Raw genomic sequence first — 71,694 nt, forward strand, 5'->3', positions numbered from 1 at the left:
CTCCAACCCAGATCTGTCTGACGTTGGTGCCCACCCTCTAGGGATGCTGCCTCTTGGGAAACTCTCCAGGATTCCAACTCCTTTGGTGTTCAGATCTAAAATTTTAGATGGGGCAGGATGGTACAACTCTGTGGCATTTAAACAATCCCTAGCCCCACAGTTGGGGGTGGGAAGAGGAGGAGGAGTGGGAGATGTTGCATTATGCCTGGGTAGGGTCCTAATAGTTCTTTTTAGACACTTGAGTAATTTAACCATAAATAACTGGGCACCGGGAACAGGACACTCAGTAATAAAAGCATGGCCTGGAGTCATGTTAAGAAAAAAAAAAAAAAAAATTCAAGTCCCTCAGTGGGTGGATGTATCTGCAAAACAAAAGAAAAGCCCCTTTCCCAGCCCAGGCAGAGAAGTCTCCTGTACAGTTAGAGACAACAGGCTTCCGGGCACGTAGCCAAGGTTCTGGGGATATTTATAACTTGAAGAGGGTGGGAGTCCCTAATAAGCTGCTATATTCTTTTTCCATCACTTCCCTCTCCAAGGCTACAGAGAGCTCGGAGCGCTTCCCCATGCAGAATGCCTGCTTTGCCTAGTGCTCCACTTCCATTGTCTAATTCCCTCATCCTGGCTGGGGAAAGGGAAGGCTGCAAATCCTTCCGTTCGGAGGAACTCCAGCTGAACGCAGCTTAGCAGCGGGAGGTGCTTCTTGGCCAGTTGTTGTGGCCTCGGAGATCGGCCTATGAGCCCCTGGTTCACTGAAGTCTTTGGTATCAGCCAACGATTTTTGGGCTTTGCCTGCAAGTCTACGGATTCGAGGTCGACCCGTGGGTCTGAGATCTCCGGAATCTGCCAGTGACCGCCAGAATCTTTCCGCACATCAGAGGTCTAGGAAAACTGCGGCTTTGAGATCTGTTTGAGGCCTCTTGAATCTTGAAGCCGGCGATCTAGTGGATCTTTGGCAGGTCAGGAGGTAAGTCTGTTCGTCCCCAATCCGGCTTTTCAGTTTCCTACCTTCACAATGACTGCTAGCATCCTGAGGACCCGCCGGGATCAGGCTCCCAGAGGCCCAGGGTCCCCTCGGTGAGCGAGGCCTCCAGAAACCCTTTCAGCAGACAGACCCTCCAGGATGATAAGGACCGCCCTCTCCCGGGAGCCTGCCTTTCTCCTCCTCACACGCCCTGTCCTCATCCCTGCTTCTGCTTTCCTTCAGGGTTTTCGCTTCTCGCCTCTCAACGGGCGCCCTCTTTAGAAGGACGCGGCTGGATGCCCCGACAGGGTTAACAGCGCCGGAGCCCGCACACCCCAGGCTCCGCCGCGGACCGCACTCCCGGGCAGGAAAAGTGGCACCGGGCCGACTGGGAGTTGTAGTCTGCGTGTGCGCAGGGTGCGAGTGCCGCATGCGCTGCTGGGAGATGTAGTCTGCATGCGTGCCGGCTGCGAGCGCCGCTGCTGGGAAGTGTAGTGCGTAGGCGGGGCTCAAAGTTCCAGCGCGGCCTCCCCGGGGGAGTGGGCGGCTACTGTTTTTCACTCTGGCTGGTGCTGTCAAAAGAGGGATAATCCCTGCGGAAGTGAGCACAGGCCAGCAGCTAAATTAAGTCCGACTTCGCGGATAATAGGATGTGACTCAAGAGGGTTTCTAGGGACGTGGAGAAAAGCAAGGCAACATCCCTAGCTTAATCGGGCTGTGGTCTCCAAGAGAAGGAAGCGGGAAATATTCCACCCTGGCTAGGAGGACGCGCTCCCTCCTTCACCCTTTTGTTCTTTTCCCTCCTCGGCTCTTGGCCTCTGACCGGCCTTTGTACGCGGGAGTGGAACTCCAAGTCCCGGCAGGCCAGCGGGCAGGCGCAGGCGCAGGCGTGATAGAGGGGCTCGGCCACGCTGCAGGAGGCGGGCCAAGAGTTCGGCATCTGATTGGCAGAGTGTCTTGCAAGTTTCGCTCGCTGATTGGCTGAGGCAGCTGCCGGAAAGGACCCAGCCTCGAGATGGAAGAGCAGAGGCGTTCTGTGGGCTGGGCTGAGGAGCCTTCTCCCTGAGACAGCATCTGCTTGACCCTCAGCTGGGGAGGGACCACCCTGGGGTTGTCCTAGTCGATTCTGGCATTGCTTCCACCCGGTGGTGGTGGAGACTCAGAGGGCGGGTCATGCTCCGGGGTCAGGGAGGAGAGTGACCCGGCCCTGGTCCAAGGCCCTCCCCGTCCGCCTTGCGGCCAGAACTAACTCCAGCCCTGGGGAGTGGGCAGGGCCTGTTTGCCGTGCCTCACGCCCTGCTTTTCGCCTCCTTCAGCGCTGTCCGCTGGCTGCTTTTCCTGCTCTCTCTCCCGGGAGGCCAACCCTTGTGCCCGAGATGGCAGCCACCCTGCTCATGGCAGGGTCTCAGGTAAGCCGGGGGTGGTTTCTCGGACCTTGCGTCTGCTTAGCCACCTCGTCCGGCATTTCTCCGCTCTGCAAATCCCTGGGGTTAGTAATTCGTTCGCTTCGGTATTCTACCTCCAGGGGCCTACGACTGGGCTAATACACCCGCAAACAAGCATGTATTGAATACCAGCTGTATGCCTTTAAATGTGGGGAGATTAAAGATGGACAGGACGGGAGCTACCCCGCCTGCTCACAGTCTGTTGGGAGAAAGGCGCATCCGGTTAACCGTGATACAACGTGATAAGTGCTGTATTTGCCGTAGCAACAAAGTGCTGTGGTGTGGAAACAGAAGTGGGAGTGATTAATTCTATCTGGAGCATCCGAGGGCGGAGCTGAGCAGAAGGAGGGGGACATCGAAGAAAACCATAATGAATGGCAGTGTTTCACTAATCTGAGAAAGATATTTCAAGAAAAGAGGAACATTGTCTGTAAAGCAATGGAGTGATGGAATTGCTATCTGTGTTCTCAGAAAGGCAAGGCTAGAGGGTAAGGTCCCCGAGTAGGGCAGGGGTATCTAGCTATGGAACCAGAGCAGTTCGTTTTTGTTTTGTTGCCACATCTGTTTTCTTGCTTGTTGATTTCTTCTTTGGACTTTACAGAGCAGACTTAATGCTTTTTGCTTCCTCAACATTCCCAACCATGTCTCTAGTTTCAAGAAGAAAAACTGGTACTAACCTCCTTGATACCGAGTAGTGAGGAAGCATTGTGTGATTTCAGGCACCTGTGACATTTGAAGATATGGCCATGTACCTCACCCGGGAAGAATGGAGACCTCTGGATCCTACACAAAGGGACCTTTACAGGGATGTTATGCAGGAGAATTATGGAAATGTTGTCTCATTAGGTGAGTAAGGATTCTACCTTTCTTCACCCTAGAATTTCTGAAACTATGTCAAAATGGCTTAGCGTTTCCAACAGAGCCTAGCTGTTTGATTTTTACGTCATTTAATTGGATAGTGGCTTGAGTTGAGTGCTCAGGCAGATCTTCGAATGTGGAAACATTCAGATCATATTGTCTAAAAGAAAAAAAAAGTTTCTGCCCATTTTAGAAACATTCAGTTTTCTTGTGTCTTGAGTCATTTGCCATTCTCCAGCCTGTTTGTACAGATCCCTGACCAAACAGGTCTGGCATAATGGTGCTTGCCAGGATATGAATGCCCCTGTAAATGGTGCTTTTACTCTAGGGCACTGGAAGATGAGGGAGTCTAAGCTAGGTTCATGGGAGGGCAGAAGCACCCGTTTCTGTTTGTTTTGGCTTCAGAGCCCCAGTCTTGCCTCAGGTTCTTTGTCTGAATAAGTTCTTGTCTAAAGATGTTCAGAGTGAGTATGTGAAATGTTCCAGAAGAATCCTGAAATAGTGGGATCACAAATTCTATTAGTGGAGGCGGTTTCATTGTGTTTGTCTGTTTGCCTGTCTGTCTTTTTTCTTTGGCAGTGCTAGGGATGGAACCCAGGGCATCTCACATGCTAGGCAAGTGCTTCTACCACTGAGCTGTAGCTCCAGTCCCCATTTTTTTTTTAATGGTATGCAAATCTGTTTTCCCTCCTAGCTGTATTTTGGTCTGGGTGTAACTAGAATAAATAATTTATCCAAGAACTGAACAGTCTTTTGACTCACTTTGTCTCCTGTTAGAACTTGACAGAAGTTAGCAAGTGTGTATGGTACACTAGGTCATCTGCCATTCATTAGAATGAATTCCTTTTTTAAAAAGCTTTATCCCATGTCTTTTCTCAGCACAAAAGACAACTTGACGGTTTCCTTCTTAACTTGGACTTTCCTTCTTAACTAGAACTTTCTCTGAAGTCCCAAGTTGTTTTGATCCCTTCTATAGAAAATCAACCATAAATAATGTTACCTACTCATGTCTTTTACCCAGATATTTCACTCAATACAACATAAACAAGAAATGAGAATCTTAAATAGTTTAAATTGGCCTAGTCCAAGGAGTGCTTATTAGAAGGACAGAAGCACCAAAAACAAGCAAACAAACCAAGAAAGAAAGAAGAAACTGGTTTCTTTTCCAAATAAGTTTGGGAGAGGATTAAATAATGTTTGCAAGCCTTCTTTATCTCAGGACTCCTCAGAATCTTTAATATGTTATCAGACATTGTGAATTTCTGATGAGAGAATAGTGTATGCACCATTTACCAGACTAATTTATCTGTGGTCCCTTTTCTCCCAGCAGTAGGTATACTAACCTTTTTCTGAAAAGTATACTAAGAAACCCAGTAGACCTGGGCACGGTGGCTTGGGAGACTGAGACAGGAGGATCGTGAGTTCAAAGCCAGCCTCAGCGACTTAGGCCCTAAGCAATTCGGCAAGACCCTGTCTTTAAATAAAATATAAAAAAAGGCTGGGGATGTGGCTCAGTGGTAAAGCACCCCTGAGTTCAATCCCTGGTACCAAAAGCAAACAAACAAACAAACAAACAAAACACAGTTGGGAAAATTCAGTGTTTGTAGAAAATTCCTTTGAGAATTTTGGTTGTGGTTTTTGATTTTCATTTGAGAACTATACATTTACCCATGCAATATAGTCAGTCAGTGCTGAGAATGTTCTGATGCAGGACTGGGGAGCAGCTCAGTGAGACCCGGGCTTCCACTCCTAGCCCCCCCCCCCCCCCAAAACAAGACTGTTTTCAGTCAGACATCTTTTTTGCCTTCTCCAATGTTCCCACATCTATTTTAATTTAAAAAGGCCACTGGAAAGTAGCAAGTGACATTTGGCAGTCACTTTTTCTGTCAACTAAGATATGGCACAGATAACTCAAAATTCATTTTTCTTCATATCAACCTAGTAGATTCTTCTTAGTAAATATTATGTGATGGTAATGATGAAAACCTGACAAGTTAAAATGTGTACATACAAAAAATATCCAGGCTCTGGGCCTTTAGAAATTCTAATTTAGTCTTTTATATGTTATGTGAATAGTTGTTTTTAATCTTCCAAAACACCAGAAATATGTACAGTTTTCATAAAGAACCATTAACTGTAGTAATAGAGGACATTTTGAACTTCTTAATTTTCTTTTTACGGTACTAGGGATTGAACCCAGGGCTTTACATATGCTAGGCAAGCACTCTACCACTGAACTACACCCCCAGACCTTTTTATTTTATTTTGAGGCAGGGTCTTCCTGAGTTGCTTCGGGCCTTGCTATATTGCTGAAGCTGGCCTGGAACTTGTGATCCTGCCACCTCAGCCTGCGAAGTGGCTGGGATTGTAGGCCTGAGCCACCCTCACCAAGGCGTGAACCTTTTATCTAACATCCCGGCCCTACCATTTAGTGCCGGGACTGTGGGCAAGCTGCTCACTCTCAGGGTCTTGGATGTCTCAGGATGACTGCGATCATAAATGAAGTAATGCCTGTGAAGAACCTGGTGTAGTACCTGGCCGCGGTGCATTCCCCATCTCATCCTGTACACTTTATTACAGACTTCGAGATCAGGAGCGAGAACGAAGTGAATCCAAAGCAAGAGATCAGCGAAGATGTGGAATTTGGGACCACATCCGAAAGGCCTGTTGGGAACGCCGAGGAAAATGCTGACGGTGAAGAGGCCTTCGGAAGCGGGGACAGGTCGGAAAGACAGTGGGGCGACTTGACAGCAGAAGAGTGGGTGAGCTATCCTCTCCAACAAGTCACCGACCTGCTGGTGCACAAAGAGGGCGCGGCGGGCATCCGCTACCACATATGTTCCCACTGCGGAAAGGCCTTCAGTCAGATCTCGGACCTTAACCGCCACCAGAAGACGCACACGGGAGACAGGCCCTATAAGTGCTACGAGTGCGGAAAGGGCTTCAGCCGGAGCTCGCACCTCATCCAGCACCAGCGCACGCACACCGGGGAGCGGCCCTACGACTGCAGCGAGTGCGGCAAGAGCTTCGGCCGGAGCTCGCACCTCATCCAGCATCAGACCATCCACACAGGCGAGAAGCCGCACAAGTGCAGCGAGTGCGGGAAGAGCTTCTGCCGGCTGTCCCACCTCATCCAGCACCAGCGCACGCACAGCGGCGAGAAGCCGTTCGAGTGCGAGGAGTGCGGCAAAAGCTTCAGCCGCAGCTCTCACCTGGCGCAGCACCAGCGGACGCACACGGGCGAGAAGCCCTACGAGTGCAACGAGTGCGGCCGGGGCTTCAGCGAGCGGTCGGATCTCATCAAGCACTACCGCGTGCACACGGGCGAGAGGCCCTACAAGTGCGACGAGTGCGGCAAGAACTTCAGTCAGAACTCCGACCTGGTGCGGCACCGGCGGGCGCACACCGGGGAGAAGCCGTACCACTGCAACGAGTGCGGGGAGAACTTCAGCCGCATCTCCCACCTGGTGCAGCACCAGCGGACCCACACCGGGGAGAAGCCGTACGAGTGCAACGCCTGCGGGAAGAGCTTCAGCCGCAGCTCTCATCTCATCACGCACCAGAAGATCCACACCGGGGAGAAGCCCTACGAGTGCAACGAGTGCTGGCGCAGCTTTGGCGAAAGGTCGGATCTCATCAAACACCAGAGGACGCACACCGGGGAGAAGCCCTACGAGTGCGTGCAGTGTGGCAAAGGGTTTACCCAGAGCTCCAACCTCATCACGCATCAGAGAGTCCACACAGGCGAGAAGCCCTACGAGTGTACCGAGTGCGAGAAGAGTTTCAGCCGGAGTTCGGCCCTTATTAAACACAAGAGAGTTCACACCGACTAGGTCCTGTAACTACGACTGCGCGGTGATTAGTTTGAAAGTACTTGTAGCTGACACCCGTGAGCTGGCTTGAGGCCGAGCTGCTTCTACCCTGCCGACTTTCCTGGTTGTGGGTTGCAAATAGAACATCCAGGAAGACTGCCCCTATGAAATTCAGACCCACAGTTCTGGGAACTTTATCCCCTCCTCCGGAAGAGAGGCTTTTATTTACTCAATTTTTATTCACTCAATATGAATGGATTACTTCATCAAATCCAGTCCTGCAAGTAGCTGGAACTCTGAAGACCAGGGACAAAAGCTGGTGAATGCTCAGGCCTGGGATTGGACTAAATCTTTAAAGGTTACTTCTCCGATCCAGGGCCCAAAATCTCTGCTAGGGGAAATGCGGACGTCATAGGGTGGTCAGGGTTGCTCTGGAGAAGGCCACCAGACGTGGTCTGAGTTGCCACCCTGTTCACACACCAGAGTAGAGGGCACACCCTTCTTCCCTGCAGAGGCTTTCCCTGGAGTCACTCCCACATCTGTATCTTTCTTCTTCCTGAGAGCAGGATTCTGCATGATGAAGGACACGATCGTACCTTTTCTCCCTCTCATTGTTTCTAATGAACCTGTTTGAAGCTCGTGTCTTTGGGACACAACCGAAGACACAAGTGTGAAAGGAAAAATGAGACACGGATTTGAGGACCAAGGACCCATTATCGGTGGGGGACTTTAGCAAGAGATGCCCACTGTTGTAATTGTCATGAATCAGGTTTATGAATTTTCTTTGGAAATCATTGTAGGGAACGTTGTAGGGAAAATATCTTCAAGGAAAGATAGGACTATAAGTGATGGAGCGAAAGGAGCAGGCGGAGCGTCTGCTACCCGGAAGGAAGTGCAGAGCCCCTTCCTAAGGCGTCTAGGTGGGGTCTGTATCCCTCCCCCCAACCTTTCAGATCAATTCTTCCTACACTAACTCTAGGGCTTGATAGGGCCACATCTAGTGTTTATCTTAGCTTGCTAAGGGCATGTCTGTACAGTGAAATGTGTACTCCTTTGGTTTTTCTAATAGTGGTAACTGAATTTGCAAAGAATTAGCATGTTCTTGGGTGATGTGGATTATGTGACAGAACTACAGACATAACTCCAATGTGAGAAATGTCCTTTCTCTTTCATTTCTTATGGAAAAAAATTTAAATACTAGTGCTTATGTGTGCACTGTCCTGTAAAGTTTGTGTAGAGCTCAGTATGTGTCCATCTGATTGTATGTGTCCATCAATCAGAGATAACGACTGGACAAAAAGGTTGATTGTCCTCTTCTCAGACTGAATTATCTTCTATGGCAATGAAGACCTCTTTGGCCTAGTCAGAAGGAATTAATAAGGTAGGAATGTGTTTCCCCCCCCCACCTACAGATAGAAATGGTTAAAATAAGAGTTGGCCTGATTTAAGCCCAGTAGTATTCGTTTCCCATCTCTCAGTCCAAGTAGGAATTAAGAAATAACCCAAATATTGATACTTCACCCAGTCTGTGGGGGATGGGAAGGAACTAGCGCCCAGGAGGTGGGGCCGGAATAAGGAACGCCTTGTCCTTTGAGAGGGAGGGCCCCAGTGTGTTTCTGCCATGCTCTCTTGTGAATGTTGTAACATTTGAAAAAAATGTTTTTGCCAAATCTCTTTGGGACTTGGTGTTAAAGGAGCCATTGGTCTCTCTTGGGCAGTGACTATACTATGTGAGTTATCGTGACCCACAGCTGTGGAATTACATTGCTTGAAAATGACACAACCTCAAAATGAAAAATGAAACAAAATGAAAAACCACTCCAAGGGGCTTTCTTCATATTGCCACTCGTATGTAAAACAAACGTGGGAAAGGCAGCATGGTTTTTGTTCTATACAAAATCTAGCAGACTGTGCATATTCCTATTTTAGTTGTTGGGTGACTTGTATGTTCTTGGTAACTAAACTCACATATGTCTTCTCCTGTATCAATGTTGCTGATGGTTTTAATGATTTCAGCGTTCTCCTGGTGCAGCGTTGAGACACTCCAAGTGTCACCCTGGGAGTGGGGCAGAGAAGTCAGCGTCTCTCATCCTAACTGTATCTCACGCTCTTCCCTTTCCCTGTTCTTACCTCACCCCAACCTGATCCTGCTGCCACCTTTGGCTTCTTAGAGGTGAAGGGCTCAAGAAAAGCTCTGAGTGCCCACCCGTCTCTCCACACACGTGTGCTCCAGTGGGGAAGTTAAACGGGCAAGTGCCACATGGCCCCATCTCCTCTTTCTGCCAATTGCTGCCCTTTGCTGTGCTGAACTGGGTGTAGAAGTCGTGCATCAGACCCTCTTGGCTAATGGTGTTTGCCTGGCTTCTGCTCTCAAGTCCCTGGCTGCTTCTGCACTTGAACACCCTGTGCCTGTTTTCTGTGGATGTGGAGAGTGAATGAGCAAGTAAGTCTGTAGAGCATTTTCCTTACGGTATTGGTCACAGTTATCCTAGTGTTGATTGACATCTGTATTATCCTAACAATATTCTATAATTAAAAGTACAATTTTAAAAATCAAAACAGCTGAGGATTATTTCAATAATTTGGCACGGATGCACATACGGGCTTTTCATCAGATTCATTAAATTTGGGCATGACCATCTTGACATTGATGCTTTTGTGTGCAGACCCTCTGTACAGATGTTCTTGTTGGGGAGCCAGGGGCGTAGTGTCTTGAGCCCTCTAGATGTTGCCATATCTTGAGAAGGTGCGTAAAACCTGTGAAGGGAAACCTGTTTCCTGCGAAGGTTATGCAGGTAGCAAAAGCGACATGGAAGTACTTGGTATGGATGACTCATTAACTTTGAAGGAAGAGGAAAAACATCAAAAAGGAAAAATGGGAGAAGGTCTTGTTGCTCTCAGACATTTTGGGGGTAGGCATTAAGGAGACTAACACAAACTCTGCTGAGCTAGGACTGGGTTCCCAGAGCAACATTCTCTCATGGACAGGAAGGTTGTCTCTTCACAACACTGGAGCAAGTGTGCCCAAGGCAGTGACTATGTATTACTAGGGTGTGGCCACAACTTTAATATTACAAGTCATTTTCTCTTATGAAATCTTTCTTTTTAAATGGAGGGCCAGTCTAGGCAAGGTAGGGGCAGAATACAAATACGGAAAAAAAAAAAGGAATTAATCAACCCTATAACCAAGAATTGGAAAAAAGAACAAATTTTATCAAATGTTTTTAAAAACTTACTTGTCGATAGGCACAGTGGTTAACCACTGAGCACATCCCCAACCCTTTTTATATTTTATTTTGAAACAGAGTCTCACTGAATTGCTTAGGGCCTTGCTAAACTGCTGAGGCTGGCTTTGTACTTGTGATCCTCCTGCCTCAGCCTCCCGAGTTGCTGGGATCACATGTGTTTGCGCTGCACCCAGCTCACCTTGAATTTCACAGCTGTAATCAAACCCCAAACTTAACTTGCTGCTTTCTCCCCCCACTCCTAGCTCCTCCTGTAGTTCCTAACTCAGTCATTGCCTAGTTACCAAGCTAGGCCCTTGCATATTTCCTTAACTCCTGCCTTTAGCCTCTCTCCCCAAATCAGTAATGAATATCAGCTGCGTCATTAGCCATCCAGTCCTGTCCATACAAATCTGTCTGTTGACTCCTCTCTACTGCCACCACTTACCAAGTGACTTTGGGCAATTACTTAGCTTTCCTGGTCCTTGAATTCCCCATCCATAAATAGGAAATTATATCTATTATATCTACTTCACTGAGTTCAAAGATTAAATGAGATAATGGGACTCAGAATACTAGCAACTACACAGGCTGTCACTGGGGCCACATCTCGCTTACTGAAACCACCTCCTAATGAGTCCCCTCTAGTTTGATCCCTGTCTCTTCTCTCTTACTGGAGCTCTAATGATCTTTCTGAAGGACAAATGCCTTTATGCCACTCTTCTGTGTAAAACCCTCTCAAGCCCCTAAATTTCATCTCCAGCACTGAGGGGGTGGGGTGAAGGAGATTTAAAAAGGGTAGAGGTCAGGTGTGGTGCATCTGGAGGCTGAAGCAGGAGGATCACAAGTTCAAGGCCAGCCTAAACAATTTAGTAATTCTGTCTCAAAAAGGACTGGGAATGTAGTTCAGTGGCAAAGTACCCCTGGTTCAATCCCCAGCACACAAAGAAGGGGGCGGGGTGGGTGTAGCTCAGTGGTAGGGCACTTGCCAGCTGGAAGTCCTGGGTTTAATCTCCAGCACTGCAAAAAAACAAGAACTTAAAAATAAAATCATCTTGTGCTTGCCATTGCCCACAGCAAACACCAAAGCTCCTCTGGTGTGATTTATGAGGAGTTTGTCCAAGACCTGGCTCCCCACCTCAGTTCTCCCCCACTTTCCTGCCCTTGCAGCACCCAAATGCCTCTGTCCATCCTCCTTCAGGCCAGCTCCTTCTCATTCATCAGGTCTCCAACCTGGTTTTTTCCAGCAGAACTTTCCTGATTCCACAAGACCAGATCCAGGTGTTCCTGAAGTATTTTTCTTGGTTTTATCCCAAAGTATTGTATCCCTATTTTGTAATTACCTGTTTACTTTTTTTGTCTTCTCTACTAACCTGTAATACCCTTGAAGAAGTTACTGTGTCTTGATCACTAATGTACCTTCAGCCTCTAGCCGATGTTTGACCTGGAGTAGGTAGGCAACAAGTATTTTGTGAATAAATAAGAGAAGAAAATATACACCTTCATTCATTCATTCTCTCTCTCCCTTTTAGTAGGGCTGGTGATTATTTCTGATTTATCACCAACCCAAGCTACTCACGAAAGAACTAAAAAAGTTCCGTCATTGGTGCGTCTGGTGGGACTTCATGCAAGAGGAAGAGGTTATGTGACCCATCAGGACCTTCCCTTAAAGCTTGGACAAGGACAGGTGCACATCTGACTGCTCCTGTATTAATAATGATGAGTCATTGTCACTGACCTTCCAAAGCCTATCTAGGAATGGGCTTTCTCTATAACTCTGACCCGTGTTGCATGGCGCGTTCCCAATTCAAGGAGCTTGGGCAGGATTCTAAGCTCCCAGTGTTTTAGTCTGGCATTTGGCTAATCTGAATTCTCCAAGTCTAGTATATAAACAGGTGATTAATAATATTTGGGGAGGATTCGAATTCCTTTATGAATCTAATGGAAGTTTTGGATCATTTGTTATTTTTATTGAGTTTTGAGGGTTCTTTATATATTTTGGACACAAATCCTCTAAAAAATGTGTTTTATTGGTGCATTATAATTATACATGATGGGATTGTTGTGATATATTTGCACATGCACACTATTTAATTTGCTTTATTTCATTTCCCAGCATATCTTCCTTCCCCAGTTTCCTTCCTTTACTGGTTACTATTTATTTTTTAAATTGGTACATGGTAATTTTTCATAAAAGTGGAATTCACGGCGATATGGTTCAGGTGCACATAACATAATTTGGTTGATGTCATTCCCCAGTACTTCCCCTTTCCTTCCCTTCTGTCTCTTCCTTGATCTGATCCCCTTCCTCTGCTGTTCTCCATTCTATTGTCATGGGATCTTTTTTTGTTCTTTTTTTTTATCTCTAGCATCCACATATGAGAGAAAACGTTTGACTCTTCTGAGTCTGGCTTATTTCACTTGGTATGATGTTCTCCAGTTCCATCCATTTACCAGCAAATGACATAAGTTCATTCTTCTTTATAGCTGATCATAACTCTATCACGTATCTATACACATTTTCTTTCTTCATCCTTCTGCTGATGAACACCTAGGCTGGTTCCATAACTTAACTATTGTGAATTGCGCTGCTATAAACATTGATATGCATGTTTTGCTGCAGGATGCTGATTTTAGTTCTTTTGAATAAATACCAAGGAGTGGAATGGTTGGGTCACATGGTACTTTCATTTCTAGTGTTATTTTTTTCTTGCGGGGGTGGGATTGAACCAGCAGAGCTTTTACCATTGAGCTACATCCTTAGATCTTTTTATTTTTTATTTTGAGACAGGGTCTTGCTAAGTTACCCAGGATGGCCTCAAACTTGTGATCCTCCTGCCTCAGCCTCCCACGTTGCAGGGATTATAGGTGTGTACCACTGTACCCCACCATTTCTAGTCTTGAGGAAGCTCCATACTGATTTCCATGGCGGTTGTGCTAATTGACTGCTCAACCAACAACATATAAGTGTTCCTTTTCCTCCTCATTCTTACCAACATTTACTATTGTTTGTATGATTGACGGCTGCCATTCTAACTGGAGTGAGATGAACTCTCAGTGTAGTTCTGATTCACATTTCCCTGGTTGCTAAGGATGTTGAACATTTTTTTTTTATATTTGTTGGTCATTTGTAATTTTTTTGTTCTAATTAGTTATACATGACTATATGAATGCATTTGGACACTTTGTACACAAATGGAGCACAGCTTATTCCTCTGGCTGAACATGGTTCAGAGTCGCACCGGTAGTGTAATCATACATGTATAGAGGGTAATAATGTCCGTCTCATTCTGGTCATTTGTATTTCTTTTGAGAAATGTCTGTTTAATTTATTTTCTTATTGATTGGGTTATTTGTTTTGTTATTGTTAAATCTTTCGAGTTCTTTTTGTATTCTGGATATTAATCCTCTGTTGGTAGAGTAGGGACAAAGATTTTCTTCCATTCTACAGGCTCTCTCTTCATGTTCTTAATTGTTTGCTGTGCAGAAACTTCTTAATTTGATGTCATCCCACTTATTGGTTCTTGGTTTTATTTCTTGAACTTTAGGAGTCTTATTAAGGAAGTTAATGTTTGTGCCTACAGGTTGCAGTGTTGACTTTGTTTTCTTCTAGAAGTTGCAAAGGTTTTGCTCTAATTCCTGGGTTTTTGATCCACTTAGATTTGACTTTTGTGCAGGGTGAGAAATAGGAATCGAGTTTCATTTTTCTACATATATGGATACCCAGTTCTCTTAGCATCATTTGTTTAAAAGACTGTCTTTTCTTAGACACAAATCCTTTAATAGGTAAATGATTTGCAAATATTTCTGTCTTTTCTTTTTGGAGCTGGGGATTGAATCCAGAGGTGCTTAAGCACTGAGCCACATTCTCAGCCCTTTTTATGTTTTATTTTGAGACAGGATCTTACTAAGTTGCTTAGAGCCTCACTATGTTGCTGAGGCTGACCTTGAATTTACAATCCTCCTGCTTCAGCCTTCCAAGCCGCTGGTATTACAGGTGTGTGCCACCATGCCTGGCTTCATTCTCCTTTCTTCCCTTTTTATTTTTTTAAATCTCACAGTAGTTTTTTATTGATGCATTATAATTATACATAGTAGTGGAATTCATTGCTACATATTTGTACTTGACTCAATATGACAATATAATTTAGTCAGTTTCATTCCCCAGTCTCCTCATCCCCCTCCCCCTATCCCCTTCCTATTCTAATGGTCTCCCTTCTATTTTCACAAACCCTGCCCCCTTTCCCCCCTTTGTTCTCTCTAGCTTCTACATATGAAAGGAAACATGAACCTTGACTTTCTGCATTGGGCTTACTTTGCTTAACATAATGTTTTGTCCATTTCCTGCAAATGACATAATTTCATTTTTCTTTATGGCTGAATTAAAACCTCATTGTGTTTATATACCACATTTTCTTTAGCCAATCATCTGTGGCAGACACCTGGTTGGTTCCACAATTTGGCTATTGTAAGTCATGCTGCTGAAAATATAGATATGCATGTATTACTATGATATGCTGACTTTAAGTCTTGAGGATAAATACCAACGAGTGGTATAGCTGGGTCATATGGGTTCCATTTACAGTCTTTTGAGAAACTCTTCATTCTCTTAATAGTATCTTCCAAAGAACCAACAATTTTTTATGAAAAGTAGTGTTCTGATAGAATTTTTATCCAAGTTTTTCTAAATTTCCACACTGAGCTCTTGAAGCATGTAACTTCCATCTTCTGTTTCTGGGAAGTGAGGGGAGAAGCAAATTTTCTGGACTTCATTCCATTTGAACACATCCTCCCTGGCCTCTCTTTTTGGTATCAGAGGTTGAACCCAGGGGCACTTAACCACTGAGCCTCATCCCCCCATTTATGTTTTATTTTAACTCAGGGTCTCACTAAGTTGCTTAGTGCCTTGCTAAGTTGCTGAGGCTGGCTTTGAACTGGCCTCAGCCTCCTGAGAGGCTGGGATTTCAGGTGTGCACTGCCATGCCCGACTTGGGCCACTCTCTTTAGAAAGCCCTGGTGTGACCCTCTCCTAGTTCTACCTTTTCCAGGGGGCCACTGGAACGTGCCCATGCAGGGATCCTCCTCTCCACTCCTTCTGATCACAAACTCCAAGTGGAGAAGAACTTGGAATTCTTTGCTTAAACAAACAGCCTACTTCCAAGACTCTTCCTCAGGTTCATTCTCTTGAGTGCAGATCAAGCTGCCGGTGTGTACCCCTGGGGCTTGCAGGGATTGCCACATGTGGACACAAGGACCCTCCTAGAATGGCACAGAATCAAAACAGGAGAGGTGGGCAGGCCTCCCTTTCTACTCTTACTTCAGTTCAGGTCCCAGGTTAACTAGCAAACACCTCCATGAGTGATTTATGATGAAGAATAAAAACGCTGCTGGAGGTAGTTCTGTGGCAGAGCACTTGCCTAGCGTGCACAAAGCCCTGTGTTTCATCCCCAGGACCCCTCCTACCCACCCCCCACATAAAAGAGTAAGGACCTGTGAAATTCAGATTTCTGAGGTGAGTGATTTGTTGGATAGATAAGTAGCTATTGGTGGAACCAGAACACACAAAGAAGAGTGGGATGGGGATAAAGACCACCAGCTGAGTTATTTAACAAAAATCTGTTGAGTACCAACTTCTGTTCCTGCATAAAACTGGACAAGACCAAGAGTCTGCCCGTGTTGAGATATGTGATGGTGGAGGAGCTGGACAATAGTGACATATATCAGGTGGCAACTAGTGCAATGAAGAAGAACAGGGGACAGGGCACAGTGGCTCTCACCAGTGATCCCAGCTACTCAGGAGGCTGAGGCAGGAGGATCACAAGTTCAAGCTCAACCTCTGCAACTTAGCGAGACCCTGTCTGTAAATAACTGGGAATGTAGCTCAGTTGTAGAGCACTCACCTGGCGCGCACAAGCCCCTTGGTTTGATTCCTGGTAATACAAAAATAATAAAGTAAGGGGAGTGAATGGGGACTATTTTTAGAGAAGGTGATCATATAAAGAGGTGCCATTCTGGCTGGGGTGTAACTGTTGTAGAGTGCTTGCCTAGTATGCATGAGGCCCTGGATTTTATCTGCAACACTGCAAAAAAAAATAATGATTTTTTTAAAAAGGTGCCATCTGAACGGCTTTCCAAATGAGTTGCCAGGATATCTGGGGAAAGCATTCTAGGCACTTAATGTACTGAAGAGCAAATGGAAAGGTGCTGCAGCAGATGGCGCGGTGGAGGCCGTCACCAGGCAGGCAGAGGGGATGGAGCTCAATGAGTGGGTTGAGTGGGGCAGATGAGACATTTAGAGACTAATTCAATCAGGTATTCATATGCCCAGCAGGCATTTCAAAATAGGAGTCCAGAGCTCAGGACATGAAGTGATGCTGTGATAGAGAAATGGGAGCCTGGTGGGTGGTGCACCCCTTTAATCCCAGCGACTTGGGAGGCTGAGGCAGGAGGAGTGAAAGATCAAAGCCAGCCTCAGCAACTTAGCGAGGCTCTAAAGCAATTTAGTGAGACCCTGTCTCCAAATAAAATATAAAAAGGGTTGGGGATGTGGCTCAATGATTAAACACCCCTGGGTTCAATGCCTGGTGAAGAAGAAGAAGAAGGAGAAGAAGAAAAAGAGAAATGGAAATAGCTAGTATGGAAATGGTAGTAGGAGTGAAAATCGTGTAGAGGAATGAAATGACCTGATAGAGTGTGAGAACCGTATGGAAGGATGGAATTCTGGAGACACCAGCAGACAATGAATGGTAGAGGTGAGGACCTAGAAGGAGGTACTGTGGAACCCAGAGAAGAACCAAGAGAAGGGTCACAGGGTGAAGGATGCTCCACGTTTCATGATGTCCAGTTGCAGCAGATGTCCAGTGAGATCTGGGGTTTGAAACTCTCTGTAAGTGGGAAAACTGAGTATAAGCTATCACGGTGATTCTAATGATGATTAGATAGCACACACCCCTACTTCTAATGAGTATTTTAACTGAAGAGTAATGAGAACTTAGCTATATATGCAGTCTATTTATAAAATGTTAATGTTTTATTGAATGTTTTATTGAATTTCCAAAACATGAGAGTTATACTGAATGCTATAATCACTCTGGCACCATACTGATTTTGGAAACAGACTCATAATCCCTGTAGAGTCCAATTTGTGGAACTGTATGTTTAACTTGTATATTTGAATATGGGTAATAATATTTACCATAGAACTCTACCAGACTTTAAGCTAGGCACAGTGCTGTGCTGTACTCTTATAATGCTAGCAGGAGGAAGCAGGATAATCCTAAATTCCAGACCAGCCTCAGCAACTTATCAAGACCTGCCTCAAAATAAAAAATGAGAAGGGCAAGGGATGTAGCTGTGGTCAAGTGTCCCTGGGTTCCATTCCAGTACTACCCACACACACATTAGAACTCAGTGGAGTTACATACAACTATCTCCTAGGGTGTGATTTCTGGAACTTAGGTGACATCTACCACTGCCTCCTGGGCCTCTCCCTTTAAAACGGCTGCAGAATTCAGTTCATTGGATGGGTGCACCGAGGTCCTGGTGATAATTTGCCAGGGAATGGCACTGCTGCAGAATGGAGAATGTTGCAACCACGTGTTCAGCGCTCTTAAATTGGATTTGTCTCTTCTAACTGGACCTTAAAAGTTTATTTTTGCTTTTTGAGTTTGGGGAAGTGGAAGGTTGAAAAGGCGAGCTCACTTTTCCATCTTCTTTTTCTGTTTTTCCCATGATCCCTCAACAGAATCTAAGAAGAAAACTCATAAAAACAAATTAAGAACAAAAAGAATTTCAGAAACCAGACTACAAGCAGCAGGTTTGGAAATAGGAAGGCTTAAAATGAGGGAGGTTTAATCTTACTGTTTTTTTAAATGCCTTTATTTATTTTTATGTGGTGACGAGGATCAAACCCAGTGCCTCACACGTGCTAGGCAAGAGCTCTGCCTCTGAGCTACAGCCCCAGCCCTAACCTTATTGGTTTTGATTAATCTTTTCTGGCCAGTAGCATGATAATGAAGAGAACAAAATCTGGAGTTACACCAGAGTTTGGGTCTCAGCTCTGACTTGAGCCTTAGTTTCACATACAGAAGGGAGATGATACCTCTTGGTACTTGACTCATAAATCCTGAGCATTAAATGAGATAATGTGCTAAGGGCTTAACAAGTGTTAATGAAGATCATGACATCCATATGATCTTACGAAAAATTTCTATTCTAACAAACCTACCCCAAAGAGTTGCTCTTCCAGAGTTGAAACCTTATGAAGACAATTTTGTTAATTTCAGATAGAATCCCCCTTATTCATGGAGGCTATGTTCCAAGATGCCCAGTGCATCCCTGAAACCATGGATAGTACTGGACCCTACATGTTTTTTCCTATGCATACATATCTATCATAAAGCTTAACTTATAAATTAGACACAGTAAGAGATTAACAATAACAACTATAATAAAAGAACAATTACACTATAATAAAATTTATTTAAAACTTGTGAATTATTTATTTCTGAAATTTTCCATTTAATTGAATATTTTTGGTGGTACTGGGGATTGAAGCCAGGGGTTGCTCTACCACTAAACTGCATCACCTGTCCTATTTATTTATTTATTTATTTATCAGTACCAGGGATTGAATTCAGGGGCACTTAATCACTGAGCCACATATCCAGCCCCCTCCTTTTTTTGTATTTTATTTAGAAGTAGGGTCTCACTGAGTTGCTTAGGGCCTCACTAAACTGCTGAGGCTGACATGGAACTCGTGATCCTCCTGCCTCAGCCTCCAAAACCGCTGGGGTTACAGGCATGCATCACCGTGCCTGGCCCTTTTTATTTTTCTTGAGACAGGGTCTCTCTGAGTTGCCCAGGCTGGCAAGACAGACTTAGAATCCTCTTGCTTGAGCCTCCCAAGTAGCTGGGATTACAAGTAGCTGCTTTTGTACCCAGCTTTATCATGATTTTTTTGGCTGATAAAAATATATATACCTCTACAAGCCTACCAACACTGGAACTCTGGTTGAAAGTAGTTTATTGAAATAACATTGGAGTTACACAGGTTTGTATTTGAGTCTTAGGTCAGTGTAGTGTGGCTCTGAGCAAATATTTCAACCTCTCCAAGTCTTGTTTCCTCAATAAAATGGGATAGTATTACTAAGGTTTCAGGTTCCACCTAAGGGTCAGCAGTAGCATATCTAAAACATTCAGCACATAATAGGAGCTCAATAAATGGTCATTATTATCTACAAAGGTGTGGTACTAAGATAGAAATATACTTTCTTTCCATTTTAAAAAACGACTTTGATGAATCTGAGAACTTGAAGGGAATTTATAGGCCAGCTCAAGGATAGTCTTCAAAAGAAAAAATCATGCCAGCTGGGGTGGTGCACACCTGAAATCCCAGTGTCTTGGGAGGCTGAGGCAGGAGGATTGCAAGTTTAAAGCCAGCTTCAGCAATTTACCAAGCCCCTGTCTCCAGATAAAAAATAAAAAGGGCTGGGGATATGGCTCGGCGGTTAAGTGCCCCTGAGTTTAATCCCTGGTACCAAAAAAAAAAAAAAAAAAGAAAGAAAGAAAATAAGCTCCAAAAATGATGATAAATCAGATATGCTGCAAGATCTTATCTGCTTTAAGCTCTGCAAGTGCTTTAAGACAAACTTAGAATCCTCTTGCTTGATCCTCCCAAGTAGCTGGGATTACAGGTAGGTGAATCTTTTTTTAAAAGATGCATAACCTTAGGAGGTATAAATGAAAGACAGCAAGCCTTCAGCTCTAGTCAGTCTTGGTTGGAACACCACCATTTTGTTGTTTTGTTTTTGTGAGACGGATCAAAGAGCCCAGGGTTTCAGGCATGCTAGACAACCTCTTTACCACTGAGCCACATCCCCAGACCTAGCACCACAGTTTGGGAAACTTCCTTGAAATAATAAATATTATTAAAGTTGGACAAAGAAAATAAATAGTTCTACTTGACAATGAGAAAACTCAAGGCAGAACTGTTTAGGTACAGTTGGGTAGAGGGCTCTTAGCACCTACAGTTCAGCATGGGTTGATCTTCGATGCTCTTTCTGCTAACATAAGGGTATTTCTTTCATTTTCTATGTGTTCATTCATCTCTCTTCTTCCTCCTTTATTTCCAGACCTTGCATGTGCCTTTGTTTTTTGTTGCTGGTGCTGTGGATTGAACCCAGGGCCTTACACAAGCTAAGCACTTGTTCTACACCCATAGCCCTGCTTGTGCCTTTGAACTGTGCCTCTGATGATTTATCCCTGTTAGGGGCTAGTGGTGAGGCAGGGTCTTGCTATGTGGTGCAGGCTGGTCTCAAACTTCTGACCTCAAGAGATCCTGGTCTTCCTGCCTCAGTCTCCCTAGTAGCTGTGACTACAAGTTCACACCTCCAGGTTAGCTAAGTTAAGGCATTTTAAAGAGGCTGAGTTGATGTATGTAATCTTGTTTGGAGTCTGGAATAGGTTGACCGTTTCTTTCAGTATGAGGAAAGGGACAAACAAGGCAAAGATGAGTTGAAGGATCCTGTAAGAAGGTTTGGTGATTTTAAAACAATTCTCTGTTCCTTCAGGTAGTCGATACTAAATGTCAAACCTTCAATATGAATATTCTGGTGCCCGATAACTGTTCTAAGAAACAAACGTATATTCATTAATTTTACCAGCTCAAACCACAGACTTGGTCTGACAGTGAAGGGTTGTGGGAGATCCTGGCTGCACTGTTACCCCTTTTTCTTTATTTCTCTCTCTCTCTCTTTTGTACTTGGGATTTGGGAATTGAACCCAGAGTTTTTACCCCTGAGCTACTTTCAGTCCTTTTTATTTTTTACTTGATATGGGGTCTCACTAAATTGCCTAGGCTTATGATCCTCCTACCTCAGCCTCCCCAGTAGCTGGGATTACTGGCATGTGCCACCATGCCCAGCCTGTGCTATCTAATTTAAAGAGCAGGGATATAGCTGGAGCTCTTCTTACCAACCTATTTTTATTATTTGTATTTGTTCTACCTTATCAGCTAGAATATAAACTCTTAAGAAGACAGGGACCATGTTTTGTTCATTTAATTATCCCTGTTCTTAACACAATAATTTGTATGCAGAAGGAATGCAATGAATATTTATGGAATATTGAATTTATGAATGTCCATGATTTTTTTTTTTTTTTTTTGGTGACCATACTGTCCAAATTAAAAAATCAAGCTATATGGTCTGAAAGGATGGAATCTACTTAGGAGAACTATATGACAGACTATTTGAAATATTATCCCTGTCTGGGTGATAGAATTGTATTAATTACAGAATCTAGCACAGGTGTTCTTCCATGCTAAGCATAGCTTTAAAACTAAGCTACATCCCACCCCCAGCATTTCTATAATGTTTACACCCCATAATACAAAAACTGAGTACACCCAGAGATCCGACCTGGGTGCACAGTAAATGACTTAGCCTGTTTTCTATTGCTATGACAGAATACCTGAGACTCGGAAATTTATAAAGAACGGATATTAATTTCCCACAGTTCTGGAAGCTGGGAAATCCAAAATTAAAAGTGCAGAAGCTGGTAAGGGCCTTCCTGGTTGTCATCCCATGATGGAAGGGCAGAGTCAGAGCCAAAGAAGCAAGAGAGCAAACTCACAACCTCAAGCCTTTTTATAATCAGCATTAATCAGAAGACCTAATTACCTTCTATAGCCCCCATCGCCCAACACTGCAGTAAACGTTCCCCTGGACTCCAGTACAACTGGAGTACTCGTTCAAACTATAGCAGTAAGAAAGCAATAATTACATTTTGGTTTCTGGGATCCGAGAGACTTAATGTGCTCAATTGCATCTGGAAATTCTACCGACCGCTTGACCTCCTCAACTCCTTAATAGGGGTGAACAGCTGAAGTTAGGATTAGGAGGTAAGCCCACACTAGGGAAGTGAGTTGGGTTCCTGTGGGGTGAGTTAGGTTAGGACTAAGGCGAGGACAAGGAACAAATCAGGAGAAAAAGATGAGAAATAGGTTTAGGTGTAACGGTAGTTAATCTCCCTGGGGAGATTTCCTTGCCTGGATGGCTCTTTTGGCTTCATTGATGGACCTGCTGCTCCACGTACCCCATCCACTTTATGGATGTTAACTGGCTCCCAACCCTGTGGGAGAAAGGTTCCTGCTTTATAATTTGTGACACACATTTCTCTTGAGTCATGCCCACTTTAGCGATTTCCCTCAGTCTGTGCTGCCACCAGCGATGTGCGCAAAGGAGCCAGGGAGGGAAAGAGGCGGTTCTCGGATGGTTCCAAGGGATGCTTTCCTATGCAAAACTCTACAGAAAAAAAAAATGTATATATGACATGTAAATCGTATTCTAATTAGAGCCAAAAGGGTGACCTAGAGAGGGGACCCAACGCGTGGCAATGGGCGTGTCGGCGGCGCTAGGGAGGATTCGGGGGCGAAGACGCACCGGCACCTGGGCGGGAGCGCCATGGCGGAGCTGCCCGGTACGGACCGCAGGGGGCGGGGCTCCGGAGGCGGCCACGCGGCGCGAGGCCTGGATTCTCCGCCTCTAGGTTTTGGGCCTCGTAGCGGGGGCAGACGAAGAGGGAGGAGTCTCGGCCACCCAGGGCCTGGTGCCCTACAGCCTCCCCACTACCAGGAGCCCCCACCACAGACCCCTTTGTGTGCCTGCCCCCGCCCCGGAGGCGCCCCAGTCAGTGGCGCTGAGTATCCTCATTGGCTCAGCTGACCGATGCACCGATTGGTTTTGGAGCCGTCCGGCGTGGGCCGCTTTCCCTCGATACTATTGGTCATCTGAGCTGTCTGTCAGGGTGCCTCGTGAGATGATTGCCCAGCTGCTCGGAGTCCCTGGAAGCAGTTCCGGGAAACCCCGCGTGCTGCCGGGATCGCGTCTCTGTCCATGAGGGGGGGAGGGGGTGGCGCGCGCGCCATTTCTAGTCGTTTTCAAAGCGCCTCGCGCCGGTTCTCACGGGCCCGGCCGCCGACCCCCGCACTGCCCTGGTGAGTCTCGCGCCGGCCCGTGGGGGGAGGGGCCGGGAGCCCCGATCCGACCCGACTCGGCCCGGCCCAGGCTGGGTGCCTGGTCCCCAGTTTGATTTGCGCTCCGCGGCCCGGGGGTGGGGGTGGGGATGGGCTGGGGGCGGCTTCGGCCTCGTCGGGCCGCGCAGCCGTGGGCCTAGCCCCGCGGCGGCGCCTCCGCGCCCTCGCTCAGCCTCCCCCGCCCCTCCAGTCCCCGTCCCTCCGCGCGGCCCGCCCGCTGCCCTCCGCGCGGCCTGCCGGCCCCGCCGCACTTTTCCCGCCTCCGCCCGCGGCTGCATGCGGCCCGGCCCGGTCGCTTCGCTCTGCCGGAGCTGCTGGGCCCCGGCGTCGGCCGGCCGGGCGGCCAGTGGGATGTGTCGGTAGTCGGGTCGGGCCTGCGGGGTGGGGTGGGCAGAGGGCGGGTGCAGATCGCAGGGTGACCGGAGCCGGGAGAAAACTTTTGTGTGAGCAGAGGGCGAAAGGCCGATGTAAGTGGGAAGCCGCCCCCTCCCCCGTGCTGCATGCTGCGACCGAGATTTGAAGGAAAAAATGACTATAGAGGCCACGAAACTTAGGCTGCGAGCGGCGCCTGCAAGCGCGAGCCTGAGGATGGCACAGGCGCACCAAATTGGAAGAGCGATTCTTTTTCTTATACGGTGGTAACCGTATTGCCCGGATCCAAAAGTCAAAGCCAGGGGGTTCTTGAAAGGTTCAGGCCTTTCGCACGACCTGTTAGAGGTTTTTGCTGTCCTCAAGAGGCTGGATTTATGTCTCCTGAGTCAGTCGTAGGCTAAGGGCTTGACACTCGTGAGCCATGAGATGACCGTTAGTTTTCATTTCGTTGGTTCTTTTAAAACCCGTCTCTTTAACGATTTGCACAGAGATGTTCAGAAAAAGTCAGGGAGGAGGCAGTACTGACTTCCCAAATCTCCCAGCAGCCCTTTTAAAATCTTACGTAAATGTCTCCTTTTTGCAAAAATGTTTAGGTCAAGTGACTACAGTCACCTTAGTATATTTGCTGCATCCAGAAATATGGTTTGGCTGTGTGGCATTGTGTTGAATTGACATGAGTTTTAAATGGTCTCATATGACATAAAAGTCTTTCAAATGAGCACTTTGTATTCGGCTTGAAGAGAGGTTCCCCGCCCCCCTTGATCTGAAGGTTTTATTTTCTGGAATCTAATTATTTTATGTTTTCTGTAAAAAGTTTACACAGTTTTTTTGGGATTAACCAATTTCAATATCAACTTGTAGAGCCTTTGCAATCAATTGGTAGTCACAAACTTTTCTGTCTTGTAGTAAATACACAACTTGTCTTTTTGCTTTACACATAAAATACCCCACACCTTAAACAGATGTTCATTGAACTTTTCTGTTAAAAATTTGCCTCTTGTCTGTAACTAATGGTATTCCCAGGTGCAATGCTGTGAGGGTCTTGTGATACTGAGAACTTTGTGAGTTCTGATGATCTTAAAGGTAGTATTTTGGGGTGGGTGGGCATGGAAAAACTATTATGTCCACAAAGAGTTTTTGGATTTTAGGATACATCTTTCTAGGATTAAGTTGTATTAATTAGTAAATATATTCATCTCACATAATAGTTTCTTGATCAAATTGTGCCAGGCTTAAATGTTTCCATTTTTGCTCATTCATCAGAATTTGAGACTTACCTTGAGAAAGATTTATCCACCTAAAGTTTAACCACAATCTGGGTTTATACAGACATTAGAGGGCTATCAAGTCTTAAGGTTTTGTGATCCTGAGAAATCATATTATTTATCTGATTTTCAGAGTAACATTTCTACATTTTCTTTTCTTCTTCCTCCTTTCTATTACCTCCTCCTCCTCTTGGTCTTCCTCCCTTTTCCACTAACTTCAATTAAGTATCAGTGGATTTTAAAATGAAAAGTTGTTTTAAGCCAGAAAACTGCACCTGGTGCCTTTGCACAGTGTTTGATAAGCAGTCTGAAAGTGTGGTTATCTTATGTTGTCTTGGTGCTTTTGAAGAGACTTGCATTTTCTTTGTAGCTGATTGGGTATCTTGAGTTTCTTCAAGAAACGTAGGCATTTTCTTGAGGTCCACCTTCATGTCTTTTGTTTCAGTATGTGTTGCAGTGTCTTTTTTCTGCTGCCTATTATCTTCATCACATTATAATTTTGCCATAGACAAATGCACTTTAATTCCCTGGCTTTTGAGGTAGTATAGAGACTGCCCTTGCGTGGTTTTATTTTACACTCTCTTCAGGGAATTGGTCCATTTCAGCATTACACACAGGCTGAACATACAAAATGATTTTTGGTAGGTTGATCTGAGAAATCTGAAGTTTATCCTAATTAGGTAGTGTTGAAATTATTTGGAAGAATTTAGTTGTCCATTCATCAATATGTTTTTGCATCTTTGGTGATACGAAAAATTCAGTATGTATTCATGACTTTTTTTTTTAAATAAAGCAACCTCAATTGTAGCTCACTTATTTTTATGTGGACTTAAAACAATTGTTTAGCTTTTAAACTTGGTCATTTTTTCTTTTAAATCTGTGAATGGGATTAGCAAATTAATCTTAGAACAAAAATTAATGTGAAAGTTGTGCTTTTTTTTTGTGTAAGTGAGGTGGAGAAAACCCAAGCCACCAATCAGCATGTTGAACTAGAGACAACAGGGACTTATTTCACCCAATATGGTATTTGAAGCAGAGCTAGGAAAATTTGAAGTCTTTAAATCTTGATTAAGTGGTCTGTGGGTGTTTATTCTGTTTTTAATCCAAACTTCTAAAAACTGTTTAAGAATTGAGAGCTGAGGGACTTTTAGGACTTTGTGGTGATTTGTTGATCTGCTCACCAGGACACAACAGCTGCTTTTGTTAATCAGCGATTCTACCTTCAGTAAATTTAAGCCTTTATTTAACTTGGTGTACATGAAGATCCTTAAAGATCTAATGCTTTCATGTACATTTTCTATAGTTTTACAGGATTATTATTGCAAATTTAGGTCAGATACATCACAAAAGGCATAAACTATTATTTTGGATAGAGGTTATTAGCAGCATGTGTACAAATTAGTTTAGATAAATCATGCATTGTCCTACAAACTAGTTATTTCTGGCTTAATGTAATATAGCTCCTGAATTTTTTCCAGCAGCATAATAAAATGGCTAATCAGGTGAATGGTAATGCGGTACAGTTAAAAGAAGAGGAAGAACCAATGGATACTTCCAGTGTAACTCACACAGAACACTACAAGACACTGATAGAGGCAGGCCTCCCACAGAAGGTGGCAGAAAGACTTGATGAAATATTTCAGACAGGTATAATATGCATTTCTTGTTTCTGACTGGTTATGAAAGTGAGGGCAAACCACTTTGAATTTTATAGTTTTTTAAGGTTAAATAATGCTTATTGTTTTTGATCTGTGTAGAGCTGAATATTTGTTACTTTCCCTTCATTGAGGACATATTGGGTTTGACTTTGATATTCTTATTTCATTATTTTGAAGCCGCCTTAGTGTTGAATATGCAGTCTTAGTTGTTTCAGAATAGAGCATCAATTTGTCTTAGATTTACCACCAATTAAAATGTATGTTTCAGCATACCAAATTTTGCATTTTTTTTCTTAACCTTAAATCAGTCATCATTTTGCTTTTACTTTTCTCCTTTTAGCTTCTTAAAAGTGATTGTTAAATCAGCTTAGGTCTGATTAGGTGGCTTAATAAGAGGAATAGTTAGAATGTATTGTCTGAAACGATAATAAATGTCAGACTCCTTGAGAGTGTGGTCTTTCTAGTTTCCAGTGAACAGAAATCCACATCTCTCTGTAATTTGGAAGTGTTTGGTTTGTAACAGTGCCTTTTTTTTTTTTTTTTTTTTTTTTTTTTTAAATCCAGAAGTCCCATGGTTAAGTGCTTAAGCAAATTTGAACATCTTAATATGGTTGGTTGTAAGTGGTTTGAAGTTTGAAAGAGGGAGAGAAATATTTACCCTTAGGGAGTATTGTTCGTAAATAAATGTGTCCTCCTCCTTTGGGGCCATAGATGGAAACTTTCTTCCTCTGTGTTTTGTGTGCCTATTCAGATTTGGGGAGAGGTAAAGAGAGAAAAAGAACTGAATTGTCTCATTCAGAAATGTGTCTTAAGTACAGTAGACAAATACCTGCTTTTTTTTTTTTTTTTTTTTTTGTCCCTAAAAAAAAAAAAAAATTTAAATCTAGGCAGCTTAGGATAATTTTAGACACTAAAATGACTTATAAAAATGACTCCTGGGTGATGGTTCCATTTGAAAATTAGTCCTCAGGAACTTTCTGTGACATTCTGCCTTAGAGAATTGGCAGTGATCTGCTTAGAGATGCTCTCCCATAGAGTGTTTTTGTTATTGCAAAGAGGCTGATGTTTTGGGTGTAGGATTGGATTGACAGGATGGATTGATGAGTGTCCTGAGTTGTGGCTTTGGGTGGTGGTATAAAATATTCAAGCTAAAAAAAAAAAAACTCCATTTATTTATGCTCATTTTGAGCTTTTAAAGCAAATCATGGCAACTTTTTTTTTTATAAAATGTAACTTTGCAAGTGGCATTGCATTTATTTAAAATTTATTTACTGTATGGAATAAAGTTCTTTCTGGTTTTACCAAAATGGAGTCAACTTTTGTGTTAGTTCATATGGACTTGGGGGTTTTAATCTGTAAACTATTTCCATTTTATATTGGATCAATTCTGAAATAGCTTCTTTATATATAAATAATAAGTACCACAAACAATAGAATTAAGAAAGTTTATTTTAAACTTAGTAGATGTTCTGTGTGCAGTTAAATATAGTACATATGTAGAATGCAGTGCATATATTTCCTGTATAGTTTATTTGTAAGTCCATAAAATTCTTATTGCCATTTGAAAAAGATTGTCATTATTGACAGTGTTTTGAATGCCACAGCATCTTTTTAAATCTCAGCTTGTATCAGAACAAAGAATGCCTTAAAATACGACTTTCAGAATTGATTAATCAAGCTGCACTTGCATAGAAGAGTTAAAAATTATGCCTTTCCACATTCTGACTGCAGCAAAGTAGATGCTTAGATAAACAAATGCATTTCAGTTTCTCTTTAGTGCTAAGGAGGAAAATTTTGCCTTTGACTTTCTGGAAAGTGGAAAGAGGTAAAATTGGTTTTCATGTTTTCCTCCACCTCTTATGTAGTAAATGACTGTACCAACACATAATTTGAAGGTTTATTTTTGAGAAATAGTGTATTTTTACATTCTAACATAAACCAGAATTTGTTAAATGAATGCTTTTAGTCTGTAGGACAGTATGTGTATCAGATTTAACTTTCACACTGTCAAGCCTTACAGAGTTTGGGGAGTTGGAAATTAATTTTAGAATTTTTTTTCTTTTTTTGTGGATTGAAATTCATGTTTAATAAGTGTTGACATTTTATCTTTTATTTCCATATTTGTACTTGACCTTTCTACTTAGTATTTGTGCAGCTGCATACATGCATAGTTAAATGAAAAGTATAGTGATAGTATATGCAGTTCTTAATAGACTTCTAATAGAACAGTTTAGCTTACCCCTGTTTTTGCAATAATATTACCCCTTTTTAATTTAATTTTTAGGATTGGTAGCTTATGTCGATCTTGATGAAAGAGCAATTGATGCTCTCAGGGAATTTAATGAAGAAGGAGCTTTGTCTGTACTACAACAGTTCAAGGAAAGTGACTTATCACATGTTCAGGTAAGGTCATTACTCAGAAATGCCTTTGAACAGTTAATGACCTGAAATTATTGTACTATCACCGAACTTTTCTTCTTGTGGAAAAGTGATCATTTGTTTGTTACTACCTCTTTCTTTAAAAAAAAAAAAAAAAAAAAAAAAAATTAGCGTAAGGGGGGAAAATGACCTCCTGTGGCAAAGGGTTTCAGAAGCACAATTATAAAACTAAAGACTCAGTAAGTTATTTTAAAAACTTAAAATCAAAACCACAGTTAGATGACTGTTGCTGTTAGGTTTGTACATGTCTGAATTGCTCAGATTTTTAACATTTTTGGATTATCTGATACTCTTTTATTATCTTGGATGGAAATAATGTAGGTGGGAGGAATAATTTCAGCCATCTGGCAAAGATAGTCCAGATTCAGTTAAATATCAACAAATGAAAGGCTGTTTTCCAGTGTAGAAGGTAAGCTCCCTGAGGTCTACACTGTCTTGATGCTGTCTGATCCAGTCATGGGCACATAGTAACCACTCAGCAAATATTTGTCGACTGAATATTTTGTTAAAATTTCAGTCTTCTGAAATTTAAATTTAATTGTGTATTTGGCACCTCAAAGATTCCTGGTGATTCTTTTTATTGAATTATTTGCCTGTTTTAGAACAAAAGTGCATTTTTATGTGGAGTTATGAAGACCTACAGGCAAAGGGAGAAACAGGGCAGCAAGGTGCAAGAGTCTACCAAGGGACCCGATGAAGCCAAGATCAAGGTAAAACTTGACTCGGTTAGTTGTAATGTTTGATGAAAAGCTTTAATTCAAACTCTCCCTTATTCCTTGTTCTTCTGGCTATGAGTGACATGTTTATTAATTCTTCTGATAATGGCTTCTTGGATTGATCCAGTAATGTGTTTTGGTTCACTTTTTTCCCCAAGCACTTTGTTTCTTTTCTTTTGGCAAGGAGGTGTTAACACTACTTTCCTCCTTTTGAATTTTCACTTAACTTTAATACCTTTATAAAATGGGAGTAGTAATTGCACCTAACTCATAGTTCTGAGGTTTAAATGAATTAACATATGTAAAGCACTTAGAATGGTGCCTAGAATATGGGAAGAACTACAAACAGTGATTAGCATGATTGTTACTTAAATAAACTGCTCTGAAAGGTAAATATAGAGCTTTTAGTGAAAGATAAACAAACCAATTCCTTAGTTAAATGGATATTGATGTCCTGCTGCAGTAATAGACTCACCCATTCCCTGCTGGGGATCAAACCCAGGGCTTCACTTGCTAGGGAAGTGAACTACATCCCCAGCCCAGACTCCCCCCATCCCCACCCCTTTCCTGCACTGGTGTGGGACCTCTTACCTGCTAGGCAAGCACTCTCCTTTTTTTTGAGATAGTGTCTTAATAAGTTTTCCAGGCTGGCCTACAACTTTTGATCCTCCTGTGTGAGATTATAACTGTGTACCACCACACTGAGCTTCAGATTTTAAAATTTGAAATAATTATTTAATGTTGAAAATGTTGAAATTGTTTGTACAGGTGGTTTGTTTAGATAAGAAATCTAACTTGTAGTTCCTGTCACATAACTAATTATATAGAGCTCCTTTGTACTCCCCCACATAAAGTGGCATAGCCCCATTCTTTATAAAAATTTTAATTAATTAGGTGAATAATAAGTTACTTAAAAAATAACTTATTAATGTTCATTAAATAGGCCATAGCATTTCCCTGAAGCTGGCTATTTGATTTTGGTAAGGTGTATATTATAAATGTAATATGTGTGTATTATGTATTTACATGTTATTTGTATTATATGCATATTAGGCTTGTATTCTATATTACATGTATTTCTGTTTAAAAGTAGAGAGCTTTGAATCAAAGGTAGGAGAATGGAAGGTCCAAGTCTTGCAACTCTGTGGAATGCCAGAGTTTAGTGAACTTAATGATCTCTCAAATCTGTTGTTGCTCTGACATCATATAATTTAAAAAACATGAAAGTGTAAAATTCTTTCCTTTCTGGGTACATTGCATTTCCTTGTTTTTTTTTTTTCTGTAGAAGTTTCATATAAATGTTGCTTCAGTTACAATACAAGCTCCTTCAGGGCAAGGACATTATCTTCTATGATTCCTCTTGAGAGCCTAATATAATGTTGAGAGGAAGATTGGTAATCAGGAAACAAAGTTTTGTTTGTTTTTTGAAATCTGAATATGTTTTTTTGGTAACTACCAAGTTTCAAGTCTGTACTGTGTGAGAAATTATCCAGTTCTTATGGAGTTCTTGATATAGCAGAAGTATGAAACAAAAGCATCAAGCAAAATGTTAAATTGTGTAACTTTGAGTACAATGGAGTGAAAAGTAGCAAGACATGAATGTGCTTGATATAAATGAGAGAAGCTACATGAAAGAGGAGTTTTTTGGTGGGTACTAGGGATAGAACCAGGGGTACTTCACGACTGACCTTCATCCCCAGAGCTTTTTACTTTTTATTTTGAAACAGAGTCTTGCTAAGTTGCTGAGGTTCTCGCTAAGTTACTGAGATTCTCGCTAAGTTACTGAGACTGGCCTGGAACTTACAATCCTCCTGGGAGAGTCTTGGGGGTTACAAGCATGTGCCATCACTCCTGGCAGGTTTTCTGATTTTTAAAGGACAAGAGAACATTTTGTTTCAAAAAATTACTAGTGGAAATAAGGATGGTATATAATGGAAATGAGTAAGGAAAAATGGTCTAATTGAAGTACAGAAGGTGAAAGATGAAGAATACTGTAGTACATCAGTATGAATAGGTAGCATGGGGTTGGTTTATATACAATGTTTAATAATCCTTGCCCCCTTTTTTCTGTTCCCATTTATAACAGAAAAGTGGTGTGTGTTTAAAGATTGAATTTGCCTATGACTCTTTCCATTAAGAAGGAAGGAAGTAGTTAAATAAAGAGGGGGCAATGTGAAACCAGGGTGAATTTTTAAAAAATTATTTATTCTTTAGTTTTTTAGATGTTGATAGGCCTTTATTTTATTCATTTATGTATATGTGGTGCTGAGAATCGAACCCAGTGCCTCACACATGCTAGGCAAGTGCTCTGCCACTGAGCCACAACCCCAGCCCAACTTTTTTTTTTGTGGTGCTGGGGGGATTAAACCCAGGGCCTTTTACGTGCAAGGCAGGCATGGTACTGACTGAGCTATATTCCCAGTTCCTCAATTTTTTTTTTTTTTTTAACCTAACTATGAAATACATACCCTAGCCAGGTGTGATGCCACATATCTAATTCTGTAATTCCACTATTCTTTTTTTGGGGGGAGTGGGTGAACACAATACCTTTATTTTATTTATTTGTTTTTATGTGCTGCTGAGGATCCAGCCTAGTACCTCACACTTGGTAGGCAAATGCTCTAACACTGAACTGCAACTCCAGCCCTAATCCCACTATTCTTGAGGCTGACACAGGAGGATTGCAAATTCAAGATGAGCCTGGGCAATTTAGTGATACCCTGTTTCAAAATAAAATTTAAAAAGAGAAGCCAAGTGTGGTGACACATGTCTGTAGTCCCAACTACTGGGGAAATTGAGGTGGGGGAATCACAAGTTTATGGCCAACTTGGACAGTTTATCGAGACCCTGTCAAATTTTAAAAAGGACTGGGGATATAGCTCAGTGGTAGAGTGCTTGCCTGTCCTATACAAGTCTCTGACTTCAGTCCTCAGTACTGCAAAACAAACATATCCTAAGATGTTAGGGTACCTTTTTAAAAAAAGTATTCTTTGTTGAGGTGTCTCTTGAAAATGATTAATATACTGATACATGTGTGAGTGGTTATGTATACAAGAATAAACATATATAATTACCTCTAGGCCTTGCTTGAGAGGACTGGTTATACTCTGGATGTCACCACAGGACAGAGGAAGTATGGTGGTCCTCCACCAGACAGTGTATACTCTGGTGTTCAGCCTGGCATTGGAACAGAGGTGAGTGTTCTTTAGCTGTTTGCCAATGTCTTCCCATTTTGTTTAACTGTTCTATCTACTATATGATAGGAGAAGATACTTGATTCCTTTCAAAATGTACCTATTGTTATGTTGGGGATATTCATACATATTTTGCTACCGTTTTTAGAAGGAGAATCTTTGTATAGATACCCACACATCTTGTAAAGAAATGTGGAATTCTTGGAAGTGGTTGCTTAAACTATATTACTAGCAATAACCATAATAAGGGAGAAGCAATTGTTTTCTTCTGTTTTTTTTTTCCTTTTGAATTTTTGGTGCTGGTCATTGAACCCAGGACTCTTACATGCTAAGCATACTCTCTTCCACTGAGGGTCACCTCTGGCCCTGTTCTTGTTTTTTAATGTCAATAATTTTGAACTGTGTTTGTCTTGCCTCTTTGCCTTCCCCCATTGTGTGTAATGTACTTTAGTATTTACTGAGAGACGTTGATGGGAATAGATTGCAAAAGGGAAGGATATGGTACCAAAGAAAAAAGGTCGAGCACATTGGTCCATACTTAAACAAAGAAATAGTTTCTGTTCTGTCTGTGCTTTCATAAAAATGCCTTCCCTGTGCCTTTATGTTCTAATCCTTTAAGTGGAGAAAACTGCCAAAAAGTAACCTCTGTGATAGTGTGGACCTCTGCTGATTCAGTGTCTCTGTTTGTTTATTTTGGAGTGCTGGGGATTGGACTTGGGGACTTGGGCATACTAGGCAAGGGCTCTACCACTGAGTCACATCACCAGTCCTTCTGTTGTCTTTAGTGGCTAGCAGAATGCCAGGAACATAGTATTGTACAGTATTTTTTTAAAGATTTATGGTGGTCATTTCCTTAGAATATTGAAATCATGGCCTTCTAGGTTTCTTTAAAACAAAGTGTTCCTTAGGTGATGTCAGTTAAATATTGAAGATGTCATTTAGGTACTGGTGTTCTTATTGTTAGGTATTTTTTAGAGTTAAAATATTTAACTGATCTTATTATTATTAGATATAAGAGTTCCAAGAAATTTTAAGTATACTTTTTTTTTTGGTACCAGGAGTGCTTACCCACTGAGCCCCAACCCTAGCCCTTTTTATTTTTTATTTTTTTAAGACAGGGTCTCCCTAAGTTGCTTAGGACCTTGTTAAGTTGCTGAGGCTGGCTTCAAACTTGTGATCCTTCTGTCTCAGCCTTCTGTGCTGCTGGGATTACAGGCATGCATGCACCACTGTAGCTGGCTTTAAGTTCAGTCTTTTTTTTTTTTTTTTTAAGTTGTAGATGGACACAATACCTTTATTTATTTACTTACTTTTATGTGGAGCTGAAGATCAAACCCAGTGCCTCATATGTGCAATGCAAGTGCTCTGCCACTGAGCTACAACCCCAGCCTCAGAATCTTGATTCCCTTTTGAGTAACTTTAAAGGAAACAGTAATGCCTTAGTAAGACTTCAATGATATACTGTCAAAAGCTAAATCTTTTTCTTTGTTTTATCTTTGTTTTTTTTTTTAAGTTGTTGATGGACCTTTATTGTATTTATGTATATGCGGTGCTGAGAATTGAACCCAGTGCCTCACACATGCTAGGCGAGCATTCTACCACTGAGCCACAACCCCAGTCCCTAAATCTTACTTTTCAAGTAACAAAAATAATGATTATTAGTTCTAATTTTGAAGACAAGCAAAGATGGCATCATTTAACATAACTTTTTATATCTATGTTAACTAATTCAGTTGTGTGTTCTCGTTGTACAGAATGGTTATTGGTCTTTGTTCTTTGAACTCCTTTTTAATGTTATTAGAATTAATATTCTATTTCTCAATATTTAACATTATTAAAAGAAATTCTAAGCATCCTTTTTTTGGGGGGGGGGGCGGTGCTGGAGATTGAACCCAGGGCCTTGTGCTTGACAGGCAAGCACTCTGCCAACTGAGCTATCTCCCCAGCCTTGCTTGCTTATTTATTTATTTATTTATTTATTTATTTATTTATTTATTTTTGGCGGTGCTGGGGATCGAACCCAGGGCCTTATGCTTACAAGGCAAGCACTCTACCAACTGAGCTATCTCCCCAGCCCTCAGTCTTTATTTTTAATGATACCTGAATCATCTACATGTTATTTTGAGTCTGTTTAAAAATTAATTACTTAGCTTGTGCAGTGCACAGGCCTGTAATTCCAGTGACTTGGGAGGCTGAGTCAGGAGGATCCCAAGTTCAAGGCCAGCCTGGACGACTTAGAGAAACCCTGTCTCAAAATAAAAAATAAATAAACGAAAGTCTGGGAATGGGAGCTGGAGGTAGAGCACCCCTGGATACCACACACAAAATTTTTTTCATATTACTTATTGTAATATAATGTGAATGTTTCATGATTATTGATAGAGTTGGAATTGAGACTGAATCATCTAGGTTCCTTGCAGGAGTGAATGTCATCACTGGAAATCTAGACTACAAGTGAATAATATTTTAGTCTTATTTTTCTTTTGTCCTCTTAACAGCCTCCCCATCCTTCATCTTTATTTTCATTTTCTGCCATGAATCCTTTGAAATCTACATTTTTATTTTATAAACTCGCTGTCTCCCCAGTGCTGGGAATTGAACCCATGGCGTCATGTGTGCTAGGCAAGTGCTTATATCACTGAGCCACATTCTCAGCCCTATATTTTATATGCTTTTTAAGTAGTATAGAAACTTGGTTCAGTTTTCCTGAACTGTAGCATGTATTTTTTTCTAATGGTTTTAAATTTTGCTTAGTATTAGTTGGTTTTTCCTTTTTAGACCCTCATACAAAATGAGTAGATTAAAAATAGAACTACTTTGCCTTTGCCTTTTTTTTCACATTACCTTTATTTAGTTAATTAATTTATTTTTATTGTGATACTGAGGATTGAACCCAGTGCCTCATACGTGCCAGGCAAGTGCTCCACCACTGAGCCACAACCCCAGTCCTTTTTTCTTGTTTTTAAGGTTACCTAAAACACCTCTATGAGGGGACTACAGTTTAAACTTAGCAATAGTATGTAGCAGTCAGCATGTTGTGTGCCTGTATTTCCCAGTTGTTACATTTATCTTAGTCTTGTTCCTCCAACTAGTTATAAAATCCTTAGGAATAAGAATTAAGTCTACATAATCCTTTTACATTTTTCACAGTGCCCAGCTTGGTACAAAATTGGTTATATCTATTTTATAATTATGGAAATGAACTTTTTCAGCCCATTTAATTGGTTTCAATAATATACTCAGTGGAGACTTATTTTATCTTTGCTTTATTTCTTATATTGCACTGCTTTTTTAGGAAAAAGATGTATTTTTATATATATTAACTATTATTGCACATACAGCAGATATTGTTGCAGTAAAATTCCTATATGAAATTACCTACTTAAGCCATACTTGTCAACCAGTTTATTACAACAAAATCTTATGTAAAATTTTACATTCTTCCCATAAAGATAGATTTCATGAGATTTGGCTTATCTTTGTTGAAAATGAAAGTTTTGATTTTGAAAAATAGGTGTTTAATGTGTTGTGTTGCTGATCTAATAAACATTGATTCTAACTGGTATCATTTTTGATTCTATAAAGTTTTGGGTTTTGTTCTTTGTTTTGTTATAGTCATTAAAATATTTTAGGTCTTGATTGAGTACTTTGACATTAGGGTCAATGCCTTAGACCATGGTAGTATTAAAATTAAATTATGAGAAGACATTTAGACTCCTCTTTGGAACAGATATACTGTAAATTATTCCGATAGGTGAGCACTCATTAACAGATAGTGTTACTAAGTATTGTCTTGAGAAATAAACAAGAATGATGATGGGTATTAATTTTGAAATGCATTTTTTTAGTGTGTCTAGGCCCTCACCTGATGACAGTCTCTTTGTATTATTTGGCTAGTATTAAAACAGAAGCAAGTTCTATTTGATTTGTTTCTATAACATAAATGTGATGTATGTGAGGATCATGGGTATATATAATAAATTCTTTTTAGTTTTTTGAGGCTGGGTCTTGCTACATTGCCCAGGCTGGTCTCCAGCTCCTGGACTCAAGTGCACCTCCCACCTCAGCCTCCAGGTAGCTGCAGCCACCATGACAGCTATAATACATTTATTTGTTTGAAGAGCATAACACTGGTGTTCTGTAGAGGAATTAAAAAGCTGGGAGTGGTGGTGCATGCCTATAATTTCAGCAGCTCAGGAGACTGAGGCAGGAGAGGATTGCAAGTTCAAAGCCAGCCTCAGCAATTTAGTAAGGCCCTAAGAAATTTAGTGAGACCCTGTCTCAAAATTTTAAAAAATTTTAAAAAAGGCTGAGGATGTGACTCAGTGGTTATGCACCTCTGGGTTCAATCCTCTGATACCAAAGAAGAAAAAAAAGAAATGGTTGATTTCCTATCCTTCCCTCTCCAAGAGGCTTTCTTTGTTCTTGTTGAAATATACCATGAATAGATTGTAGAGAACTAAAAATTTTCTCAAACCTTGATGACTAGTGAGTAAAGAAACAACTGTTATTATGATGTCCACTAGATTTTGTTGGTCTAAGTTTTTTAAAACCTATTTTTTAGCCTTTTGAATTTTTAAATTTCAAGTTAAATTGATCCTGAAATGAGGTCATTTTTCTGTATCTCAGATAAAGCAGTGTTTTCAACCTTGGCCTTTTTCTTCATGGATTTTATTGAGTACAAAAATATGTTAGTATTTTTCTAAAATGAAACTATTTGTATGTAAAATCCGTAAGTTGGGCTATTAACAGAGTACAAGGAGCTTGTTTTTGTGAATCCTTTCTGTTAAGTGATTACTCAGTTTTTTAAGTTACTTTTTCTGAAAGGACATATATTTTTACTTTAGGTTCGGTCTAATGAAAGCAAACCTGACTGGATCTAAAAATAAGGCACAAGTGTTATAGAAGTAGTATAAGGACAAGGCAGTTGCCTTATGCTTGTAGTCCCAGCATTCAGAGACTGAGGCGGGGGGTTCCCTTGAGTCTAGGAGTTCAAGACTAGCCTGAGCAATACATGAGGATACATGTCTCCAAAAAGTAATAATAATAAAACAAAATAATAAGGTAGTAATATAAGTATCTGACACTTAGCTATTTGTTATATGTATTATTTTCATAATGTCATTGCGTGCCTCCTTTCTTTGCATATATTTAGTGGGTAGGGAGAAAATATGAATGATAAAAGGTGTAAGTAAGTACCATTGCACTATGTTAATAGAAACATAAAGCAAATCTTACTTCCCAGCCCTTTTTTTTTTTTTTTTTTTTTTTGCATGTATTTGCTGGGCATCCAACCCAGACCTCTTGTGTGTGCTAATAAGCACACGCTCTACTCCTGAGTTACAATCCCCAGTCCTCCAGAACAATTCTGAATTCCACAGTTACAAATACACTCACATAGCTGGGCGTGGTGGTGTATGCCTGTAATCCCAGCGGCTCAGGAGACTGAGGCAGGAGGATGGTGACATGAGTTCAAAGCCAGTCTCAGCAACTTGGTGAGGCCCTAAGCAACTCATTGAGACCCTTTCTCTAAATAAAATATAAAAAAGGTCTGGGGATATGGATTAATGGTAAAGTGCTACAGATACACTCAAATAAAAATACTCTTAATCAGTTAAGGCCAAAGAGTCTGGCTATACCCAAAAATACATTTCATTATTAATACTAATCATTCTTATGTATTTCTTGCCTCAGGTCAGGTCAGTATCTTTTTTTAGTGCTCTGACCTGTTAATAAAAATTTTTTTTTTCTTTTGGTACTAGGGATTGAACTCAGGGGTGCTTAAGACCTTGGCGAGTTGCTGAGGCTGGCTTTGAACTTGTGATCCTCCTGCCTCAGCTTCCCCAGTCATTGGGATTACGGGCATGTGCCACCGTGCCCAGCTAATAAATGTTTTTTGATTGAAACAGAATGGTATTTGATTGATACACAGGGTGGTATAGCTGAAGTTGTTGAAAAGGCATCAGATTCTGAGTTTTTTTAAAGATAGATCTAACTGGATTTATTGACAGGTTGACTATATGAGAGAAAGGAGCCAAGGATGACTTCAAGGCTTTTGACCTGAGCAGCTAAAAGAATGGAGTTGCCATTTACTGAAATGAGGAACACTGTAGAGAAGAGCAAGTTAGCAGGGTTGAAAACTAGTTCAGTCCTGGACATGTTATGAGTGAGATGTCTCTTGGACATCCAAGTGGAACCCTTAAGTAAGTAGTTGCTTATATGAGCCTGGAGTTCAGGGGAGAGACCTAACTGGAGATTGTAAATGTGGGAGGTATAGCATTTAAATGATATTTTAAAACCATAAGTTTGGAAGGAAGTGAATCCTTTAAAGGAAATCACCAAGGAAATGTTTGTAGCTAGTGCAGAGGTTTAAGATCTGAGCACCCCAGCTTTCCAGCATTTAAAGTTGAGATGAAGAGGAATCAGGAAAGGAGACTGAAAAGAAAGAACCAGAGGGGTAAAGAGAAAAAATAGGCGTATAGAGTCCTAGAAGTCAGCTAAACACAGTGTCAATGGAATGCGTGACTGGTCAGTTTTATCAGACTTTCCAGGTAAGATGAGAACTGAGAATGCTTGGTTGTAGCAACATGAAAGTTGTTAGTAACTTTGACAACATTGATGGTAAAAGCCAGATTTAGAGAATATTTAGAACCACATGTGAGAGATGAGGAATTTGAGATAACAAATGCATGTAGCTTTTTTGAGAAATGAACGATAGAGTCAAAGTACATTTCTGCTCAAATTTTAATGAAGAAATTACAACATTTGTGTGCAATTAAAAAGATCCAGTAAAGGGGCTGAAGTTGTGGCTCAGTGGTAGAGTGCTTGCCTGGCATGTGTGAGGCATGGGTTTCAATCCTCAGCACCACATAAAAATAAATAAAAAAGTAAAGCAAAGGTATTGTACATATACAACTTAAAAAAAAAAAAAGTTAAAAAAAGATCTAGTAGAAAAGAAAGTTTAAAGGTGAAATTATTGCTGGAGTAAGCATTGTTGAATAGGAGATGAGATGGGATCTAGTGCACAAGTTAAAAAGTATGAGGTAGCCTGGGCATGGAGGTGCACGTCTTTAATCCCAGCAACTTGGGAGACCGAGGCAGGAGGCTTGCAGATTTAAAGCCTGCCTCAGCAACTGTGCAAGGCACTAAGCAACTTAGCTAGACTCTGTCTCAAAATAGAAAATAAAAAGGGTTGGGGATGTGGCTTAGTGGTTAAGCACTTAAGCACTTCTGCATTCAATCCTTGGTACTGAAAAAAAGTATGAGGTATGTATTCATTCATACATCCAAAGATGAATAGCTGTTACATATCAGGCATGGTGTTCAGTGCTGGGAATGAAATAAGGAGTATGACATGGGTTCTCTTGGAAGTTCATTTCTTTTCGCTGGTTTTATTCCCAGCTGAAGAAATTGAAACTCGTTGATTAAGAAGCTTGCTCAAGGTAACGATGTTTTGGATTTTTTTTGTTGTTGTTTGTGGAGGAAAAGTTTATTTAAAGGCTTAGGGTTTCAGAGGTCTCAGTCCGTGTATAGCCAGTACCATCATGGCGGAAGAGTATGGCAGAGGGAAGCAGCTCACATGGTGATCAGATAGCAGAGAGCCTAAGATGTATTTTTGATTCCAGTATAATCTGATATCCACCTTCTCTCATATTCCTAGCACCTTCATTGCTGTTACCCTGCTAAGCCAACCCACCATCATATGTTGCCTGGATTGCCCTGTTACCCTGACTAGTCAGCCTGTTTATCCATACAGTTAATTTTCTTCCAGTTGTCTGAATGTTCCTTTTAGAACATAGGTCATGACCCAGTCATTTGTCTGCTCAGAACTCTCATGGCTTCCCAGCACATCTGGATTAAGCATAAGCTCCAAACAATGGAGCTTACAATTTAACAATTTAACTTAATTCTCCCTGCCTTTTTTTTTTTTTTTTTTTTTTTTTTTAAGTCGTAGATGGACACAATATTTTTATTTATTTTTATGTGGTGCTGAGGCTCGAACCCAGTGCTTCATATGTGCCAGGCAAGCACTCTACAACTGAGCCACAACCCCTCTGGCCCTTTTCTCTCTTTTTCTACCACTGTCACTGGAATGGCCCCTTTTATTCCAGGCATTGACCTGTTTTTTTGTTCTTCAAATGTTAAGTGTGTTCCCATTCCCTAAACTGAAGCTTTTTACTTAATTTTCTCTCTTAGGTCTCAGCTCAAATTACCTCCTTAGGAATGCCCTCCTATTTAAAGTACAACCTTATCACCTATCCCCTTTTCACCTTATTTTTTTCTCTTAATACCTCTTGAAATCATAGTTTTGGTATGTTTTGGTACCAGGGATTGAACCCAGGGGGCATTTAACCACTGAGCCACATCCCTAGCCCTTTTTATTTTTTCTTTTGGGGCAAGGTCTCACTAAGTTGCTGAGACTGGCTTTGAACTTGAGATCCATTTGCTTCAGCCACCGGAGTCATTGGGATTACAGGTGTGTGCTACCACACCCAGCTGAAATCATAGTTTATTTAACAATTTTTCCTTTGTGTTAGTAGATTATATGCTTAATGAATGCCCAGACATTGTGGTAGTCACTGTATTTCTAGAATCTGGAAGAATACATGACATGAGTTCAAGGTATGTGAACTTGTCTCATAAAAGATTTGGACAAGTTCTATTGATAGGGAGAGAGCCAGTTTTTTTGTACACACGAGGCATTATACAGTAGAGCAGCTTAATGTTGGTATTAAGAGTGATTGAGGGGCTGGGGATATAGCTCAGTTGGTAGAGTGCTTACCTCGCAAGCACAAGGCCCGGGTTCAAACTCCAACACCACAAAAAAAAAAAAAAGCAATCCCTTTATAATTTCTTTGGGCTGGGGAGATAGCTCAGTGGGTAGAGTGCTTGCCTCACAAGCACAAGGCCCTGGGTTCGATCCCCAGCACTGCAAAAAAAAAAAAAAAGAGTGATTGATATAGATGGTAATGGGAGAGATTGAAAGTAAGAGCTTTCTGTTCAAGGAAGTAGTTCCTTAGTCACCAGGCGGTGAATTGGGAGATGGATTGATAGTGGAGAACCACAGAGATTATGTTCTAAAGAGTAATAGGAAAAATCTGGAACTGAGTTGTGGCTCAGTGGCAGTGCACTTGCTTGGCATGTGAGGCCTGAGTTTGAGTCTCAGCACCACATATATATAAATAAATAAAATAAAGGTCCACTGACAATTTTTAAGAATTAAAAAAAAAGTAATAGGAAAAATCACTGGAGTGCGTTTTAGTTATGTTGATTTTAGGGAAAAGAATACATGTTAAAACATTTTCATCATAGTTTAGAAAATATAACTAAGGAAAAAGTAAAATTAGAATTTTTAACATGCATTGATAACCACTGTTAGCATTATTCTGACATATATATATTCATAGTTGTCTATACATATATCTACACACACATATTCAAAAAATTGCTTGCCTTATTGGTGATTTGAGGTAAAATGAAGACAACCAAGAGAAATCGTTATTTTACTGTATTATTTTGTGTGTGTGTGTGTGTGGTGCAGGGGACCCAGGGCCTAGACAGTGGGAGATAGAGAATTAGTTCCTGGGATGTAGATCAAGGAGATGACATAGCTATAGGCTTTGGGAATGGATGTTAACTTTTAAAAACTTAAGGAAATACAGTGAAGGAGGAGACTGTGAATGAGGATAGGGACCTTAAGGAGATAGGGAATTGGAATAGCTGATGTGTGAGAATCATAGGAAGTGAGCATGATTGTTTTGGAAAGATTGTCTTGGATACCTGTTGTAGAGCTGAACTATAGAAACTTAATGTCCAGTGATAATTTTAGTGTCTTTTGGATTGCTGTTATTCCTGCATTATCTGTCTGTTCAGAATGTAAAATATTGATGCAGGTGAGTTTCACTGAGAAATTTCTCTCATGTAAATATTTGTTTCTTTTTTAGAGTATGTAAATTGCAAATGTTTAACAAATACTCGATTCGATGTTGACATTTCTGAGAATTAAAATTAGTCAAGTATGAGTTTTTTTTTTTTTTTTTTTTTGGTGGTGGTACTGGAACTTGAACCCAGGGCCTTGCACATGTTAAACAAGAGCTATACTACTGAACTACATCCCCAGCCCATTATTTTAAGACAGGGTCTTGCTAAATTGCCTTGGCTGACCTTGAACTTGGCAGTTCTTTGCTCAGCCTCCCAAGTAGCTAAAATTATAGTCTTGTACCCCTGTGCCTGACTAATACTGAGTTTTGGACTGTTTACTTATCATTATTGTATATTATAATTTAACCCTATTTATACTGTATGATTTTATAATTAAAGATACATCAGGTTCTCTAAATACTAAAAAAAATCTTTATTTCATGCCTTAAAATTTAATATCCTGGCCAGGTGCTGTGGTGTACACCTGTAGTCTTAGCCACTTTGGGAGACTGAGGTGGAAGGATCACTTGAGCCCAAGAGTTCAAGGTCAGCCTCAGCAACATAGTGAGGCCTTGTCTCCAAAAAAAAATTTTTTTCGATATCCTGATAGAAAAACGAATAAAGCACTGGAGTTTCTGTAAAGTACCAAGTTTGCTATTTAAGTGATCAAAAATTTTAGAATTGAGAAAATTTGAGAATGGCCATACCAATCTTATATTATTCTTTTTAAAAAAAAATACAAAAAGCATATTTCCATGAAGTTATATATACTCTTTATTGGTTATGAGGAAAAGACAAGTATAAAAATTCAAATTAAAGTTGTTAACAAGTGCAAATTTTGCATGCCCTTATCAGTTTCCATTTTTCAGTATAGGTTATTGTTCTTTGTTAAATCCTAAAATTATTATAAAAATTAGAGTTACCTTTGGTTCTGCAAGTCAACTGCAAGATTCAGTTTGTCTTTATTTGTTCTTAACCATTTTCTCTGCTCCCCTTGTGTCTGTCTGTGTGGCAGGGGGTGGGACAGTAGTAGGCTCTAAAATTACAAATCAGTTTGGGGTTTTAATCAGGAGGTTTTATTTCAGGTCTTTGTAGGTAAAATACCAAGAGATTTGTATGAGGATGAGTTGGTGCCCCTGTTTGAGAAGGCTGGACCCATTTGGGATCTACGACTTATGATGGATCCTCTGTCTGGTCAGAACAGAGGGTATGCGTTTATCACCTTCTGTGGAAAAGAAGCTGCACAGGAAGCTGTTAAACTGGTATGTGATAAACAAATGTCTACTGTCTAGCAGGTTACTATTTGAGAGAATAAACTCAATTAAAAATATTTGCAGTTAATATTGTTTCATTTTCTATTGTTGCTTTGAATGTTTTTGTATTGGCTAAGTTGATATGTGACCTTTGCTATTTTTTCTATTAACAGTAATAAAAAAACAAAAACCCAAGAAATAATGTTTATAGAAAGTCTTCCATGATTCTAAGAAGTTAATCATTAGATTGATTGGTATCATTAAAGTATTTGGCCTCTACAGTCTTTCTTTTGGTTTTAAAAATTTTAAAAATGATGTCTCTTCTTTTTTTTTTTTTTTCGGTGCTGGGGATTGAACCCAGGACCATGTGTTTGCGAGGCAAGCACTCTGTCAACTGAGCTACATCCCAGCCCAAAATGATGGCTCTTCATGCAGTTAAATTTTAGGATTCACGTTCAGGTATAATGAAGTCTCAGCTGGGTTCTGGAGGACACATCTGGATGACAACTTTTAGGATTCAGTTCAGGAAATGGTGTGAATCTGTTTTATTATTTTTGTCACAACTTGATCACACAGTTTATTCTTTTTATTTCCAAGCCATTGAATCCTTTTTTTTTTTTTTTTTTTTTTTAATTAATTGTTGATGAATGTTGAACCTCCTTTTTGTTTAATCGTATGCGGTGCTGAGAATCGAGCCCAGTGCCTTACACTGCTAGGCAAGTGCTCTACCACTGAGCCACAATCCCAGCCTGTCATTGAGTCTTTCTGTCTTTAATCTTTCTCTCCTTTTCTACTATTTAATAACCAGCCTTCTCTTAGAGAATTTCCTTCCTCCAGTGCTTTTTACCATTTTGTGCTTATTATAGAGCAATAGTAAATTCTGTAAATTGTATCTTTACTCCTATATGAAGATACATCTTTGTGTCATTTGGTGTCATTGTTTTTTGGCATATTCTTGTCACATATCTAAGGACTTAGTCTAGTTCTAGCCCTGCTTCAACAGGAAACCTCTTTTACCAAAGGTTTTAGTATTTTTAGTGGGCTCTGATGTAGTTGCCCTCCCAGCTTAATCCAGATTTTAGTTTTTGGGGATTTTTCTTCCAAACTTATTTAATATTAAGAAACATTCAAAGCTTTATTATTTTTTGGTGTATATTGATGACTATTTGTAATTACCTCTTTTAGTTAACTAATGGGTAAGTAATGTTAAAGCATAAGAAGCTATACCTTATTAAGGAGACCATCACTGTAATGACTTATATAAAACTTTTTTTAGTCCTATTTTCATAAAATTTTGAAAGTATGGAAGAGTTTAAAAATTCATGTTTAGAATTACGTATATATTGTGAAATTCTTCTAAATTTCTTTTGCATTTATTAAATACATTTGTTACTCTTTGTATTATTATTTTGACTATGGCTTATCAACATTTAATTTCATCCCCACAAATCCTGAGTAATCACTCTTGACTGTTCTTCTGAAATTCTCTGGAAAGGAATTTTTAGATAGATAAAACAAATATGAAAGGAGATATTTTTTGAAATAAAGTGAATTAAGCTTGAGTCTTTTATGTGGAAGAACAAAATCATACTAAAACTATAACAGTGAGGTTTAAAATATACATTCATATTATGGTAAGCATGAGTTAACTTGCAAGTTCATGAAGCAGGGAGTGTTTGATCGTAAATTGTGAAATTTTTTTTAGGTTAAGATCAGTTGTCCTCAGTTTGGGGTGGTTTTGGGGGTCTCTGGTTCTTTTTTTTCCTTGCAGTGTGACAGCTATGAAATTCGCCCTGGTAAACACCTTGGAGTATGCATTTCTGTGGCAAACAACAGACTTTTTGTTGGATCCATCCCAAAGAATAAGACTAAAGAAAACATCCTGGAAGAGTTCAGTAAAGTCACAGGTAAAACAAAAATGTATTTAGAAGTTAGGTTTGGGAAACTTACTCTATTGTTTTAAAACTTCTAAGTGATTTTTTAAAAAAAGGAGTTACATATTAAACTAAGAATCCTAGTCTCCTGTTTCTAAACTGCTTTATTCTACTTTATAGTGGTTTGGACTAAATATACTCCCTCCTATCCTTGATTTCTTGGAATTTCCCCTTCACTTCTTTGCCCTAATTGAAACTTGGCATTTGCCAGAGCCTTTGCTGTGTAGCCTTCAAGTGAAGGCTTTTCCCTCTGATATTCACAGTAATTTAGGGCCAAGGAGTTCTTATTTCTCCCTCCTGTTGATTTGTCTAGATCATATTTTTTAAAACTTCCCATTATAAATCAAGCAGTCAATTATTGAGTACATTATACATCACAGGTCTGTGTACGTTATTGCTATGTAACTGAAACAAATCCATAGTTTCATTTATTAACATGATATATTCTATTTCCTATTCCATTTCATTTTTTACATGCTGCTTGAGATTGTTGCTGTGTGTCTTTTACAGATTTTTAGACCACTTCCTCCCCTTGTAAAAACCATTGCTCCTTTACATTTTTTGCCTTTGAGTCTGTCCTTTTTCCTTCCTTGAAGCTATAATCTGTTGCTCTTCTGATTTTTAGCTTTTCTTTAATCTGAAGATTGCTTTAAGCTCACATTCTTCCTCTTCTGTCCTAAATTGACTTACTCTAGTTCTTTTGATATCTGTGTGAATGACCTGTCCAAGACCCTAGACTCCTAGTTCTCTGACCACCTCATCTCTAGTCCTTGACTTGAGCTCTGCCATGTCCAGATCACATTCTGGAACTTGTTAGCAGAAATTCTACCCACTCTGAATTTTTGATTTCTGGCATCCCACCTTGTAACCACTGCCCATTATAATTGTGTTGGTCAAATATCTCTACTGGCACAGTTCTTTGACCTCATCATGTTTTATGATTTACCAGCTCCTTTCTGGCTACATGTCCATTCACTCATTCCTTCAACAGGTGTTTCTTAAAGTGCCTGTTAAATGCTGGCATTGTGCTATGTATTAGTATACAGTGATGAATGAGACCTATTCTCCACCCTCATAGAGCCCACATTCTGGGAAAGGAGTCAAGATAAAAAAATTAAATACTTAAACATGTTGTGGTGAAACACTGTGAAGGAGGAAAATATGGGATATTTAGCTAGGTAATAACTACTATCCCTGTTTACATGGTTATGGAAGGCTTTCTGATAGGTGACATTTCAGCTAAGACCCGAAAGATGAGGAGGATGTTGCATACAAAGAGCAAAAAAAAGGGCATTCCAAGAGAGCAACACATGCCAGGGCTCCAAGACAAGAAGGAACTTGATCTGTGAAAGTACTAAGAGGAGGCTAGTGTTGTTAAAGGATAAAATTAGGGAGTGCAATTAGATGTGATGAGATAGGTAGGGCTTCTGTAGACCACGTAAGGAGTTTGGATTTTATTATGTAGATAATGAGAAGGTATTTGAAGATTTTAAGCAAGGAATAATACATGTTTCATGTTTACAGATTTCTTCTGTTAAGTGAATAAGGGCTTAGAGATGGAACGAAGAGTAGAAACTTGAGCTGGGTGTGGTAGAACATGCTTGTAACATTCCCAGCTTCTCAGGAGGCTGAGGCAGGAGGATCACAAGTTCCAGAACAGCTTGAGCAACTTAGGGAGACTTGTCTCACCATAAAAAAATAAAAGAACTGAGATGGTACCTTAGTAGTAAAGGATCCCTGGATTCAAACCCTAGTACTGAGGGAGGGGCAGGGAATAAAGACTGGTAAATTAGATGAAGCTGTCATAGGACATAAAATAGGGGACTGGACTAAGGTAATAGATGGAGAGATGTTAATGGGTTTGGAAGTAAGTAGGAGAGATGAAGGAAGAAATCAGGAATGTCTTATCAGTTTGTGCTTGAGAACTCCGTGGATGACCTTGCTTATTAGGGAAGTCTAGAGAAGACAGATTTGAGACATGGTGGTGTGTGACATGTTAAATTTGTCTTAAGACATCAAAGGGGACATGTTAAGCAATAGACAAGAGGAATTTAGAGAAGTGTAGATAGAAATCTAAGGACTTACAAGGGTGTAGAGAGAGTTTTAAAGTAGGACTAGCTGACAAGACCTATAAAGAGCATTTATGGAGGGACAAGGGCAAAGGACTAAAACCAGAGTAGTTAGCAATCACCTTTGTTCTTGGTAGAAAGAATAACTTTAAGTTAGGTTTAAGGAAGGTTTTTGGGGCCATGTTTAGATGATAAAAGTTACTTCTTTGGGATTTACATTAATTTGTTTTTTAAGGTTCTTGATAGTGTTTTATAAATTATGAGGTCATGTACATCAACATTCTAAAACATTGTAGAATGTTAAATGTCAAAATACAGTAGTTGGGCCTGTTGTGGTTATACCTTTAGGACCCTAAAATTAATAGGGAACATGTAATATTGTCCCAAATCCTGTGTCTAATTATGCTGATCTAATTGTGTACAGGTAATTAGTGATTCATTTTGAGGCTTTTTTGATTATTTTTGCTTTTCGGCAAGTGGATTTAGGTCTGCCTAATCGCTAGATGTGTGGTGGATGCTTTTGGCTTATATATCTGGCTGTTGGTTTAACAGAGGGTTTGGTGGACGTTATTCTCTATCATCAACCCGATGACAAAAAGAAGAATCGGGGGTTCTGCTTCCTTGAATATGAGGATCACAAGTCAGCAGCACAAGCCAGACGCCGGCTGATGAGTGGAAAAGTAAAAGTATGGGGAAATGTAGTTACAGTTGAATGGGCTGACCCTGTGGAAGAACCAGATCCAGAAGTCATGGCCAAGGTAAATGCAGTCGCTTGGGGTGGGGGTAGGTTATTTCGATTTTTGTACCCAGAATAAAGCTCAAACTTTTCGAGTTTATAAGTAAAATTTATAGCTCTTGACTTTTAATTGCTTAGAAAAGGAGCTGATTTAACACTGAAGCAATAACTTGTCTTGGTACCCAGAAATTTCTGTTAACATCCCCTTTCCTGCAAATGAACTGTGCCAAAGGAACTGAGATTAAATCCCTTCAATTAAGTATTTTGTTCACACTGAGTATTTAGTGTTATGCTTCATTGGGGATACGAAAGTTTAAAAAAGACAAGGTCTTGTTGAATAAGGAGGGAAGTAATGTTTTGGAGATTATAAATTACAATTTTCATTGACCATAGTATGATTTTTATTACATGGCTATGAATTATATTTTATAACTGATTTATCTTTTTATAGTTTGTTATTTTTTTTTAACAATCATTTCTCTTAGAATATTGTCCCCATGAAAAAGGCAAAGGATTGTCGTGTTTGCTGTTATTTGATAGTGGCAAAGTAAGCCCTGTAGAGGGCCCTCAGTTCCCTGTGAGCCCTGTGCTTGCATTGTTGGGACCTTTGGTGAAAGGGGGTGCCATGAGTCCTGGTTCTGTAGGCTTTCCTTCAGGTGACTCCTGAGTTTAAAGGGACACACCGGAATTACATCTCTGCTGTTCATAGTGTGTCCTTGAGTATTGGTATGGCCTCAGCCCTTCTCAGGGAGGCGGCATCTTACGGATGGCCAGGTGTTTAGTGGACTGGATTCTTCATGACTGAGAATTATTTTCTTCAAGGCTTTTATTCCAGGTTTTGAGGAGACAAATCAAAACTAAATTTGATTGATTAAGAGAACTCCAGTATGTACTAGTATGGTGTAAGTCTTTGTAAGCAAAGATGTCTTTGGGTTAAGCAGAAAAGATCCACTGAGAGTGAACCAGAGGCCTGAGAACTGCTGCTCAGGGTCTTACCTCTTCCTTGAGTAGATGGTGATAGGAGTTTAGAAAAGGGTAGGAGTCTAAATAGCCTGGGGTGGGTTTTTTCTTTCTTTCTTTTTTCTTTTCTTCTTTTCTCCCTCCCTCCCTCCCTCCCTCCCTCCCTCCCTCCTTCCTTCCTTCCTTCCTTCCTCTCTCTCTCTCTCTCTCTCTCTCTCTCTCTCTCTCCTCTCTCCCTCTCTCTCTCTCTCTCTCTCTCTTTTTCTTTAAATTAGCTTGTTGTTTCTTCTTTGGGCAAACTACTGAACCTTAGATGTCATCTGTTTTATTGAGATTGGATAAGTCTCCAAGATTCATTTCAAGTTTGAATCTGTCAGTAGAAACTTAAGTGTTGCCTATGTTGCTTTTTCTACACAAACATCTAGAAATAGCATTATAATTATATTATAAACTATAAGGGAGAAATTAAAATCCCCTGAAAATCTAAAATAGAGGTAGTAGTTTGCTTCTTAACCACTTTTTACTTATCCCTGGTAATCTTTCATTCTAAATCTTTTTTCTTCCTTTCTTTGTTTTTTTCTTTTTTCTTTTTTTCTTTTTTTTTTTTTTTTTGTCAGAAAACCTCAAGATTTTATTCTGACTATTCTTTCTGTATCACAAACAGGTTTCCCAATGAAAAGGAAGCCTGCATAAGTTTGGAATTGAATATTATTGACTCCTTTGTTTCCTAATTAAAAAAAAATTGTTTATCCATTAGAGTAAAGCTTCTGTTGGTTTACTCTAACACTGGCTAGGAGTCAGTGAAGATTCTTTGCCAAGTTGGATCAGTTTTATAATCAACCAGAACCTAAGAACTTAAACGTATCTGTCTTAAAGGAACCCTTTTTCTTTTGAATGTTTAATTTAATTTATATTTATTGTTATTATTGTTGTTGTGATTTTGCAGTGTTGGGAATTAAACCCCAGACCTTGAGCTTTCTAGGCAATCACTCTACCATTGAGTTATACCCTCAGACCCATATTGAATATTTTAAATACAATTCTAAAAAAATTTTATATAATGAACTATGGTTTCTACACAGAAAAGAATAAAAGATCCAAGTTGAATTTAACAAAAAAATGCTTGGAGTATAGCTAAGTAGTGGAATACTTGCCTGTCATGCATGTGGTCCTGGATTTGACCCCTGACATAAAAAAGAAATTAAAAACCTTTTTTTTTTTTCATAATGCTGGAGATCAAACCCAGAGCCTTGTGCATGCTAGGGAAGCACTGTAGCACTAAACTGTGCTCCCAGCCCTAAATATATACTTTATTTTAAAATTTAAAGAGCGATATAACTGCTTGTGGTAGTGCCTACCTGTAATCCCAGCTACTCAGGAAGCAGAGGCAGAGGATCACAAGTTTAAGGCCAAGTTGGACAACTTAGAAAGATCCTGTCTCAAAATAAATAAAAAGGGCTAAGGCTATAGCTTAGTGGTTGAGTGCTTACCTAGCATGTGGGAGGCCTGAGTTCTGTTCCCAGTACTACAGTGGGTGGGGTAATAAATCAATAGGAGCCTAATGTAGAGATTACATCTCAACCTACAGCAGTGAGAAGAAAAAAGGGGTAGGGGTAGAAGTGAATAATATCTTTTTCTCAGAACCCTTTTATTTATATAACTCTTTACGTGAGGCAACAGTTTGTTTAGTGTATGAGTTTATTTTTTGTTTCAGTATGTAAAATTTTCTTAGTTCAGAAATCAAAAGTTAATTTAAAATGGTATGGACATACCAAGTCCTGCTTCCACCCCAGTTTCATGTCTTGTCCCCTCTAAGGCATTCAGTTTTATTATTTTCTGGTTTATTCTTATAATGTTTCCTTAGGTAAATATGAGTATATGTTCTTATTTTCTGTCCTATATTCACTGATCTACATTTGCTTATTCACCATTCTGTTTGATCAGCTCTAAGAAAATACAACATCATTATATGTCCCACTAAAATTTTATAAGATGTTGCTAACTATTTGGTGGCACAGTAGTTACTTATTCCATTGACTCTTAAGTTGTATCCCTATTTTGGATGTGTAAAAATAGGGGGAAAAAAGTCTTATCTTGGCAGTCTCTCTGTCCTCATTTTTATTGCTATATAATATTCTATTCTGTAGGTATACATAGTCAACTGAATTTTATTGCTATATAATATTCTATTCTGTAGGTATACATATTCTGTCAACTGAATTTTACATTGTTTCTAATGTTTTATTACACTGCTGTAGTGAATAAGCTTGTAACATGTCAGTTGATACAAATGCAAATGCATAATGCATCTGAAAGATAGATTTTTATGAGTACATTTGTAGACCGAGGGTAAATTCACCTGTAATTAGTAAGATATTGGCATATTCCCCTCCGTAGGAGGTGTTCCTCATCCTAGACACTATAGCCTGTTATTAAACTTTAGATTTCACTAATCTGATATTCAGTGGTCTCTCAATACTGTTAATGATTTGCTTCTCTTACTGTGTATGAATTTGAGCTTTTTGTATACTTGAAGGGCCATGTTTGTTTTTTTATAAACCATGTATTCCTGAATTATGCCAATTTTTCTATTCGTCTGTTGAGCTTTTTCCTATTTTCTTGTGCTCTGATATAAAAGAGTATCTCCCCATTATATAACTTGCAAACATTTTTGCTGTATTTATAACTTGCATACATTTTTTCTGTATTTGTCATTTTTCCTTTGAATTGGTTTATACACGTATCTTTTTTTTTTTTTTTTTTTTAAACCATGTAGAAGCTATGTGTTTAGTAGTCGAATGTATCACTCTTTTGTATGGTTTCTAAATTTTAAATCATAAGGTCTTTCTGCTTCATTGTTGTATAAAGGAATTACCCTTGTTTTTTCTAATACTTCCCAGTCTCCCTCCCCCTTATCATTTAACTGTTTGATCTATTTGGAGTTTACCCTGGTGTATAATGTGAGGTATGACCAGTTGTTACCTTTTTTCCCTGATGAACACTACTCTTATTCAGTGGTCTAAAAAGCATTATAGGCCATTTATATCCAGTAGTGTTAGTCTCTAGATTTTGCTCATTATCTACCCCCACCCCAGCTATTACTGCTCCCCCCCAATGTAAACTTAAAGTTGTCCAGTTCTAGGGGAGCAAACCATGTTAAGTTTGGGAATTAACTCAGTAATAGTGATGTGTTGACTTCTTGAAGGTGCTCTCCACAGAATTAAGCGCTTTAATGATAGACATAGGGAACCAAGAATTTATGTAAATTGGTAACTAATATGAGAATGATTTTCTCTGACAACACTTCTAGCACTTACTGTTTTAGAGAAGAAAAGCCTATATACCATGAAGACAAAAAGAAAAACTTTAAAACGTCATCTAAAGTACTCAATGCCAATTTTGTGTATTTATTACTACTAGGTGAAAGTTTTATTTGTAAGAAATTTGGCTACTACTGTGACAGAAGAAATACTGGAAAAGTCATTTTCTGAATTTGGGAAACTTGAAAGAGTAAAGAAGTTGAAAGATTATGCATTTGTTCATTTTGAAGACCGAGGAGCTGCTGTAAAGGTAGAAGAAATTTTGAAATTTTTCTTCTTGATGACTTGAATCTTGTTGAAACTTGCTGAACAGATAAATTGCTTAAAAAGGAAGTAAAAGGGCAAGGGACATAGCTCAGTGGTGGAGCACTTTCATAGTGTGCATGAGTCCCTGGGTTCCATTCCCAGTGCCACCCAAAAAAAAGAAAGAAAGAAATTTGTTTTTTAGCTACCCTACCTCATGCCGAGGACAAACCAAGGGCCTCATGTTCGTTAGGCAAACACTATCTGAGCTACATCCCCAGCCATAGTTTAGAATTAATAGGTTTGCTTATTGATGGAATTTAATGAGGGAATATTGCTCATAAAATTCATAGTTTAGTATTGAAATTAATATTTGGCTTTTGAAATTTCTAGTGGTATAGAACACAGATAACTAATAAACTTACACAGTACTTTCTAAACATTACTTTTGATTCAGTTGGTATTAAATAATCAGTTGACTTAATTGAAAGTATTTACAAGAACTAGTAGGATGGTTCGGTAGAGAAACCTATGAAATTATAAAATTTCTAGTCCTGGAACTGGGAGTCACCTTCTGGGATGGTCAAGGCAAAGAGGTGCTGCATTCTTTTATTTACAGCAAGAATCCTTAGTTCCTTTGTGTGTGTGGTGGTGATGGTTCAAATGCAGGGATTGAAGATTGCTAGGCAAGCTCTCCACCCTACCACTGAGCTACATCTCTAGCCCCTATACCAGAACATTTTTGTAGACTCAGTTGCTTTAGCTGAATCATCCCAAAGCTGACATGGGAATGAGGAAAATTGAAATCAAAAGGAATTATAATGTAATTTTTGTTTAGATACTAATAAGTCACTGGACATTTCTCCATTTCTCTTTTTTTTTTCCCCTTCCTTCCAGTACTGGAGATTGAACCTAAGGCCTTGCACATGCTAGGTAGGCACTCTACCAGCTGAGCTACGTCACATCCTCTCCATCTTCTTTTTTAAAAATTATAGGACAGGGTCTCTCTCAGGTGCCCAGACTGGCCTCAGCTTGCAATCCTGTCAGCCTCCCAGTTGCAGGGATTACCGACCTGCCTGGGTTGTTGAAAATTCTTTATGATAGAGCATTTATTATGTATGCCCAGCAGGGGGAAAGGTTGTATAGGGAAATTAAAAATTTTGTTGAAAAGAAGTGGTTTGTTACTGAGTGCCTGAACCTTGAAGGGTAGCAGAGGTGGCTAAGTGGAACAGCATGAATAAAGGACTAGAAAGTGGAATTCTTGGTTCCTGTTTTCTAGGTGATTATTTGATATCTTATTAGTCTTTTCTGGGCTCTGGGTTATTAACTGTTCAAAGTATGTTACAGGTTAAGTGTCATTAGGGAAACCTAATAAGCTTTTTTGGCAGTACCATATTGGATTTCATTGGTTAACCTCATTTGTATTTTCAAATCGTTGAAATTTTGCATAAGACCTGTATGTTGAATATTTATTTGAAAATTTGAATCCTGAAAAGTTAATTTTTGCCTGGATTGTATTAATACTGGCATTTTTCTGTGGTGTAGCATTTGCTTCCTGCATAGGGCTAAGTTTTAAGGAGTTATTTGGAACTAAGTAGCAGCAAGTAGGCAGCTCTTTTACCTTTTTATTAAGTATAACAAGAGGACGTTGATGTTGTTCCCAATGTAATTTATATATGAAAAAATAAGATGGAGGGAATGGAGTTCTTTTTTGAAAAAACTTTCTGACTAGACTAATCTTTTGTAAATTAAAATGATTATGAAATTGTTTACTAAATATCTTAAATAACATTATGTTACATTTTAAAATATTGTTTCTCATAAAAGAACTGTATTTTTCTCATTTTGTTTAGGCCATGGATGAAATGAACGGAAAAGAAATAGAAGGGGAAGAAATTGAAATAGTCTTAGCTAAACCTCCAGATAAGAAAAGGAAAGAGCGCCAGGCTGCTAGACAGGCCTCCAGAAGCACTGCGTGAGTCTATATTTTAATAGATACGTCATTGAACAAGGAATAACTTGATAATGGTTATATGATGGTTAATAAAAATTCAGAAAGTCTTTTTTTTATTTGTTCTTTTTAGTTATACATGGCAGTAGAGCATATTTTGACATATTATACATACATGGAGTTACACTGGTCATGTGTTCATATATGAACATAAGTTATGTCCAGTCCATTCTGTCAGAAAGAGTCTCAATGTAAAGTGATTTGTGTTTTCTCTTTTCCCTTCCCTTCATTGCTAGGTATGAAGATTATTACTATCACCCTCCCCCTCGCATGCCACCTCCTATTAGAGGTCGAGGTCGTGGTGGAGGGAGAGGTGGATATGGCTACCCTCCAGATTACTATGGCTATGAAGATTACTATGATGATTACTATGGTTATGATTATCACGACTATCGTGGCGGCTACGAAGACCCCTACTACGGCTATGATGATGGCTATGCAGTAAGAGGAAGAGGAGGAGGAAGGGGAGGGCGAGGTGCTCCACCACCACCAAGGGGGCGGGGAGCACCACCTCCAAGAGGTAGAGCTGGCTATTCACAGAGGGGGGCACCTTTGGGACCACCAAGAGGCTCTAGGGGTGGTAGAGGGGGTCCTGCACAACAGCAGAGAGGCCGTGGTTCCCGTGGAGCTCGGGGCAATCGTGGGGGCAATGTAGGAGGCAAGAGAAAGGCAGATGGGTACAACCAACCTGATTCCAAGCGTCGTCAGACCAACAACCAACAGAACTGGGGTTCCCAACCCATCGCTCAGCAACCGCTTCAGCAAGGTGGTGACTATTCTGGTAACTATGGTTACAATAATGACAACCAGGAATTTTATCAGGATACTTATGGGCAACAGTGGAAATAGACAAGTGAGGGCTTGAAAATGATACTGGCAAGATACGATTGGCTCTAGATCTACATTCTTCAAAAAAAAAAATAATTGGCTTAACGGTTTCATCTATAAGTAGCAATTTGCTGCCATTTGTATTGGGCTGAAGAAATCACTATTGTGTATATACTCAAGTCTTTTTATTTTTCTTCTTTTCATAAATGCTCTTGGACATTATTGGGCTTGCAGAGTTCCCTTATTCTGGGGATTACCATGCTTTTATCGTTTCAGTCTTCATTTTAGCTTCAGAACAAGCTGTTAAATCATGATTTTACAGAACCTTTGGTTTGGACAGTTTCAATTTTTTTTTTTTTTTTTTTTTGGATTTGGGATAGAATACATAGGAGTATGAAGTATGCTGTAAATAAAAATACAAGCTAGTGCTTTGTCTTAGTAGTTTTAAGAAATTAAAGCAAACAAATTTAAGTTTTCTTGTATTGAAAATAACCTATGATTGTATGTTTTGCATTCCTAGAAGTAGGTTAACTGTGTTTTTAAATTGTTATAACTTCACACTTTTTTGAAAATCTGCCCTACAAAATTTGTTTGGCTTAAACGTCAAAGCCGTGACAATTTGTTCTTTGATGTGATTGTATTTCCAATTTCTTGTTCATGTAAGATTTCAATAAAACTCAAAAATCTATTCAAAACATTACCTATTTCAAATTCAATTGTGTCCTAAAACATTATTTTATTCGTAATCCTTGCAAGGAATATTGTTTTCAAATTATAACTGCCTATGTGAGTGATCAAATTCATGCAAAATTTCTTGTCTATTCCAACACGTATTGTGGATATCAGACTGAGGGTTAGTCTAAATTCAAGTATTTATTCCAAATAGCACTTCATTGATTGGTGTTCTCTCATAATCTATTCTAATTTTGAAATTTTATCCTTTATTTAAGAAACAGGTTCAAAGGTTTTTGAACATTTTTGCAGACATTGGATAATTCACACTAAAACAAGTAAAATGGGGCTGGGAAAGCAGACTGCAATTTACTTTGACCCACATCCTTAGGATAATTTATGACTGCAGACCTTATACATGGATAAGTAAATGTACATACAGAGAAACTTGTTAGTACTGTGGCGTCAATTGCTCTGCGCACTAAACCTCAGTTTTAGTATATATGATTGTGACTACCTCTTCAGTTACTGGTTTAGGAATATAATTCCTATTGCCTTGTAAATTTGCTTTGGGATTCAGTCATGCCTATGAGAGGCTTTTAAATATCTAGTAGTTATACCTCTGACTTTCTGTTAGCACTTTCTTTTATAGTTTTACTATCTTTAATGGCTGAGTTTTTCGTTGGCCACGTCAAAACATCTATTTCCTTATTTCCTTTAGAAATTCCTATTTATTCTAATGACATTTTTTGCTTGAGAATGAGAGGAACAAGACTAAACTTTCCAGGGCAGGAAATTCTGGATCACTTTCAAATTGCTATCAAATTTTCCCATTCATTTTTGTCTTAGGTGGTTCTAAAATATCATTTTTCTTTTTTCTTTTTCTATTTTAATTTGGCACTGGGGATTGAAACCCAGGGCCTTCTGCATGCTAAGCAAACAACTCCTTAGCTATATCCTTACCCCTCTAAAGGTTTTTTTATTGATTAAAAATAGAGGCCATTGGGAAATAATTAAAATGGACATACCATTATTTTATGTTTTGTTCCTGTTTGGTGCCTTTTGTGGTAGCAATATTAGATTTCAAAATCATAAGCCATTTAATAACCTTGTGAGCTTGGTTAGATCCCATTTTGAGTTTTGTGACTTCATTTTGAACAAAAATTTAACTTGCTGATAAAAGTCAGTATATCATTTCTTTTTCAAACTTCACTGAATACAGTATAGTAATTTAACAGGCCTTATTAATACTCCTTTTATTTTTTTGGAAACATGGTCTGTTGAGTTCCAAGTTAACATGGGTGTTATTTGGTAAGGTTTAGGTTTAACTGTTTTTCTTACGCCCATGTCTGCAAGTAAAGACTTCTTTAAATGCTGCATTTAAATTTTCAAAATAAAATTTGAAGCTGTAAGTCTTTAAATTAGACCTTAAACCCTGATTTTTCTACAAATAAAATTAGAGTTATTTATATTTCTAAAAACTTAGATGTTATAAGCCGCAAAGTTGTCATGAAAAACATTAAGAATAGAAGTGATTCTGAAAAAGTTTATTGTGCTTCCCTCACCCACCCTAAAATATAAACTCTAAGCAAAAACAGGAATAGGACTTGGGTTCTTGTCAGAGTCCTTTAATTGCAAGTTATATTTTGAATTTTAAAGCGACTACTTTCTCGTCTGTCCCTCTCATCAATTAAAAATATATCTGCAGAGGTGTCCTTTAATATTGGTTTTGTGACTTAGTTGACTGTAAAGCATAACTCTGTAAACATTGTGTCACTTTACAGCGTTTCCTTTTTTGATATCTTATAAACTATTGTAGCAGCATTCAGAGAATATAAATTCATAGTGCAAATTTTTACAGAAATAAATCTAACAATATAGTATATAAACCTGAGGGAAGTCTTTATTTTAGATTTGTGGTAGGGTATTTTTTGTTGTTGTTGTTTTTAATCGTTGCAAATTAAAAGTTTTGAGGAATTTAACTTCCTGGTCTATATTTCTGAGTACTTTTGCCCCTAACCTAATTGAGTAGGCTTGATTTATGAGCCCGCTACACTAAATTGTTTATTGGGAACTTTATCTATATTGAGGTAGACCTCTTTGTAGGAACCCTCCTAACATTGACAGATATACCCATCCCTATAATGGAAATGTTAATTTTTATTTGATCACTCATTTATAGCAGTTGCTTAAATGTTTGTATTTATATGAAGGTGTTTTAATTACTTAAAAGCAAAAAAGTTCTAATAAGTTGCCAGATTTCTAATAAATCCAAGTTTACTTGATCAAAAGATAAAATTAATTTTGGTTCTGTAGTTTTTTTAAACAAAGGAGTTCAGTAAGATTATTTTTCAGTTTTCTGAGTTATTGGAGTTATTCTGCAAAAGAAAGCCCAATGCTTTCTGTTAGTAGTAGGTAATTTTTCTCTCATTTGAGTTTGAACTCTGATTTAGGAGGTAAACCCTCTTATAAAGGTCAGCATGCATCAAAATAAATTACATATTTTAAATTACAAAAGAAAAAGGATGTAAAATTCCACTTCTAGCATAAAGCCATATAAAATGATTCTTGAGATTCATTACATCATTTGCCTCCTGCCCATTTGAAAATAATCATACCTACGTTTTATTAATTGCGTATTATTTGTAAAACTAAACCCTTCCAGTAAATACTTGCTATAAGGCTGTACTTGTTAATTATAGCAACTTATAATTTTGTTAAAATTTGCTGATTTGATTTTCTAGATAGAACTTTACACTGAGCTATCTAGTATTCTTAAAGAAAACCAAGTATAGTAAATATTCATGTTGCCCTTTATTATGTGGAGTCTCTGAAGTGAATAGCTAAGCAAAAGCCTTATAGAAAGAGTACACTGGATTTATAAGTGTGTTTATGTTTCTCTTAAGAATGAGAGCTTCTGTTAACTTAGGAGTTGAGTTGTTCCAAGAGAGCCAGTGGATTGGATGACTATTGGAGAATCCAGAATAACAAATCCATTAACCGGACATGTTTACTTTTACACTGCAAGTTTGTCAATTAGGTCTTTTAAATGCAAACATCAGGCTGTAAAAATGCTGCATATTTGATGTATTTGTCATTAATTTAATATAAATCATTTGAAGTAGTTACTGGTAATCTTTCTAGAAAATTTTTTTTCTTTTCAAATATATGTATATGTTTTTTATTTAGAGGTTACCAGAAGCTCTGGTTTGTTCTGTTTTGTTTTGTTTTTTTAAATCATTTTCAGATGTTATCCAGAAATCTGCAAGTGTACTTTTCCTGTTTTAACTCCTTCCTTTTATCACCTGACTATCAGGGAAGCGAGGTTGAGGCTGCCCTGACCTGACATGTCATGATGTCGACTTGCTAGGTGGGGTTCGCTGGGGACGATAACCAGTGGAATTGTTGGTAAGAACTTTTTTTTTCTATTTTTTTTTTTTTTTTTTAAATCAGTAGTGGGGCATTAAGTGTGGGAGAATGCCCGTATCTTATAAGTGGGCAATTACCTTGGCCTTGTAGAAAAGTAGATATTAATATTAAATCTGTTCTTATTAGGAACATATAATAAATTCTTCACTTCTCAGATTGGCAGCTCTTAGCAGGAAAGACCTGCAAATACTGAAGTAATGAAATACTCAGGGTATATTTTAAGCAGTCAAGATAGACACCTTACAATCTAAAAAGAATCTTGGATAAACAATAAAGTTGACTTATTATACTATGATTTCTGTCCTTCTAATATATTTAGTATATTTTTATTAAATAGTATATAGTGTATCTTAAGAGATGTAATTGCACACAAATTTTAATGAAAACAGAAAGTATGATAGACCGGAGGGTTTAAACACTAGGTCATATATTTGGTTTAAACACTAGAAGATATATATATTTTAAATTCTCCAAAATCTTAACATTATAAAATCAAAGCTAAATGTTTTAGCAGTTTGACGACAACAATGGTGTCACTTCAGAGATACATTGATAATGACTGAATGTTGGTCAAGAGGGGAGATTACATTGCCAAAATTTTAAGACCTTGAACATTAACAGAAACATGAACAGGGGGCTGGGGGTACAGTGCATGCTTAGCATGTTAGAGGCCCTGGGTTTAATACCTAGCACACAAAAAACAGGAACACAAATCTATTAACTGGTAAGATTAGTAGATATATGTAGAATTAAGACTCAAAATTTAGATGTTTGCTAAAAATTCCTCATACTCTATAGGGGATTCCATGGTGGTTAAATGTAAATCGACAAAATTAAATTTACTAACTAGGCATTTCTATTGATACCATATAAAAATTATAATACTATATAAGCACTTATTTCAAGTAATTATAGATTTACATGCCTAAAGAACCTCCTAAGTATACTTGTAGAATGTTACCTTTTTTGGTTGGTGGTATCAGTGTAGAAAGACTCTGTTAGGTGTTAATGTGCTAGTCAGCATTGTGATAGAAATCCTTATTTGTAAGTTTGCTGTAGACTATAGCTCTACTCACTACAATGAACTTTAAGAATTGCAGTGCTGTATTAAGGTGCTTGCTTCTCTTCTGGCACATTTTATGCATGTATCAGTAATAGGAAAAAAATCAGGTAAAGAACTTTAAAGATTGAACTAAAGAAAAGCATGCTCCTTAGGAAGTTTTACAGTAAGCGATAAGAACGTCAAGTAATTCCGATGAGTGTGTAAGATAAGAGAAATGCAGTACAGACTTGTTGACTTAATACATTTATAACTGAATACATATGGGATCAAAAAGGAAGGAGGTAATCTGTGGGAAAACGTAAATTGCTCAAATATAAATAAGGGCTGCCATTTTATGTAGAATTTTGTCAGAATCTCATTGCCTATCTTGATTTCTCACCTATGAAGGTTGGGCACAGGGTCTCTCCTAGCCTGTTCAATAACATAGGTAGAATTGTACTTCCATGAACTTATTTTGATGTTGAGTACTATGTCTAAGACTATTTCTACAATTGGATTGAAAGCTCCTGCAAACATTAAATTGCTGTTATGCATACAGTAACATGAGCAGTATCCAAATTGGGACATTTATAAGACCTTTTTCCATTTAATCATGATTTTAAGAAAAACCATGCTTTTGGTACAGTGTACCATAACTGTATTGGAATATTTGTACAATGTTAATTATTTTTAATAAAATTTAACATGTTCAAAATGTTGTGTTGGTGATTTTGGGTGGGGTGTGATGGGTTCAGTTGTGCAAAACAGATGCAGTAAGTTATGTAATTATGCAGTAAGTTATGTTTTAATCAAATGGAATTCCTATACTCATTCAGTATTAGCAATATTGGGTACCTATTTGAAGGAAGGTAGCTATAGAGTAGGACAATAGAAATAAAAGGGCTGAATTCCTGGATTTTTAAATTGTCAGGAAGTACCTTTGCTGGGATTAGACCTGGGTCTACAGGTGTCAGATAGAAATGTTGGCTTTGGCATGACAGGCTGCCAAAAAGATTTTCTGAGGAAATGGTGGCATAGCCACATTAAAAATGATCCTAGAGAACTTTTAGAAGTAGGCACATAGAAACACTTGTACAGCACTTTCAGTAGACTTTTTATTACTTTGAAACCTTGACATGACATACTACAAGAGAAGAAGCGGTAAAGGGGCAAGTGGGAAGATTTGAGAAAGGTTGTGTTGGACGGTTTGGATGTATGATTGGGAAACACTGCCAGTGTACATTAAGTACCATGTGAGAAATTCTCTATTTCTTAAAGTAAACATTACAACATTTCTGGTTTCATATTGATCCAGTTCTCTTGCAGGTAGCATTAATACAATAGTTTTCCTTATATTTTCTTTGAGGAAGTACTTAGTGCCTCATCAGTCAAAAAGATGGAAGTTTTGCAGCCCCAAGTGGAAATTTACTTGAAGTAAGGCGCTCATTCCATAATGTGCTCATTCTTCTACATGCTGCCATTCATAACAAGACTTAGGAAGGTGTTAGGGACCTGATGGTCTGTAGACAAATTGAGTAAGTAGCAATTAAGAAGGAGTAGTAATATATCCTGCCTTGTGTTTTTCTCTTTCTTTGCATGGTACTTGGGATCAAACCCAGGGTCTCGTGTATGTTTGGCAGTGTTCTACCACTGAACCACATCCCCAGCTCTTCTTAAATTTATTTTGAGAGAGGATCTTGCTGATTTGTAAGGCTGGCCTAGAACTTGAGATCGTCCTGATTCAGTCTTCTGAGTAGTGCCCTATCTCTTGAATGAAGACTGAATAAATTTGAGTTTGGGGGAAGAAAAACTGATTACTCTATAAGATTAGAAAGACAAAATGTAGGTGTTTTTCAGAGTATATTTTTGTAATTTCCCCCTTTTGTCCCCAAATCAAAATATCACACTCCTGAAACAAAGGACAAAAGTATCTAAATTTGAGTACTTTAAATGTTGACTGAGCTGAGGAAGGATGGAGATGTTTGGTGCAGCTCACTGATTTATGGTATGTTTTCTCCAAAAATGAAGGTTGCTCTTGCAAACATTTTGAGTTCAACTTCTATTAGTGTCTAAACCCTGAATTTATTTAGTTTATTTTTAGAAATAAGATTTCATTAGGTATTTTCCTGTGGAGTGTATTATATTTATGTAAGGGAACATCTCCTACCTTATAGCTATGAAAAAAGTGACATTTCTATTTTTTTTTTTTTTTTTTTTTTAGAAATTTGTGACTGAAATCACAACCATGTGTAGACATTACCTCCAAGCAGGAAAGATATCTAATAGCCAGATCTAGGCCTTATGGCACACTCCTATAATTCCAGCAACTTGGGAGGCTAAGGCAGGAGAATCTCAATTTGAGGACAGTCTCACCAATTTAATGAGACCCTGTTTCAAAATTTAAAAAATAAAATAAAAACGGCTGGGAGTAGTACCTCTGTCTGTTAAATCCCCAGTACTGCAAAATAAATAAATAAAGTGGGTAATTAAAAAAAATAAAACTAATAAGCAAGAGGAGTGTTTCTTTCAACTATTTACTTAAAATTACCAAGTGGTGACTTTTAGACTTGCCTGTCAATTTATTAAGAAGGTAGGAAGGAGGCTGGGGATCCCCAGCACTGCAAAAAAAAAAAAACCGAAGGTAGGAAGGGTCCCAGCTATTCAGGAAGCTGAGGTAAGAGGATCACTTTGACCCACAAGTTTGAAACCAGCTTGGACACAGCTTGGAATTCTTTTAAAATAACTTGGATTTAATCGTTTTTTAATTATTTTCCACAAGAGTAAATGAACGTGACAATCAGTATTGTTTAGCATTGATGAAAGAGTTCGGCCTCAAGTTTTCACATATGCAAAGGGAAAAATGTTTCCCTAGATCTGAAAACATTGCATTGTTATAGCTTCCATTTTTCACAGATTTTTTTAAAAATATTTTAGTTGTAGATGGACACCTTTATTTTATTTATTTTTATGTGGTACTGAGAATTGAACCCAGTGCCTCACATGTGCCAGGCTCCAGCACTGAGCCACAAACCCAGCCCCACAGGACTTTTTTCAATAGAATTTATAAACATTTTCATATAGATGTTCTTGGGAGATTAATTTTATCAGCCAGAAATCCTTTAAATCTAAATTTCAGTTGCCTAGGTACTTTTAAGTAGGTTAAGCAGAATTTAATATTATTTTTAAAAGCCATTACTGTTATCAGGTACATCATTTTGAAAAATTTGTTGTATAGTAATTAATATATCAAAACAAATTTTCTTTATTTGAACTTACTGATTATAATGGTGCTTATTTGACTTGTTCAAGTATCTCAGTTTGATCAGGAGAATTTGGATGTCCTGGCAAGTTACAGTATAACTAAATATTTCTGGTTAAGTGGTGTATAGTTTAGTATTGTCTATATTGAAACTTGCCATGCTTTTGTTAAGAAATAAAATCTTTAGCTGGGGATATGGTTCATTGGCAGAGCACTTGCTAGCATGAAAGTGAGACCCTGGATTCAATCCCCAGTACCATACGCCCAAAGAAAATTTTATCAAATTAATCAGATTTAAATAGAATCTAATGCTGGGCATTGTGGCACACAAACAGCTGTACTGAGACTGGAGGATAAGTTCAAGCCCAGTCTGGGCAACTTCATGAGACCCCATCTCAGAATAAAATAGAAAGGATTGGGAATGTAGCTCAGTGATAGATTGCTTGCTTAGCATTTGTGAGGCCTTGGGTTTACTCCTGAGCACAGCAGCACAATTTTATCTGTGTTGCATTGTGGAAAACATTTGATCTAAATACAACCAACAACAAATATTGTTATTGAAACCTATTTTTATACTATTTGTAGTAACGTATGTAGGTGCCCCAGTTGTAATGTCATTTCTATTTGACTGTCCTAAATGTGAAAGAAAAGATAAATGAGACTTTGTTGCACATATCAAAATGATTTTGAAGGAACTTCTGGTGGCTATTTTAATTTTCTAATTAATCTGTTTAGGTCACAATTCATCATTTAGTAGTGCTGCTCAAACAAGGGTGGAAGTCCCTGGGGATTTTGTTTAAAAAATACAGATTCTGATTCATCAGATTTGAGGCTGAAGAGTCTGCATTTTTAGCGAACTCCTAGATGATGCCAATGTTCCTGATTACATTTCGAGGTGCCCAGTCATAGATTTCTTCCACATTTTTGGGGATCTGTGACAGACTTTAAGAGAAAAGTTAAGATCAAGTGTTTACAATGATATACTTGGATCTAGTTAGTCTGAGATTTAAAAAAAAAAAAAAAAAAAAACCTAAACTATGATAAAGACCACCACAAATGTTAGTAGTTCTTAAGTCTCCCATAATCTGTAAGAAAATGAAATGAATTTAGAGAAGAAGTTCGAATAGTTTCAGGAACTTACTAGAAAATAATAGGAAGGAGAAAGCAAAAAAGATCAGGCTGCTTGAGAAAGTGTCATTGCACGTTTATTTAGGAATTACATTAGAAAATAGTTTACAACTAATTACAGCAGATAAAAATGTAGCTCGGGGGCTGGGGTTGTGGCTCAGTGGCAGAGTGCTTGCCTAGCACATGTGAGGCACTGGGTTCGATTCTCAGCACTGCATAAAAATAAATAAATAAAGGTATTGTGTCCAAGTATACCTAAAATATGTATGTATTTTTAAAAATATAACTCAGGGAAGGTGGGTAGGTTAGTAAAAATACCACTGTGGTTGGTTGATTGGTTGGTTTTATTTACTTATTTTGAGAGCTTTTAACTTTGCTCCTCAAAAGACACTAACATTTATTAATTAGAGCCAAGTAAATTTTGGGTATTGAACAGCTAAAGCAGACAAAAGAAGAAAACCATTAAAGATGACTTCTTAAAAACAAATTGTGGGCTGGAATTGTGGTTCACTTGTAGACTGCTTGCCTAGCACGTGCGAAGCACTGAGTTTGATTCTCAGCACTGCATGTGAATAAAGTCCATTGACAACTAAAAGATTTTTTTAAAAACCTTGCATGGATTCAGAACAACAGGCGGGAAATGTTCGTGAAGAATAGAAATGACAAGTGTATAAAGAGGAGCCAGATAACTGTGATATCTGGTTTTTAACTAAAATTTTATTTTGAAAAATAAAAATATAGATAAAGTATAGAAAACAAATACTCTGCTGTTTGCTTTTTTTTTTTTTTAACTGCAAGCTTTTTTTTAATGGTAGGTTAATAATACCTACTAATTATGGTGTGAGTTCTATGTACCAGGCTCTGTGCTAAGGAGGCGTTTTACATGTAATCCACAACCATACAAGGTAGGTTTTATGATCCCTACTTTTACATATAAGGAACTCAGATTGAGGGTAAGTAAGTAGTTTGGTTATTTGTAGTTAGTGGATACCTTTCTGTAAGTGGCAAAGCCAAGATTCAAACCCTTTTCCACCTGACTCCAAGTGTATATTCTTACCTACTAGATTAGATGTAGACATACTGTGAGGTTAGAATTAAATGGTAAAATTTGTTACTTTAAAATGCTTTATGTCTAAAATAAAGCCAACCTAATTTGAATTTAAAGTAAAATAGACTAGAGGTGTGGTTCAGTGGTAGAGTGCCAGGAGGGCATCTTGAACAAGATCCTGGGTTCTATCTTCAGCACTCCCAAAAAGAAAACTAGTTTTGTCTAAGATTGCGTTTTATTAAGGGTTTTTTCTCTTGTGTTTTATGTTGATAGTTGTCATTGTTTTGCTTTTCTTCTATCATTAATTTACAGAAATTTAAGCCAAAATATCATAGTGGATTTCTGTCTCTAAGAAAGCAGTTTGGGGCTGGGGATGTAGCTCTGTGATAAGCACTTGCCTAGCATGTGTGAGATCCTAGGGAATCCCCAGTACCACACACACACACAAAGGTGAGCCAGTTTTTACCTAGGCAGACTTCAATAGGTTTTGGAAAAGGATACCCCTTTTCAAGTGACTTAAAAAAATAAAATTGTGCCTTTAGCATATTTTATTTATGAAACCTGAATTTATTTTCATTTCTGAGTTCTATCTATAACTAATGGTTTAAACATTTTAAAGGGCTAGAATACTAAACTATCTTATTTTCAGTTTCATTCCTTTTCCATTTTTCAAGAATATGTTTGTTAAAGGATTTCACTTATCAGACCTTTGTGTGTGTGTGTGTGTGTGTGCGGGTGTGCACGTGTGCGTGTGTGTATGTGTGCGCGTGCACGCTAGGAAAAATGCTGAATTACACATAACAGAAGCCAAGGAGCCCAGCTCCATAGTTGGGGTGGAGAGCCTACTTTCCTTATACATTCTAAAAAATGCTCTCTTCCCTGATGCATAAAGGTAGTTTTAAAGCCTTTTTTAAATAGAACAATAATGATTTGTAGATTAGCTAGGGTATTTCTATTTTTGCTGTTTCATTTCATAAACATCTAGGTCATGTAGAAAACAGTATAGTTAACAGTAAAAGCCTGTTAATTTATAAGGACTGCAATGACTTACTTCTAGAATTCTTTTGTAATTTGGTTCATTTCTAAAATAATGGGATCTTTCAGAGTAGTCTCAGAATTCTCAGTACTCACTAGTCCTGCACTTAAGATCACCATGACAGTAATATTGAGACACTATTAGGGAGGAACAAAAGCCTTATTATTTATTAAGCCTAAGCTCTCAGATTAGTTCTTTGAGTTCATAATTATTATCAGTTGATCCAACTCTAGGAAAACTTAACTTGTTTGGGATAGATTACATAGATGCCAGAAGAAGATTATCAGTGACGTGAAATAGTACATTAATAAAAAATCTGACTAATATTTTCAGAAAAATCACTATTATTACTCTTTTAAAAATAATGTTTGTATGATAATATTTTAATCTGAAAGATCAATCAAAGCAGTGATTCTGGATAGTCAAATGTATACAGGTGAATGGTAGCCTTGAAGAAAGAAGTTTTGAGTCATTGTTCTCCAGCAGCTGAAGCTTAACCTGAATTATTCTCATCATAGAATTCCGGTCACCTTCTTACTAACATTTTTGAGAAAAATATTCAAATGATTCTTTTCAAAAACCCCAAATTGAGGCTTCATCCTGTTTGGTAGTGTTGAAAATTCTTAACGTTTTCATTAATGTTAACTTGATATTTTTCACCTTAATATGAAGACTGCAAAAACTATATGATAGTGTGAGGTTTCAGCAAGATAGTAGGGATTATAAAAAATTTCCCTGAATCTTGTCCTTGAGAAATATTATAAAAGTAACTCCCCCCCCAACACCAGAAGTTATAGTAGTATCTGGATCAACCCTGTTAATGCTTAGGGAAAGTTACCATTAAATGATTTGATCTTGTACATCATCAACCAAAAGTAGTTATTCACCTGTTTATTGAAAATCTTGTTTTGTAAGTCCAGTTCATACCTAACATTGAAAAATTGATATGCTATCCTTCATTTCACAACTAGTGAATATTTGTTTCAGGAGTTAGCAATGTAAAATTTTATTAGTCATGGTCATTGTCCTCAAAGAGTTCAGAGGAGGTGATAGATTATAAATAGAAGTGATAACTGTCAAACCAAATCTTCAGAAACAACATTAGAAATTTGAAAGGTGTTCTGTGTCCCTAATGAACTATTCAGCTTGTAATTGTAATATATGAATAATGCATAGGATTTAGATTACTCCAGGATAAAGTGTGTGAAATGTATATATTAATGATTTTTTAGCTGAGATTAACTTTAATTTCCTCTGGATATGACCACAGTAACTTGATTGTAAGAATTTTCACCCATATACTCCTAATTTTATTTAAAGAAAATATAAAAATGTGATGAGGTGACTGAGTGTGTATAATCTAAAAGAAAAAATGTGGTTTCCTTATACACATTTTTTTCACATTTACTAAAAACTCAAGCCTTTAAGTGAGAAATTCCTGGTCAAGGCTGAATGGATGAACAGTTCTGAACCTTTTCTTCCTTTCCTGAATGTAGACACATTGATGTTGCTTGACTAAAGTGGAGTAGGTTTGGGGCTGGGGGTGTATTTCAGTGATGGAGCACTTGCCTAGCATGCTCAACGTTCTGGGTTTGATCCCCTATCTCCTCTCAACCCTCACTTCCCAGAAAAACCCCAGTAAATTTACTGAAAATACCTATTCTCCTTCCCTGTAATCCATAGGTTCCCTATGGGATCCAGTCTTCTCATCCTCCATTATGTCTCGGGAAGCTGGTTGGTGTCTTAGTGTGCGTTTTGTCAGCAGGCTTGCAACACACTAGGACATTTGACAAGAGTGTGAGCTGAGGTGATTTCTTATGAAAGAAAAACATGGATGATAATAGCTCTTTTTTGGGGAATAAAATAAAAACACCTCAGGGTTATATATCTCATCAGAATACATGATAACTCAGTGACTTCAGTTCATTCTCCATTTACTATTTTCACCTTAAACATTTCCTTTTTAAATAGTTCTCAGACCCGTTAACTACCTCTGGAACTTTTAGTCAGTATGGGAGAACTGAGGTTAACACATTGAACTAGATATGATTTCAGTCAAAAACAATCCTTCTTGAAAAACTAACATAGAATGTTTCCTGTGTGCTGACATTGTCTTAAGTTTCTTAGTTTATCTGAACTTTAAATAAACCCTGTAAAGTGTAAATATGAATCCTAAGACAGAATATTTTCATCTAAGGCCTTCGGGCTAGAGTAGTCCATCTGGTGTGAACGCAGTGGGTGTGATACCAGAACTGATGTTTCAACCACCACGCTGCTGTCTTCTGGATTTACTTGCTCTGTGTAGTCTTATGAGGTAAATGTCATTAGGCTTCTTTGCAATACTGAAAATCTGGATATTACTGTGTGGTTAGGCTAACCATTTCTCCAGTTCGGAACTGTAGGGTGGGGCTAATGACTGGTTTTGTGTAAAAAAAAGCATAAGGATTTTGTGTTGAGTTATTATGATTGATTATAGCCTCTGAGTAGCTTAGAAACTTCCCTTTTTATAAATAATGTACTATCAGTGTAGTCTCAATAATTGATTGAACAAATGACCTTAAGGTAGTCAGTTTTTCAAACTTTTCTTTTTGTACTTGGGGCTTTTCTTATGTTTACTAAACATTTTAAGATTTCCTTTTACCAGTATTAAATTATCTCCTGGAGTATTTCAGGTATTGTGTTAAATTATTTTTAATAAATGGAGGCAGGTTGTGATATTTTATCTGCAACTATTATGATTTTACGTGGAATTCAATTTTTATCATCTTAACTTTTTCTTTCCAGATTGGAGTTCTTATTCCTTGAAGGTAAAAGCCACTTTTTTCTGTGAATACTTCTTAGTTGCCCTGTTTTGTACCTTCCTGCTTTCTTTTATGTCTTCAGAGTGACTACTTACTAGAAGGTCATGAAGGTTAGGTGCATTTATAACCATATGTGTGTGTAGTGTTGATTGTCTTCTCTATAATGCCTTTCTAATTAGAAGTGGGCATTATTGTTCGTATTTCACCTCATAACTCATGATTTGCCTAGGCTAGCGTCATGGAATAAAGGTAAAGCAGAACTAGAACTTCCAGATAATTTTTCACTCACCTTAATTCCTAGAGAAATCCTATAATGGTATTCATAAACAGAGGTAAACAGCACCCTAAGGTGCTGTTAACTTTGGAAAACTCTGTTCTGTGATACTGTCTGTTTGTGTGTGTGTGTGTGTGTGTATGATGAATAAACATCAAGGATAGCAGAACTGGGACTTAATGACCAGAAAATATTTAAAAATCAGACTAGAACTGATTATACTTAGCAACAAAGATTAATCAGCCAGCTTCAGAATTCCAGGTACTAAAAGGTGTCCACAGATTTGCAGTTCCATCTAATAGTTCTGCCTAGGAAATTCATAATTACAGATTTGTTGCTATTCAAAGCCAGTGTGTTAATACCAGCAATAATCTTCAGTCCGTTCCAGTTGCCTTTTTGTTCCCAATCACTTAACTTTTGACACAATTGAGTAAACCCTCAAAATTTCAACTTTTGAATTTTGTGAACCATAATTGTGTGTCTTTCCTTGTCCCCTGCCATGCCTCCTTTCAGTGTAAAACTTTTGTCCTACTTTAGGAACTTCTTCCACTTGTAGAGCTCTATAGATTTTATATCTTCCTCAATCATACCTCTAACCCTAATCTTTTTAATCTCCTGTGTGCCTCCAGATCACTTGAAACTTGATGAAGTTAAAAATAGTTACCAGCATTTGTTCACTTAAATATTTAGTGAATACATATGTTCCTAGCACTCTGAAGGCATGTGGTTACAGGGGGAACATCTACCAAA

The 71,694-nt window shown here is 38.9% G+C and overlaps 2 protein-coding genes across 8 annotated transcripts; both read left to right on the forward strand.

Moving 5' to 3' along the window:
* Window positions 1-458: 458 nt before the first annotated feature.
* On the forward strand, window positions 459-10,283 carry Znf436 (zinc finger protein 436). Of its 3 annotated transcripts, none has more exons than XM_047566838.1 (4): window positions 459-964; window positions 2,278-2,370; window positions 3,126-3,252; window positions 5,845-10,283. In XM_047566838.1, the coding sequence occupies exons 2-4, from the start codon at window positions 2,338-2,340 to the stop codon at window positions 7,095-7,097; spliced, it is 1,413 nt and encodes a 470-aa protein (XP_047422794.1). In that variant the 5' UTR covers window positions 459-964; window positions 2,278-2,337; the 3' UTR covers window positions 7,098-10,283. The 3 variants fall into 3 exon arrangements, with proteins under 3 accessions (XP_047422794.1, XP_047422811.1, XP_047422802.1); XM_047566846.1 differs by lacking the exon at window positions 459-964 and adding an exon at window positions 2,671-2,894 and having other exon boundaries at window positions 1,950-2,370; XM_047566855.1 differs by lacking the exon at window positions 2,278-2,370 and having other exon boundaries at window positions 460-964.
* A 12,878-nt stretch (window positions 10,284-23,161) lies between these two features.
* On the forward strand, window positions 23,162-56,399 carry Hnrnpr (heterogeneous nuclear ribonucleoprotein R). Of its 5 annotated transcripts, none has more exons than XM_047555900.1 (11): window positions 23,162-23,297; window positions 26,452-26,620; window positions 28,916-29,034; window positions 29,673-29,780; window positions 32,867-32,980; window positions 43,987-44,163; window positions 45,926-46,061; window positions 48,701-48,915; window positions 53,274-53,423; window positions 55,270-55,391; window positions 55,664-56,399. In XM_047555900.1, the coding sequence occupies exons 2-11, from the start codon at window positions 26,464-26,466 to the stop codon at window positions 56,274-56,276; spliced, it is 1,911 nt and encodes a 636-aa protein (XP_047411856.1). In that variant the 5' UTR covers window positions 23,162-23,297; window positions 26,452-26,463; the 3' UTR covers window positions 56,277-56,399. The 5 variants fall into 5 exon arrangements, with proteins under 5 accessions (XP_047411856.1, XP_047411873.1, XP_047411863.1 ...); XM_047555917.1 differs by having other exon boundaries at window positions 48,710-48,915; XM_047555907.1 differs by having other exon boundaries at window positions 26,455-26,620.
* The last annotated feature ends 15,295 nt before the right edge of the window (window positions 56,400-71,694 follow it).

This window comes from Sciurus carolinensis, chromosome 1 (genome assembly GCF_902686445.1).
Source record: "Sciurus carolinensis chromosome 1, mSciCar1.2, whole genome shotgun sequence".
Taxonomy (NCBI): domain Eukaryota; kingdom Metazoa; phylum Chordata; class Mammalia; order Rodentia; family Sciuridae; genus Sciurus; species Sciurus carolinensis.

Coding starts and splice junctions, on each gene's coding strand:
- Znf436 (XM_047566838.1), top strand. CDS start 2,338: ATGGCAGCCACCCTGCTCATGGCAGGGTCTCAG. Junction 2,371..3,125: donor TGCTCATGGCAGGGTCTCAG/GTAAGCCGGGGG, acceptor GTGTGATTTCAG/GCACCTGTGACATTTGAAGA. Junction 3,253..5,844: donor TGGAAATGTTGTCTCATTAG/GTGAGTAAGGAT, acceptor ACTTTATTACAG/ACTTCGAGATCAGGAGCGAG.
- Hnrnpr (XM_047555900.1), top strand. CDS start 26,464: ATGGCTAATCAGGTGAATGGTAATGCGGTACAGTTAAAAGAAGAGGAA. Junction 26,621..28,915: donor TGATGAAATATTTCAGACAG/GTATAATATGCA, acceptor TTTAATTTTTAG/GATTGGTAGCTTATGTCGAT. Junction 44,164..45,925: donor CACAGGAAGCTGTTAAACTG/GTATGTGATAAA, acceptor TTTTCCTTGCAG/TGTGACAGCTATGAAATTCG.